We start from the raw sequence: 72089 nt of genomic DNA, 5'->3' as shown, positions 1-72089 counted from the left end.
ATAGAAATGTTTTGCAGGGTTTAGAGCAGAAGGATTATGTTATCTGATTTTTACTTTTATTAGATCATTTCGATTTCTTAGTTGAAAATGAACTATAGTGAAATAAGGTGGGAAGCAGCAATACCTGTTGAAGGAGGCTATTAAAGATTGTGGTGGCAAGGCGCAGGGTAGTAGCTGTAGTGAAAAGTGGTCAGATTCCAGATATATTGTGAAAGTAGACAAACAATATTTATTGATGAATAAGCTATGGGATGTGAGAAAAATAGAGGAGTCAAACATGGCTGTAATGTCTCCAGACTTTTATGTGACACATCTCTCTTACATCTTCCCATTAAAACTGTTTTTGTGTTCTATTCAATCCAGGTCTCAGGCTGATTAATTAATAAATATTATTTTATTATAGTTTTCATTTTAAGTTATTATTTTAACCTTAGGTTAAGCAGCCAAAAGGTGTAGAACCAAAAGCCAAAGATTAGAACCTATTAAGTCACTTTCCAGGAAATCTTTTGTTATGCCGAAAGCCCAAGTTCTTGTGACAAGCCTGATTCATGCCTCACCAGTATAACTTGCTTTTTTTTTGAACTCAGAATTACTTTGCCTCTGAAATCCCTTAGGTATATAATGAGGTATTAAGTCTAGATTCCTAAAAAGAGCTCAAAAGGCAAGGCCTAACTCTGACAGGTGGTAGGAACAGATTATTCCAATTCACCTTATTAACCCATCTTATTGGTCTTCCAAATTAAGTACTTTAAAACTGACTTTCAAAACAGAGGCTTCCTAATTATTTTTCCACTCGTCATTCCAAGAAGTTGATATTTGAAGCTCCAAAGGCTTCTAGGTATTCCAATGAAGAATAAAAAATGCTTTATACCTCAAATGTAAGGAGAAATTATTCTTTGCTGGATCAATTGCAGAAGTACAACCATAGATTCATTCCCTAAAGTCATCATTCTAGGAGATGCATGAAACAGTGGAGGCAGGAAATACCATAAGGTTCTCAGTATGTGAAATAACACACAGAATTTGTTTTTCAGTCTTCATATTTTGATTTCGGAAAAGAAAGAAAATCTACCACTTGATTAGCATCTTGGTTAGGAACATGGTAGGACTAAGAAGGATTTGGTCATTAAGCCATTTTTTTTTTCTTTTTAATAGATGTTGAAGAGAAACCAATTAAACAGTGTTCAACAGAGTTCATGATTCTTTGATTTAGAATTTTCTATTTCAGTGTCATTCTAAAAAGATTACAGCATTATTTGAAAACTGTTTCCAAAATCACTTAAGGGAAGGTGTTGATCAACAGAGACAAACCTTCTTAACTTTCAATAAATCAAGGTAAGACATGTCTCTTTCACTCTCTGACTACTCTTTACCTTCATAACTTGTTTATTCTTTGTTCAGAAAACTACCCCAATCTTCATGGTTAGTCAGCATAAGACCTTTGGAGCACTTCATCCTTTCTATAATCATCAATTATCAAAAAGAAATCTAACAAATACTTGTTGAGTTATTATGTATTATAAGATAATTAAATTAATATAAATATGAAGATTTTTTTTTCTCAAATTGACATGACCAAGAATAGTCAGCTGAAGACTCCAACTTCACCTTCAGCTAACTGGAAAAAAAATCAGAAAATAAAACAGTTTTTTGGCTTAGACTGTGTGTAAAATCAGGAAAGAATTACTTATTTTCATTATATAATAGCTTTTAGTCATATTATATTTATTTTTTTTCATTTCAAATATTGTTTTGAGAGAGCACAAATGGAGGAGGGGGGAGGGGGAGAGGGGGAGAGAGAATCTCAAGCAGGCTTTATGCCCAGCACGGAGCCCAACGTGAGACTGGATCTAATGACTGTGGGATCGTGACCTGAGCCAAAATCAAGAGATACATGTTTACCAACTGAGTCATGCAGGTGCCTTTCTTTTCAAATTTTTATTTAAATTCTAGTTAGTTAGCATACAGTGCAAATACTGGTTTCAGGAGTGGAATTCAGTGATTGATCACTTACATACAACACCAAATGCTCATCATAACAACTGCCCTCCTTAATACTCATCACCCATCTAGCCCATCCCCCACCCACCTCCCTCCATCAACCCTCGATTTATTCTCTATCATTAAAAGTCTCTTATGTTTTGTTTCCCTCTCACTTCCCCCCCTTATGTTCACCTGTTTTGTTTCTTAAATTCTGTATATGAGTGAAATCATATGCTATTTGTCTTTCTCTGACTGACATATTTTGCTTACCACAATACCCTCTGGCTCCATTCAAGTCATTGCAAAGGCAAAGATTTCATTCTTTTTGATGGCTGAGTAATATTTCAGATATCTATCTATCTATCTATCTATCTATATCTATCACCTCTTCTTTACCCATTCATCAGTCAGTGGACATTTGGGCTCTTTCCACATTTTGGCTGTTGTTGATACTACTTCTATAAACATCGGGGTGCATGTAGCCCTTTGAATCTGTATTTTTGTACCCTTTAGGCAAATACATAGTAGTGCCATTGCTGGATTGTAGGGTAGTTCTATTTTTGACTTTTTGAGGAAACTCCATACTGTTTTCCAGAGTGGTTGTACTAGTTAGCATTCCCACCAGCAGTGCAAGAGGGTGACCCTTTCTCCACATCCTTATCAATACTTGTTGTTCCTTGTGTTGTTAATTTTAGCCATTCTGACCTGTGTGAGGTGGTATCACATTGTGATTTGGTTTGTATTTCCCTGATGATGAGTGATGCTGAGCATTTTTTCATGTGTACATTAACCATCTGGAAGTCTTGTTTGGAAAAATGTCTATTCATATCTTCTGCCCATTTCTTAAGTGGCTTATTTGTGTTTTTTGGGGTTGAGTTTGATAAGTTCTTTATAGATTTCATATACTAACCTTCTATCAGATATGTCATTTGCAAATTCTTCTCCCATTTTGTAGGCTGCCTTTTAGTTTTGTTGATGATTTCTTCTGCTGTGCAGAAGTATTTTATCTTGATTAAGTCCCTACAGTTCATTTTTAATTTTGTTTCCTTTGCCTCCAGCAACATATCTAGTAAGAAGTTACTGCAGTCAAAGAGGTTACTGCCTGTGTTCCTCTCTAGGATTTTGATGATTTCCTTTTCACATTTAGGTCTTTCATCTATTTTGAATTTAGTTTCTGTATGGTGTAAAAAAGTGATCCAGTTTCATTCTTCTGCATGTTACTGTCCAGTTTTCCACACAACATTTGTTGAAGAGACTATCTCTTTCCATTGAATATTCTTTCCTGCTTGGTCAGAGATTAGTTGACCATATAGTTGTGGGTCTATTCTGTTCTACTTATCTATGTGTCTTTGTACCATCACCATACTGTCTTGATCACTACAGCTTTGTAAAATAGCTTGGTGTCCAGAATCATGATGCTTCCAACTTTGCTTTTCTTTTTCAGGATTGCTTTGGCTATTTGGAATATTTTATGGTTTCATACAAATTTTAGGATTGTTTTAGCTCTGTGAAAAATACTGGTGTTATTTTGATTGGGATAGCATTAAATGAGTAGATGGGTTTGGGGAGTATAGACATTTAACCATGTTTGTTCTTCTGATCCATAAGCATGGGAAATTTTCCCATTTCTTTGTGTCTTTTTCAATTTCCTTCATAAATTTTCTATAGTTTTCAGAGTACAGATCTTTTACCTCTTTGGTTAGGTTTATACTGGTATCTTATGGGTTTTGGTGCAATTGTAAATGGGATCAATTCCTTGATTTATTTTCTGCTGCTTCATTATTGATGTATTGACATGCAACATATTTATATACACTGACTATATATACTGTGACTTTGATGAATTCGTGTATCATTTCTATTCATTTTTTGGTGGAGTCTTCTGGTTTTCTCCATAAAATATCATGTTGTCTACAAATAGTGAATATTTGACTTCTTCCTTGCTAATTTGGATGCCTTTTATTTCTTTTGTGGTATCATTGCTGAGGCTAAGACTTTTGGTGCTATGTTAAATCACAATGGAGGCAGTGGACTTCCCTGTCTTGTTCCTGACCATAGATGAAAAGCTCCCAGTTTTTCCCCATTGTGGATGATAATAGCTGTGGGTATTTCATATTTGGTCTTTATGATAGTGAGGTATGTTCTATCTATACCTATGTTGTTGAGGGTTTTTATCAAGAATGGATGTTGTATTTTGTCAAATGCTTTTCCTGCATCTATTGAGAAGATCATATATGATTCTTCTCTTTTTTAAAAATTAATATGGTGTATCATGTTGATTGCTTTGCAAATATTGAACCACCCCTGAAGTCCAGAAATAAATTCCACTTGATCATGGTGCATAATTCTTTAAATGCACTATTGGATTCGATTTGGTAGTAAATTATTGAGAATTTTTGCATCCATATTCATCAGAGATATTGGCCTGTAATTCTTCTTTTTACTGAGGTTTTTGTCTGCTTCTGGAATCAAAGTAATGCTAGATTTCTAGAGGATTTTGGAAGTTTTCCTTCAATTTCTAGTTTTTGGAACAATTTGAGAAGAACAAGTATTAACTCTCCTTTAAATGTCTAGTAGAATTCCCTTGAGAAGCCATCTGTCCCTGGACTTTGGGTTTGTTGGGAGATTTTTGTGTTTTATGTTTTTTTATCATCGTTTTAAAGAGAAAATATTTTTATTTAACTTCAAGTTAGTTAACATATTGTGCAGTATTGGCTTTAGGAGTAGAAATTAATGATTCATCACCTACATATAACACCCAGTGCTCATCTCAACAAGTGCCCTCCTTAATTCCCATCACTGATTCAATTTCTTTGGTTATGAGAGTATTCAAGTTTTCTATTTCTGTTTCAGTTTTGGTAGTTTGTATGTTTCTAAGAATTTTTCTGTTTCTTCCAGTTTGCCCAGATTGTTGGCACACAATTTTTCATAATATTCTCTTATGACTTTCTGTATTTCTGTGGTGTTGGTTGTGATCTCTCCTCTTTCATTTATGATTTTATTTATTGTGCCCTTTCTCTTTTCTTTTTGATAAGTTCGGCTAGGGGGTCATCAATTTTGTTAATTCTTTTAAAGAAACAGCTCTTTTTTCATTGATCTGTTCTTCTGTGGTTTTGTGGTTTTCTTTATTTGTGTGTATGTCTTTTATTTCTGTTCTAACCTTTATTATATCCCTTTTGACTTTAGGCTTTATTTGATGTTCCTTTTCTAGCTTCTTTATATGTTAGGTTAGGTTATATATTTGAGACTCTTCTTACTTCTTGATATAGGTTTGGATTGCAATATATTTTCTTCTTAGGACTGCCTTTGTTGCATCCCAAAGGTTTTGGAATGTTGTGTTTTCATTTTCATTTGTTTCCATGCACTTTTAAATTTCTTAATTTTCTGGTTAACCCATTCATTCTTGTTTTTTTTAAAAAGTTTATTCGGAGCGCCTGGGTGGCTCAGTTGGTTAAGTGTCCGACTTCAGCTCAGGTCACGATCTCTCGGTCCATGAGTTCGAGCCCCACGTCGGGCTCTGGGCTAATGGCTCAGAGCCTGGAGCCTGCTTCCAATTCTGTGTCTCCCTCTCTCTCTGCCCCTCCCCCGTTCATGTTCTGTCTCTCTCTGTCTCAAAAATAAATAAACGTTAAAAAAAATTAAAAAAAGAGTTTATTCATTTTGAAAGAGTGTGTGTGTGTATGTGTGTGTGTGTGTGTGCATGTGCACAAGAGTGCGGGAGGGGCAGAGAGAAAAACAGAATCCCAAACAGGCCCCATACTCAGTGCTGATCCCAATGTAGGGTTCAATCCCACAACCATGATATCATGAATTGAACTGAAATCAAGAGCTGGATGCTTAACCGACTGAGCCACCCAGGCACCCCAACCCTTTCATTCTTTAGTAGGATGCTTTTTAACCTGCCTTTATTTGTGGCCCTTCCTTTTTTTTTTCTTGTAGTTGACTTCAAGTTTCATAGTGTTGTGCTCTTAAAATATGCATGGTATGATCTCAATCTTTTTGTACTTGTTGAGGGATGATTTGTGACCCAGTATATTATCTATTCTGGAAAATGTTTCATGTGGAGTCAAAAAGAATGTGTATTTTGATGCTTCAGGATGAAATGTTTTGAATATATCTGTTAAGTCCATCCAGTACAGTGTGTCATTCAAAGCCAATGTTTCTTCATTGATTTTCTGCTTAGATGATCTATTGCTGTAAGTGGGGTGTTAAATTTCTCTACTATTATTGTATTATTATCAATGTGTTTCTTTATGTTTGTTATTAATTGATTTGTATGTTGGGTTTTTCCAAGTTGGAGGCATAAATATTTATAATTGTTAGATCTTGATGGACAGACCTTGTAATTATGACATAATGCCCTTCTTCATATCCTGCTACAGCCTTTGGTTTAAAATCTAGTTTTTCTGATGTATGTGTGGCTACTCTGGATTTCTTTTGATATCCATTAGCATGATAGATGGTTCTCCATCTCCTCACTTTCAATCTGCAGGTGTCTTTAGGTCTAAAATGAGTCCTTTGTAGTCAACATATAGATGGGTCTTTTTTTTTGACAGAGAGAGAGAGAGAGAGAGAGAGAGCAAGAGCTTGTGAGTGGGGCAGAGAGACAGAGGGAGAGAGAGAATCTTAAGCATGCTCCACCCACAGCATGGAGCCCAATGTGGAGTTCAATCCCAGGACCTTGAGATCATGGCCTGAGCCAAAATCAAACGTTGGATGCTCAACTGATTGAGCCACCCTGGTGACCCAATAGGTATTTTTAAATTTTTATCCATTTGATATCCTGTTTTTTCACTAGAGCAGTTAGTTCATTTACATTCAGAGTGTTTATTGAAAGATATGAATTTAGTCCATTGTGTTACCTGTAAAATTAAATAACAACCACCTATCTCTCCTCCTTTCTAGTATTCGTAATTTTTGTTCTTTTTTCCCCCACTCAAAGTGTCCCCATTATGAATTCTCCCAGGGCTGGTTTAGTGGTCACAAACTACTTTAGATTTTTTGGGGGGAAAACCTTTACATTTTCCTCCCTTCTGAATGGCAACCTTGATGGATAAAATATTCTCAGATGCATATTTTTCCCATTCTGCATGTTGAATATAACATGCCACTCCCTTCTGGCCTGCCAAGTTTCTATGGACAGATCTCCTGCAAACATGGTCTGTCTTCCCTTGTAGATTAAGGACTTTTTTTTTTCCCTTCCTGCTTTCAAGATTCTTTCCTCATCCGTGTATTTTGTGAATTTGACTATGATATGTCTAGGTGATGGCCGGTTTTTGTTGAATTTAATGGGAATTCTCTATGCTTCTGGATTTCTATGTATGTGTCCTTCCCCAGGCTAAGGAAGTTTTCAGCTATAATTTGGTCAAATAAACCTCTGTCCTTTTTTTCTGTCTATCTTCTGGGACTCCTATAATATGAATGTTATTACATTTTAAGGATTTGCTTAGATCTCTAAGTCTTCCTTTGTGATCCAATACCTTTGTTTTCCTCTTCTTTTCAGCTACATTATTTCCTATAATTTTATCTTCTATATCACTGATTCATTCCTCTATTTCATTTGTCTTCATTGATATGGCATCCACTTGGGTTTACATTTGGTTATAGCATTTTTAATTGTGGCCTGACTAGATTTTTGTCCTTTTGTCTGTGGAGTAAGGGATTCTCTAGTGTCTCATATGCTTTTTCCAAACCCAGCTAGTATCCTTATAATTTTTTTTAAATTCTAACTCTGACATCTTACTTACATCTGTATTGATTAAATCCCTGGGTGTTACTTCTACTTTCTGTTCTTTCTTTTGGCATGATTCATCTGTCTTGTCATTTTGTTCCATAAAAAAATTAAAAACATTGATCCAAGGTGTGTTTTGTTCTCTTTTTTAAAAGAAGCTATATCCAAAAAATAAAAGTAAATACAGTAAAACCTTGGATTGCAAGTAATTTGTTCTGCGAGTGTTCTGCAAGACAAGAAAACATTTCTAATAAATTTCAACTTGATAGAAAATGCTATCTTTAAATACAATTAGTATGTGACACTGAACATCACATGATCACAACTGAGCCAATGGTTCTTGAAATTTTCTTTGATATACAAGTGCTTTGGATTATAAGCATGTTTCCAGAATGAATTATGCACACAAATCAAGGTTTTACTGTATATAAACACATATATAAAAATTTAAAAATTTAAAAATTTAAAAATTAAAAAAAATAAAAATGAAAAGGAAGCTACCTTTGATTTCTCCTAGAGCTGAAGCTTTATAGCATTCTATGAACAATAGACTTGGTGTGTGCAAAGGGTTGTGCTGACCTTCTGAAGAAATGGCCTGTTGCCCTGCTTCTCTGGCCAACTTGCTCATAGAGATGCACCTGCAGGGTATAGGGGGGTGAGGCTTGGTGTAAGCGGCTGTTTAGCTCACTGAGGTTGGTCATTGCTGATGGGTAGGGGACAAAATGGTTTCACCTGCTCTTTAGTTCCAACGTGGATAGCTCCCACATGCCACTTTTCAAGAAGCCCTCACTGAAAAGCAATCACGTCTGTTGTGTCCCCAGCTTCTGTCAGATCCCTGCTGTCATTCTTTCTGTGTCTGAGCTGTTTTATCTCAGGTGTGCAGCTAGGTTTCTAAATTCCAAATTTTAGGGACTTACATGGCATCCCCCATGCTGATCCTCTGGGGGGAGGGTCTCATCATGCTTTTGTTGTTTGCTGGCCTAGCCACAAAAGCAGTCACATGACTATGCAGCTGTTTTGAGTTTATGGCAAAGTGGAGCAGAAAGCCAGCATCAAGGCTCACTGCCCTCAGCTGGAGCTCTGTTCCTATGCCTAAGAACACTGCTGCATATTGGTGCCACCCTTTTTTCTGTCCTAGAGAGACCTTGTCACCACTGTCAAATGCACTCCAAGCAGGGGAACTGTTTCTTTTTGTGTGATGCAGTGGATCCTCAGACAGCACTGCTCCTGGGTCTCTGTGCTCCTTCCTCACAGGAGCACTGCTAAACCAGCATGACCCCCATTGTGATGGAGTTCTAAAACTTCAGATTTTGCACTCTGCTGCTTATAGAAGTCTCCATAAACAGGGCTTCCTCCCTTCCACAGCACCAATTGCGCCTGCAATTCTTATCTCCCCCAAATCAAGTCTCTGCAGCCCCTACCTTCCATGATTCTACATGTAGACCTGCACTTTTGTTCTCTCAGTCCTCAGATTGATTTCTCGGATATTCAGAATGATTTAATATTTACCTAGCTGAGTTCAAGGGACAAGGCAAGCTTAGCATACCCTTACTCCTCCACCATCTTAACTCCTTCTGTTCTCTTACATTGTCTGCTTACCTCAGACACTAGAGTATCACTATCACACAGCTTTATAATTAGGCTTTTTTGGTGTATGCAGTACAGTACCAAATTATCTGGGGATCCAAAATAAATCCATCTAATTCCTTAAAATCCTAATATACTACCATGAGTTTCCAGGATATTAGCCATCTGCTAGATTAATTATTGTAGATATAACTCCATGGGAATAAACAGTTCAGTAGACCTGTCTTTATTGAGAAGAAATAAATTGATCACTTATTGTAGAAATATTAACTCTTTCAGAACTTTGGAGACATTATTAAGAAACTATTGATCTAAAAAACAAACAAAAAAAACAACAAAAGATACTCCAAGAAACATTACCTGAAACCTATGATAAATATGTCTTTTTTCCCCCAAGTCATCTCAACACTTGTGAACATAATTTATTCTTCTACTTTGTCATGTACATCGCCGTTTGCTATCTTTCCATTCATTTTTGCGGTCATTAAAAATTTAATAAGTGATTCACTATTTAAATTGTTAAAATTTTATAATTTTGTATATTTTGTTCACTTGTGTTGTAATCCTACTCCATCTCGTGTGTCATAGAGTGTTATAAGCTGTACCTTTATATGTTGAAATTTAAACCCCAGTGCCTAAGAATATAACTACATTTGGATATACGGTCTTTAAGGAGGTAATTAAGTTAAAATGAAGGCATTAGGGAGTTACCGAATTCAATATGATTGGTGTCCTTGTAAGAGGAGGAGATTAAGACACAAGCATGTACAGATGGATGACCATGTGAAGACATAGAAGAAAACAATCAACAAGGCAAGGAGAGAGGCCTAGGAAGAAACCAAACCTACTGATACCTTAGTATTGGACTTTCAGCCCCCGGAACTTTGAGAAAACAAATTTATGTTGTTAAAGGTACCCCGTCTATGGTACTTTGTTATAGAAGCCCTAGCAAACTAATACATACAGCCAACCATCTTTTAATAGTTTGTGTATAAAGCATAAGAATCTTATAAATGTGAGTTTGGAAATCTAGTTATTTGTGAGGTATTTATAAATCACAATGATTTTCATTCAGTGTCATTCAAAGTATTTCCTTTTACATTGCCTGTTTCAGAGTTGAGTCATAACGCACCATTATTCATTTAATTTGGGTGTCAGATCTAGATGTATGCCTTGATTCAACACATATTGGTTGTGTACCTCTGATAGGCTAGGTTCCCATCTAGATATTGAAGATACAGTGGTGAATATCACTAAGGCCCTTTCCTGGAAGATGTTGCATTTGAGTGGTGGCAATATTTAATGGATACCAGTAGTTCATTTGTCTTTACAAAACTGGATTTTCTACCTTAATGACTTTAAGATAATAGTCAAGCATTTTATTATTGGTTTCTATTGTTACATAAAGTATTTTTAAGTTGGAAGATTTATAAAAACCCAAATACTTTGAACTGCTACATTTTAATGACATTGAACAGTGCATAGGATACTGAAGTCCAGCAAATGGTTGACAAATTATTATAATTTCTCCTTATATTTGCTGTGGTGGGAAATATTAGGTAATACCACACACTCAATTTTCCACAATATTAGCTATCATCATAGCCACTGTTTTTTTAACCACATTGAGTAATTACTTTATTTGGCTATTAATAATCATCTATATTAATTTCTGCAGCATATTTTAATAATTATTTTATAAGATTCTCAAATGTAGAGTTGATTTTGGTTCAAACTCTGTTGTTAGCCTTCCTTCCATACAGTATGGACACCACTGGCTAAATATAGTCTGATAACATATTTTTGAAATGGAAATCTCTTGATGATATAGCAAATGTTTAGGAAACTGTCTTATTTGTCACCAAAACATGATGAATCCCCCAGATTAATAAAATATCTGAGATGTTCTTATGGGAAAAAAAAAATGACCACCCCAGGTACTGAAATTATTTTTATATCTGTTAGCTTCAACATCACTTTTTTCCCACTGTCTGTAGATTCCTTGTAGTTTTCCTTTGTTTTTAAATATTTTCTTCGGCTTTTGTTTGTTTGCTTTAGAGAGAAGTAGGGAAGGAGTTCCATCTTTGCTAAATTGATTTCCATCTGATAAATAGATATAGCAAAAACTTGTATTGCTTTGTTGCATGCATTAATTTTTGCTATACTGGTTCTGAAAGAGATATGAATATGATGCAGCTTATAAATTTCCAAAGAGAAATAATGAAGACTACATGTGCATTTCTTTACACCTGTGTTTCAATGCTGGAGATTTTTGAAGATGATACAGACACACACTGAAAATTCAACAGATGACCCTAAAGTGTACTAACATTTCAACTGACATTTTTCTACATGATTTATACTCTACCCAGTGGTCACACAGTGAATCAGTCAAGCTGACTTATGCTGATTTATGAAAAGGTGAAAAGTTGTGTTCTCTGTGACTCAACACCTTCCCTCAGGTGATTTTGAAAACAGTTTTCAAAGATGTACTCTTAACTTTTTAAAGATGATTCTAAACTTCATAGCTCTGAAAACAAAGAACTAAAAACAACAAAATGATAAATAATATTTGGTTATATTTGTAAAACATTTCTTCAAGACCAGATGGTATTTTTAAAATTCATTATCTCTTTCTCTCCATTAAATATGTGCATTTTTTATTTATTGCAAGAACTGGTCTAATGACATTTTTCCTTCATAGTTTGGATACAGGCTTGGAAATTATGCACATATTTGGCAATCAGAAAATATTTAGAATTCCACAAACATTACTCAAAAAAAAGGAGGTCCAAAATAATTTGGTGTTAGAAAACAAAGCAACTTATTCCTAGGAAGAAGTAGAGAGCACCAGGAGGATGAAAACTCAAATACATTTAACTGTAAAGAAGACTATATCTTTCACTTTTACAAAAAGAATTTAATCCAGACAGCAGCTATAAATAGCAAGGTCATTTACTTAGGTGAGAGAAGCCAATTTGTTTTCTCTGAATAAGCACACACATGCAGCTACTCTTGTCAAGTGCCAACGCTTTGGGCAGTATATGCAGAGAGAAGACAAAGGCTGTCCTCGCCATTAAGAACCTCAAGAGTTAGAAGCTCCACAGTCTTCAGGAGTAATTAAAAATGTATTTCTACCCTGAAAGAGTATGTAGGTTCATTAATAAGAGTTCATTAGTCAAGATCATATAAAGTCCTTACAAGCCAATGGAAAAAAGACTGTATTATGTCGAAGCAAAATCTAATGAAATGAAAAAAAAATTTGAAAAATGAAAAAAAAGCTCTAAATCTATAAACAACACACCTAACAGAACAGCTAAAAGCATACAAGAAAAAAAAATCAATTCTCCCCCACATCACCTATATGACCTTAGGATTGGAAAGCAAAGCAATATACAGCACTTGCTTACTAGAATGTGTTATGGTACAGTTCATTGCCATAAAAAATAGCAGCACTCTACCTCCTCATTGAAATGAAATAGAGATCAGTAAATAGGGTTCATAATATCAAAGGGTTTCAATAAGTGTATTTGGATGTCCACTGAATATCAGATTTTTAGGGTTTAACTGATTATATATATTTAATTGGGCAGCATATTTGGGCTTGAAACACATTTCAGGTTTAGTCCATTCCTCATATTTGATAGGGGACATCAATTTCATTAGATATATTCTATTTTTTAAAGAAAACTAGCAATAGTGTTTCAAATGATAGTGAACTCTTATTGTAATTAATCACTCTATCAGTATGTAAGGACTGAAACTTTTTGTCTTGGTGATAAAATTCAGTCTTATGTTTACAACAGAAATGGAGACAACATTGCATTATGAAAGAAGTAATGTCAATGGCTTTTTTTCACTCTGCAACAGAATCATAATTTCAGAGTGGAGAGTAGGGGTGCCTGGGTGGCTCAATCAGTTAAGTATTGGAGTCTTGATTTCAGCTCATGTCATGACCTTGTGGTCATAAGATCAAGCCCCACATAGGGCTATGCACTAAGAGTGGAGTCTGCTTAAGATGTCTCTCTCCCTCTGCTCCTCCCTGGATCAAACTCTCACTATCTCTCTTTTAAAAAAATGTAGAGTATATAGGGTGCCTGGGTGACACAGTCGGTTAAGCGTCTGACTTCGGCTCAGGTCATGATCTCATGGTGCATGAGCTGGAGCCCCGCATCGGACTCTGCTGATAGCTCAGAGCCTGGAGCCTGCTTCAGATTCTGTGTCTCCCTCTCTCTCTGCCCCTCCCCCGCTCATGCTCTGTCTCTCTCTAAAATAAATAAACATTAAAAAATTAAAAATAAATAAAAAATAAAAAATGTAGACTATATCTCTGATTTTTGATACAAGTCTTTTACTAGACAGTTGCTTTGAGCTATGGGCAACATGGGTTAGCAAAGGGATTGGGGGGAGAGAAAGCAATCAAATCTCCAAATAGTGAAACATTGTAGAAATTACTGTAGAAAACATGGAAATATCAAGTTGATACCTGACTTCCATTTCTCAGAAATGGTGATTCAGGGTTTATTACATATGAAACCATAATTTTTTATTTGGCATGGAGGAAATACTATTAAAAGACGTTTTCCTCAAAACCCAAATTGTTTTAGGACATCATGTACCTATAGAATCTATTAATGTTACTATTCTGTGACTCTATTTTCATCTTCAGATCCCAAACAAAGAAAAAAAGGACAAGTTTGGAATAATTTCTTCTCAGTTTAGGAATATGAAGGCTAAAGACAGAAAACAGCAGCTTTATTAGTAATTGAATCTTCAGTCTTAGGAATCATGAAAGCCAAGATTTTTTTAAGTTTCAAAGCTATTTTCTATGGTATTCGACCTGGTTCATATACAAAATGGTGGGTGTGATGAAAAACATATAATAGATCAGATGTAGCCAAAGGATAAAACCCAAGCCTGAGAAAGAAAAATGAACAGAATAACAATGTAAGTCAGCCAAACCGAGCTTAATTTTTATATCAAAGTTGTATGCTTTAGATAGGTCACGCGAAGTTTAAATTGCAAGGGCATAATCTTGAATATCAATAATTTATATATTAGTAATGAATTTTCAATCATCCATAAAGTACACTCTTCTTTTCTTTCCTATTTCATATTGTGGTCTCTGGAAGTAGACTGCCTATGTTTGAATCCCAACTCCACTACTTATTGGCTATGCAACCCTGGAAAAATCACATAATTTCTGTGCTTCAATTTCATAAATATGGGAATACAAGTTACAAGTTTTGTTCTGAGTATTAAATGATTTAACATATATAAAACACTTAGAATAGTGCTTGGCCTATAGCACATAATTTATATATATATATATATATATATACACACACATATATTATATATATATATATATATATATATATATATAATTGAAGTCTTGATTTCAGCTCGGGTCATGACCACATGGTCATAAGATCATTAATGAACCTTTATACTCTTTCAGGGTAGCAAATACATTTTTCATTTCATATATATATATATATATATACATATAAATTTGTGTTACATATATATACATACATAATATATATCATATATATCATAATATATACATACATAGTATATATCATATATATATCATAATATATATCATATAATATATATTGAATTTATCATATATGTACATACATAATATACATATATGTATGTATACACATACATATTTTATGTTATGTATGTATGTGTATATATATATATTATATATATATATATGATAAATTTGTGTTACAATTGCTAGCAATACATCCATTAGAAGGGTAGACAGTAGAAGAAAAGTATGAATAGATTGAAATATAAATTTATATTCATTAATTTAACATTTTCTGAGGTCCTAGTGTGTACTAAATATGATATTAATGGCTAAGAATACATAGGGTCAATGGAATATTACTAAGCTATGACAAAGAATAAAATCTTACCATTTGCAATGGCATGTACGGAGCTAGAGGGTACTATGTTAAGGAAAATAAGCCAGAGAAAGACAAATGCCATATGATTTCACTCATATGTGGAATTTAGGAAACAAAACAAATTAGCAAAGAGGAAAAAAAAGAGAAAAATCAAGAAACAGTCTTAGTTATAGAGAACTGATGAATACCAGAAGGGAAGTGGGTGGGGAGATGAGTTAAACAGGTGATAAGATTAAAGAACGCACTTTTTGTGATGAGCACCAGGTGTTTTATGGAAGTGTTGAATCACTACACTATGTCGTACACCTGAAACTAATATTACACTGTATGTTAACTAACTGGAATTTGAATAAAAACGTAAAAAAGCTGTCAGGAGGGTGGAGGATAGTTTGAAGGTAGAGTATAGGGGAGCAAAATTAAAACCTGAAGTTGGAGATGAGGCCATTTCCATAATAAAGGTATAAAATGACAAGGGTCTAAATTAAGCAATGATTATAGGGATAGAAAGAAAAAGACTAAAGAGATGTTTAGGAGACATAATTCATAGGATTTGGAGATCAGTTTGGATTGGTGGGAAGTGTAAGGGAAAAGTATTAGTGAAAGATGACATCAAGAATTCTACCTCAGGTAAATGAAATAGAGAATATAGGATGAAGAGGAAATTCTGGAGAAGAAATTCCCCATTCATTTTAGGTCATGTGAGTTTAAGTTACATGTTAAAATATTCACATACTAGACAGTTCTATATATGAGTCTGAATGTCAAGAAAGAAATCTGAGTTGTATATAAAGACTTGAAAACTGACAGCATGTGGTGATAGCTGAAGATAAGAGAAAGTGTGGGTTTAGCTACAAAGAAAAAGAAAAATTACTTGAGAAGTAACACTTAATTGGATACATTTAAAAAGAGGAAATCTGAGAGCGAGGAGGGGTATACAGACACGTAAAGAGAAATCCCTTGGTTTCTCTTAACTTTGTTAAGAGAGTCAAAGAAATAAAAAATTATATAAAAGGTTGAGGTGGCAAATGATGCTATGGTATTAAATAATGCTAATTCACTTCACATGCATTTACTGAGTACAAACAAGATGCCAGATCCTGTTGTAGAGATATAGAAGACAGAAAGAATCCATTTGGGTCATAGATGACCTTCACGAAAGCAGATTTAGGATTTGAGGGCCACATAAAGGTGGTACAAATGTCAACAGGCCAAGGAGAGAATGGTACTGAGGCAGTGGATATAAAACAGAGCAATTGTGAAACCTTGACGGACTAACTTAGCATGGAAGGCTTCATACTATAAATACCTAAGACGATTGGATAAAAGATAACCAGAATTTTAAATATATGTTTAGATATCTGTGCTCCCAAGAAACAAAAGGAAATCCCTATGTGCCAGAAGAAATTGAAATGTAGATTAGTAAATACACAAAACCATACTTTGCCAGCCATGTAGCATGGGCTAGGATCTTCATGGGATGCATAAGCAGAGAGTAGAATAAAAAAGAGCCCATACTAGCTAGACTATTTTGTTTTAAATACCCACAAAAAGAACTGTAAACACGATCTTGGGTCTACTCAAGGTGGAGGCAACAGAAGTAAGATGTGTCTGATTCCAGAAGGCATAGAAAATCAGAATAGACCAGTAAAGAAACTGAACATGCCATTTAAATACCTACTCTTCCACATATAAACACAATAATGAGCATTATCAAAAATAATGACATGGTTTTAAGTTTTTTACCCACACGTTAATGTGTGTCAATGAGGAATGGATGACTAAGATAAAAGACTTATACACTGGAGATCTCAAGAGTAAATAAAGTTTAGCATAGGTGTTAAATGGATGAGTACATAAAAATTGTGTTATTACTTTTAACGAATAATTATAGAAGTTTGATAAAATGTATTAGGATGTATTGACCTATTACCTAGATTCAGAATGTTGAAGTACCAGAAGTCATGCCTATTGCATTTGTTTTGAGGGATTACATACAAACACAAAGGCATGCAGAATGAAAAATTTATTGCATTTAAAAAACATTGAAGTCCTATACTAGATAAGTGTATTTTACCTTCAGTTGTAATAATAACGAAGAGAATTAATCTGTGCTAATTTTGTTGAAAATTATAAAATTTTGCTAGCTCTTAAAAACTGTCTTCTAGTCCATTCTATTCACAGACTATCTCACTTGAATTATAAAGGAAGACTACAGAATCAAAGAATCCTGTTTTAATACCTTTCCATCATCATTTGCTAACTCTAAGCACATGTTTATCTGTAAAATTTATTCCCACTCTATTTATGTGGATGCTATACCACTGGTCTATTCAGAATATCAATCTCACAAGCTATAAATACTATAACAAAGGAGATAGTAAGTGTAAATCATTAAATTTTCCTCTGATTGGAAATAGTCTCAAATAATGCCCACATATTAAAATGGAATAAACAAACTGCCTTCAGTCTTATAAGAAAATTTGTATTAAGAAGCACAGAAATAAATTAGACTATTCCTAAGACTTGTTAAATGAAATGCATAGTGGGATGTACTTGGAATAGTATGAGCTCTATTAAAAAAAGCTTGTTGCTGCAATAGTAGCTATTTACAGTAAATATTTTAGGTGAGAGTCTGGGATTGCAGTGTTTTACACTTCAGAATATATGTAAAGTAATTCTTTTCCTGATACCTTGCCATCAGTGATTTTACTTTGGTTTCTTGAATCAGATTTTATACCTTGTGACTAAGTAGGTGATAGTCATAGACTTAAATAGTTATATACCTCTCATAAGGGTCAAAAATCACCCAACTTTTACTAGTTCCTGCTCCATTGAAAGTAGTTTATATGGTATTATGCATGACTCTTGGGGCTTGGCTAAGTGGATTTCCAAATAACTTCTGTTTAACCCTATAAGCACCAATGATTTTTTTTTATTTTTTTAATCTTTATTTTTGAGAGAGAGAGAGAGAGCGCGCAAGCAGGGGAGGAACAGAGAGAGAAGTAGACACAGAATCCGAAGCAGGTTCCAGGCTCTGAGCTGTTGGCACAGAGCCCAAAACGAGGCTCAAACCCACGAACTGTGAGATCATAACTTGAGCCGAAATCAGATGCTTAACCGACTGAGCCACCCAGGTGCCCTTTATTTTGTTTAACTTACTTATTCTGAGATGGATACTTTCCAAAATATATTGCATTCTATAAAATTATATGAAACAATTTAATCTTCTATTAATTGCTTTGAGTTATCATTATCAAATATATGACTAAAGATATATATTCAATTGCTCAATAACATTATATAAGTACTGAAGCTAGGAACTCACTGTCTTGAAAAGTCACTTTTATTGGATTGAGTTTTGGTCATTTTTCTCTTTCTCATAAAGTGAAAGAAAAGACTGTACAACTGTCTGATCTGTGAGGGTAGCATTACCACCGTTCCTTAAGGTGATCAAAATCCAAAGAAGCCTTCTCCTAAGTCATTGCTTTACTTCCAGAAATCTTTACTGTTGCTGCAAGCCACTTTTTGACTTGTCAGCAGAATTCTGAACATTATCTGCTAATTTTTAGACACCACAATGTACGAAAGTTTGCTTTTTCATTAGAACTATAGCTCTTCAAATTGAAAAAAAAGAAAGTCCTATGACTGATATTCGTACACAGAGATGTACCTAAGGACTATTGAGATATATGTGGCTGTCCACCCTTACACACACACACACACACACACACACACACACACACAGACTTCTATCCCTGCCAAAGAACCTGCTGTCTTAGTGTTTACAGGCCTCTTGAGAACTATTGACAATGAAATGGCTGGTAAACTCAGAAGACTACAGAGCATGTAACAATATGATGTCAATTACCTTTTTGTGACCGGTCTTCTTTGGTGTCAAAGTCTCCACCATTTGTTTTCCTTTCTCTGTTAATGTTTTTTCCATCCTTTCCTCATGACTTCTATTTCTTTTTTTCAGATTCTTTACCTGAAATATAGATTGTTTTTTCACCTGATGAAGTTTATTCTTTATTGATGAACCAACCAGTAACAGTATGAGGGGGGTGACTTGCTCTTGGCTCTTTGCTGCATTTATTCTTGTTTATTGCACAAAGGCTATTCTTTTTCTGTAAAAGACATTTTCTTTCAGCACCCTTTTAGATATTTACAATTTCTAGATGTCAGTAAAGCATTCCTCTATTTTCAAATTTATTCCCTTTGATATTGTTTATTCATTTAAAAACATTTATTACTTTTCTACCATGTGTCATGCATTATGTTAGATATTGGAGATAAAATTGAGGCCAAGTTAGTCATGATGACTTTTTTTCTCATAAAGCTTCCAGTCCCATGCAAAAGATAGAAAAACACATATTGGCACTAAATTATAACACTGCATGTACCTTTCTTCCTTTCTTATGCTAACAATAAAATATGTTGTCTAAGAGTGATAAGGAGTTGCCACACCTTTGATACAGCAGCTCAGAATTAATTTTCACGTTAATTTACAGGAGATTTTTGTTTTGGTTTTTTATCAGAAGTGCTGGACATAACAAACCTAAAGAAACTCATTGGTAATAATAAAATAATAGTAAGGGTATTTAACACTCCACTTATACCAATGGATAGATCATCTAAGCAGAAAAATCAAGAAGGAAACAATGGCTTTGCATGATACACTGGACCAATAAGACTTAACAGATATATCAAAACATTTCATCCTAATTAGCAGAATACACATTCTTTTCAAATCCACAGACAACATTCTGCTGAATACGTCACAAACTGGGTGACAAGTCAGCCCTGAACAAGTACAAAAAGATTGAGGTCATACTTTACATATTTTCAGTCCACAATCCTGTGAAACCTGAAGTCAACCACAAGAAAAGATTTGGAAAGGCCACAAATATATGGAGGTTAAAGAACACCCTATTAAAGAAAGAATGGTCTAACTAGGAAATTAAAGATGAAATAAAATGTACATGGAAGAGTTTAAAATGGAAACACAACAGTCCAAAACCTGTGGGATGCACAAAGACAGCCCTAAAAGGAAGTATATTGCAATACATGTCTACCTCAAGTAGCAATAAAAGTTTCAAATACACAACCTAACCTTACATCTACCTAAAAGAGATAGAAAAGGTGGAGCAAATAGCCTACAGTCATCAGAAGAAGAAAAATAATAAAAACTAGAGCAAAATAAATGATATAGAAACAAGAACAATAAAAAACAGTACAACAGATCAATGAAACTAAGAGCTGGTTTGCAAAAGAATTAATAAAATTGAGAAGCCCCTACACACACTTATCAAAAAGAAAAAAGACCCAAGTAAATAAAATCACCAATGAAAAGGAAGATATCAAAACCAACATCACAGAAATACAAACAATGATAAAAGAATATTATGAAAAAAATATATGCCAACAATCTGGGCAATCTGGAGGAAACAGATATATTCCTAGAAATATACAAGCTGAAACAGGAAGAAATACAAAATTTGAACATACCCATAACCAGTCAAAAAATTGAATCAGTAATCAAAAATCTCCCAGCAAGCAAAAGTTCAGATACATACGGCTTCCCAGGAAAATTCTACCAGACATTTAAAGAAGAGTTAATACCTATTCTTTTCAAACTATTCCACAAAATAAAAATGGAAGGAAAACTTCCAAACTCATTCTATGAGGCCAGAATTACCTTTATTCCAAAACCAAAGACCCTACTAAAAAGGAGAATTACAGGCCAATATGTATGATGAACATGGATGCAAAAATTCTCAACAAGATACTAGCAAATCGAATTCAACAGTACATTAAAAGAATTATTCACCACGATTAAGTGGGATTTATTCATGGGGTGCAGGGGTGATTCAATATTTGCAAATTAAACAACATTATAAAACGCATTAAAAAATAATAAAGAGTGCATGGGTGGCTCAGTCAGTTTAGCATATGACCCTCGATTTCAACTCAAGTCATGATATCACAGTTCTGTGATCAAGCACTGTGCTGGGCTCTATTCTGGGCATGGAGCCTTCTTAAGATTCTCTCTCTTCCTCTCTTTCTGCCTTTCCCTCCTCGCTCTCCCTCTGTCAAAAGAAAAATAATAATAAAAGAAAGAATAAGAACCATATGATCCTGTCAATGGAGAAAGAAAAAAAACATTTGATAAAATACAGCATCCTTCTTGATAAAAAACGTCAATAAAGTAAGGGTGGTGGAACATACCTCAACATCATAAAGGCCTCAGCATCATAAAAGCCATATACAGAAGACTCACAGTTTTATCCTCAATGGGGAAAAACTGAGAGCCTTTCCTCTATAGTCAGGAACAAGACAAGGATGTCCACTCTCACCATTATTATTTGACATAGTACTGGATGTCTTCCCTCAGTAAGCAGACAACAACAACAACAACAACAACAACTAAAATGCATCCAAATTGGCAAGGAAGAAATCAAACTTAGTCCTCAGAGATGACACAATACTCTATGTGGAAAACCTGTAAGACTCCACCAAAAAAAATTGCTAGGATTGATACATGAATTCAGCAAAGTCACAGGATATAAAATCAACATACAGAAATCTGTTGCACTTCTATACACCAATAATGAAGTAGCAGAAAAATAAATCAATAAATAGATCCCATTTGCAATTGCACCAAAAACCATAAGATAACTAGGAATAAACTTAACCAAAGAGGTAAAAAGTCTGTACTCTGAAAGCTATGCAACACTTATGAAAGAAATTGAAGATGACAGAAAGAAATGGAAAAAAATATTCTATGCTCATGGATTGGAACAACAAATATTATTAAAATGTCTATATTACCCAAAGCAATCTACACATTTCATGCAATCCCTATCAAAATGCCACCAGCATATTTTGCAGAGATAGAAAAAAAATCCTAAAATTTGTATGGAACCACAAATGACCCTGAATGGACACAGCAATCCTGAAAAAAGAAAAACAAAACTGGAGACATCACGGTTCCAGATTTCAAGTTATATTATAAATATGCAGTCATTAAAACAATATGGTACTGGCACAAAAACAGACACATAGATCTGTGGAACAGAATAGAAAACCCATAAATGGACCAACAACTATATTGTCAAGTAATTTTTGACAAAGCAGGAAAGAGCGTTCAATGGAAAAAAGACACTCTCCTCAACAAATGGTGTTGGGAAAGCTAGATAGCAACATGCAAAAGATTGAAACTGGACCACCTTCTTACACCATACACACAAAAAAATTCAATATGGATGAAAGACCTAAATGTGAGACAGGAAACCATCAAAATCCTAGGGGAGAACACAGGCTACAACATCTCTGATCTCAGCTGGAGCAACTTCTTACTAGTCATGCCTCTGGAAGCAAGAGAATCAAAAGCAAAAATGAACTATTGGGACTCCATCAAGATACAAAGTTTCTGTACAGCAAAGGATACATTCAACAAAACTGAAAGGTGGCTTCAGGAATTTGAGAAAATATTTTCAAATGACAAATCTGATAAAGGGTTACTTTCCAAAAGTTATAAAGAACTCATCAAACTTGACACTTAAAAATAAATAATCCAATGAAGAAATGGACAGAAGACATGAATAGACACTTTTCCAAAGAAGACATCCAGATGGCTAACAGACACATGAAATATGTTCAACACCACTCATCATCAGGGAAATACAAATCAAAACCATGATCATATACCACCTCACACCTGTCAGAATGGCTAAACTTAACAACACAAGAAACAGCAGGTGTTAACAAGGATGCAGATAAAGGTGGACCCTCTCTTGCACTGTTTGTTTGAATGCAAACTGGTGTAGCCACTATGGAGAACATATGGAGGTTCCTCAAAAAGTTAAAAATAGTACTACCCTACAGTCCAGCAATTGCACTACTAAGTATTTACCTATAAATGACATTTTTTTTGTTTTTTTTTTAACGTTTATTTATTTTTGAGACAGAGAGAGACACAGCATGAACGGGGGACGGGCAGAGAGAGAGGGAGACACAGAATCGGAAGCAAGCTCCAGGCTCTGAGCCATCAGCCCAGAGCCCGACGCAGGGCTCGAACTCGCAGACCGCGAGATCATGACCTGAGCTGAAGTCGGACGCTTAACCGACTGAGCCACCCAGACGCCCCCTAAGTATTTACCTAAAAGGCACAAAAATACAGCTTCAAAGGGCTACATGCACCCCAATGTTCATAGCAGCATTATCAACAGTAGCCAAACTATGCATAGAGCCCAAATGAGGTACATCAAGTACATCAATTAATGAGTGGATAAAGAGGTTATACACACACACACACACACACACACACACACACACAATGGGACAGTACTCAGCTATGATAAAATTAAATCTTGCCATTTTTAACTAAGTGGGTTGAGCTAGAGTATATTATGCTAATTGAAATAAGTCATCCAGAGAAAGACAAATTGCATATTATTTCACTCATATGTGGAATTTAAGAAACAAAACAGATGAACATATAGGAAGGGGGAAAAGAAGGAGGGTAACAAACCATAAGAGACTCTTAAAGATAGAGAACAAACTGAAGGTTGATACTGGGGGATGGCCTAGATGGGTGATGGGTATTAAGCAGAGCACTTACTGTGATGAGCACTGGATGTTGTATGTAAGTGATGAATCACTGAATTCTACTCCTGAAATCAAAATTGAACTGTATTTAACTGAAATTTGAATAAAAATTTGAAAAGAAAAAAAAATAATTAAAAAATATAAAACAAACAAACAAACAAACAAACAAAAAAGTCCTGAATCGAAGTTTGATATGCTTTTATTCATTAGAAAAGTGAATATGCCCATACATAAAGTCTTGCTTTTAACCTTTCTTTCTACTCCCATGTATTTCAGGCACTTGTCATAGAGATATTTACTTCCAGGCATAATTTTTAATGTTTGAATTTTATGGCCAAAAAGCAGGTAATAGGTTTTGAAATAATTTCTGGAGAACCTGAAAATTATATTCTTGAATACATGAGTAGCTTGATGAATTTAAAAGAAGAAAAGTGTTTATAGTTCTTCTCTGTAAAAAAAAAAAGAGTGTATAAATAAAATTGATGTATCTTATGGGTGGTTTTAATATCACCTATTCCTTAATTCTAGAGTCTCTTTGTCAAATCAAAAAGTCAATGGAAATACTAGCAGCTTAGTAGATTATTAATTATAAGCCTTTGGGTAGTAACTGAATCAAATAAGTATTTATTGAACATCCATTGTATATCTGTGGCAGCATATTGTTAGGAACTTTGAATGATCAAGGATAAGATATCTGGTAGATGATGCAATCAGAAATGTAGTGACCTGAAGGACAAAACTAAAATTGATGAAGTATTTATATATTATCTAGATTCTGCTCTAAATCTACAGCTTGGATTTAAAGATAACCATATTCAATTTTACCTAATTGTGACTTCCATAATTTTAGGAGTATAGTTGACAGAAAAGTATTGAACTTGTATCTAGAGACCTGAATTTCAGTTGCAACTTTCTCTAATTTGGGGCAGTTCACTCCAGCTCTTTGAACTTTAATTCCTTTGTCTTTTAAAGAGGGAAAATATAACTTGCCCTGCAAACCTCACAGGACAGCTCTGAGAATCATATAAATGAAAGTGCTTTGTGATCTAATGTTATGTCTATGAACGTAACATCTTCTTTTCATATATTTATTTGCTAACAAGTGTATTGTGGTTACTTTGGAGTATTTACTTGAGATGAAACAAATGTGGAACTCTCTTGTACTATTTATTATATAGCCATTCCATCCCTTTTGCAAATCTGATCAAGCTTGTCGTATTCTAGAATTCATAATGGGCACTACACTGCTATGTACTTTGTACTTTAAGGAAAATACCTACAAAAATGATTTCACATTTGAATTATAGTTTCAAGTTTTTATTTTTTTCTAATTAACAGAGAGGTGTTTCAGTGCCAAACACGTGTGTGTCTTTTAAGCATAAAGTGAATGTGTCATAATCCTCCAAAAGTAGCCAAAATGCTATTTTTAAAAGGTAAGGCCTAGTGGTGTTCTCTGCCCACAAGAATATGTATTGCTATTTAATTGCTAACAAATTGTCAATTTCTGTCTCTGTGCATTTTTTATCCTGAAAAACTATGTGCATAATTTCCTATGTTTAATGGAAGTTATAATACTAATCATTAAGTGTTTTGATGCAAGAGTATAATTTACCCCTTTTCCAGCCATATAAATAAATAAATATCCTTTGACATTTGTGGTCTTCCTTTTATTTACTCTTTTTCCTTTTTTTGGTGTTCTTTTTCATGTTAAAGTTATCTTTTCTGTAACCATCCCACCCTCGCCCATGCCCCAGCCACTCCATGATATTTTTCAGTTTCATGTTTTATTGTGTTTATTAATTTAATTCTTCTCCAGTGTTTTTTACAATAGGCTTTTCTTTTCAAAATAAGACTTTAATTAAAATTAGATTGTCTTCTGGGGAGTAGGGGTTTGCTTCATTCTACTTGGATTTGTTTTGCTGGATGCATTTGTCAAGAACATGTAAGTTGGGAAAATTAAACCAAATAATTTCCCCATTAATATTATCTACTATTTAATGTTTTCTCACTCAAATGATTCGAGTCTCTTTTTCCTTCCTTCCTTCCTTCCTTCCTTCCTTCCTTCCTTCCTTCCTTCCTTCTTTCCTTCCTTCCTTCCTTCTTTCTCTCTTTTTTTGCATGGGGGAGGAAGAGAAGAGGAAAAGAAAAGGAAAGTAGGATCAAGAAGGACCAAGTGGGGCCAAGGAATGCAACCCACTGCAATGGAATGCTGACCACTTTGCCACCATTCTAGCAAAGAAGGGCCAAGACTCCCACAGAATCACAAATCTAGGGTTTGTTCATTTTGTTTCCAATATAATTTTCATAGTTACAAGAAAAATAAGGTGAAATATGATCTCTGACATAACTCCCTTCTTTCCCCACATCCCCAAAACTATATTGGCAGTAGTTACATTATTATATAATGTCAGATTGTTTCCATAGGAGTGCCCTTACATCATGCAGTGATGCCTTACATAACTCAACCTATCCGGGTAATAATTTTACAGAACTCTTCATTTAAAGGCTGCCGTGGATATGGCTATAGCAAAAGATGGTATAGTTTCTAATTTAGATTTGCTTTCTGAATACATTTTTGGTATTTATTTCACTAAGCAGGTGTGATCCTTCACAATAGGAAACATTTTTTGAATGCCATTTTGAAAAATGATATACAGTTCATTTGCACAGTTTATATTCTCAACAACATCTTTTTGGAATATATATATAAGTGCAACCATGTATATGGACATTTGAAACAATTTGGGGTTAAACTGCCTGTCAAGGACATTTGGAGACATGAGAGAGGCAGAAATGAAAACCAAGAAAGGAGTAAGCATGTTTAAGTGACTCAAAAATTGAGTAGCCATCTCTCTTTTTTTTTTCTTTACAAAAAGAAAGAGAGGATATTCCATTAATATTTCTCCTAAATAAATAAAGTCTTTGGCATTGGCACCCTCAAAGCACAGACAATTGTGTGTGTGTGTGTGTGTGTGTGTTTCTAAAATGGATTCTGGTTCAGTCTGTCTCACTAGCTTGTTTCCCCTTTCTCTTTCTTTGAAAACACACACACACACACACACACATATTCCTTTTAAAGATATAGTTTCTTCCTCCCATGTTCCAGAATAAATCTCTAGTTTGGAGAAATATTTTAGTACTGATTTTAAGTCTCACTGTCCCCATAGGTTCTGCTCCCCTGACTTGTGCTAGATAACACGACAATGACCTGAACTCAAAGTTTTAAAACCCATAGAAATTTCTTTTGGCTGTGAATTACTGTCACTGACATTTTGATGCTGATATATTGTAGGTGAAATCCATAAATGCAGTCCTAAATTTCAGGCATTTGGATTTGTCAGTTTAATTCAGGCATTTCCTTAGTTAATACTCAATGTACTGTATGCAAAAAGAGAGGGGGAGGACGGTAGCAAAAGACATTTTCATTCTGCTATGAATATTATCAGAGTTTTGCGGTATTATAATCAGTGCATGCAGAATAGTACCACTCCAAACAGTAAGCTGGAGTGGCAGTCTGGCAAAATAAGCCCTTAAAAGCTCATGAGCTTACTGCTATTCATCTGGTGGATTCTTTTCATCACAAAGTTGAGTGAGTCCATAAAGCTTATGTAACACAAGCTTCAAGGTAATATGGAAAGCTCTTAAAAAATAAACTAAGTTTCTAAATCAGGAGTATGCATTATGTGCCATACACTGAAATAAGCCAACAATTCTACCTATAGTTGTACAATAATGATAATCACATTCACATTTTTTATTTTATTGTATTTTATTTTGAAATTTATTGTCAAATTGGTTTCCACACAACACCCAGTGTTCATCCTAAAGGGTGCCCTCCTCAATACCCATCACACACCCTCCCCTCCTTCCTACCCCCCATCAACCCTCAGTTTGTTCTCAGTTTTTAACAGTCTCTTACGCTTTGGCTGTCTCCCACTCTAACCTCTTTTTTTTTTTTCCTTCCCCTCCCCCATGGGTTTCTGTGAAGTTTCTCAGGATCCACATAAGAATGAAACCATATGGTATCTGTCTTTCTCTGTATGGCTTATTCACTTAGCATCACACTCTCCAGTTCCATCCATGTTGCTACAAAGGGCCATATTTCATTCTTTCTCATTGCCACGTAGTACTCCATTATGTATATAAACCACAATTTCTTTATCCATTCATCAGTTGATGGACATTTAGGCTCTTTCCATAATTTGGCTATTGTTGAGAGTGCTGCTGTAAACATTGGGGTACAAGTGCCCCTATGTATCAGTACTCTTGTATCCCTTGGGTAAATTCCTAGCAGTGCTACTGCTGGGTCATAGGGTAGGTCTATTTTTAATTTTTTGAGGAACCTCCACACTGCTTTCCAGAGTGGCTGCACCAATTTGCATTACCACCAACAGTGCAAGAGGGTTCCCGTTTCTTCACATCCTCTCCAGCATCTATAGTCTCCTGATTTGTTCATTTTGGCCACTCTGACTGGTGTGAGGTGATATCTGAGTGTGGTTTTCATTTATATTTCCCTGATGAGGAGTGACGTTGAGCATCTTTTCATCACATTCACATTTTAAAGCAAAACATTTAAAAGTACATTTCCTTCACAGTACTAAACACACACACACACACACACACACACACACACACATGCACACACACACACATAAAATCAGTATTCCAGCTTTGCTTTGAAAGAACTGAACTGAAACTAGCAGTCAGGAAGTGCTCTATGATTTGCAAGTGTTGTCATCAATTATAAATCCTAAACCAGCCCTTGATAGGCAGGTGAAGAAGAAATTGAGTTTTTCAGGTGTTTTGGTATAATAAAATGCAGAATGTAAGAAATGTGAGCATTTACCAATATTTTCATAGATATAGTATCTCATCTATTTTAGTACCCAGTTTAGTGCAAGGAAAATACAGTACATTCATCAAAAGTAGTAAAGGGTGTTAAAAATGAATATGTGGACCTATGACATCATTGAGCACATTGAATAGTGCTGGGTTTTTTTTTTTACATGCCTGAGCACTTTAAAAAGCAATCCAGCTATAGGCCCAGTTTAGAAGAGTAAAGTGAAGTAAACAGCTGTTCCTTTTACTTCCATGCAGTGTGTGTTTTAATGGACACTAGAACAAAGACTTAACCTGATTCAGTCAAACTCTGAAATGTCCAGTGCTGTGACTCCAACAAGAGTGTCTGAGTTTGCAGCCAAGTGTAATTGAGTGAACCATTATTCCAAATGTCCTTTAAGCTGTACCTAATTTTGATCAAAATGGTAGTAAAATGACCCAAGAGGAAGAAACTAGTATTTTTCAGATTAATCCTAGCTTTCATAAGAAACTTCATTGCCGTTAATAAAAATTAAGCTTCTTCTCAACAGACCATGGATACCTATGTTTTTCCGTTTTGAAAGAGGTATCTTCTGAGCTTTCATCTGTTAAAGAGCAGTTCCTCCTTGGAACCTGACCACTAGTTCTATACAGTTGTGCGTGTTTAGAGAAATGAATAATTTGCTTCAGGAGAAAAGTTGTTTCTTATCCTGTTATAACATGAGCTTGAGCTTTGTTCTCCATAACCCAGATTCCCATGACAACAGCAATAGTGACCTTGCCTTAAGGTCCAGGAGCATATGAAGCAATCAAATAAAAGGAATTCAGAATTCTGGTGGATGTTTTCAGGTGCATTTTAATGTTTTAGCCTCAAATTTATCTCCTACCAAACTGATGATTACAATCCTGAAAAAGGATATCTATAAATAGTATTCCTTATATAAGATCCACTCAAACAGAATGACATTTTTTTTTCCATTGGGACAAGTGGCCAATGGAGTGACAAAAAATCAGTTTGTAGACACTTTGGCACCAAATACATTCCAGGAAATTACTCCAAACCTCACTATTGTAATGGACTCTAAATTTTCAGCAGCTGAAAACCGCACTGCACCAGCCAATTGGTAATAAATTAAAAAAAAAACAGAAGATGATTTCAGAGAAAGAAATTGTAGCCATGGAACAACATATTTATTTCTAAGATCAATGGGACATATCTGTCTTACCAGAATAGGATACACTTCTGGAAAATAAAGTAATGATCTTAGAAGGTGGAACAGAGACTCTTTTTAATATCTTCCTCCTACTGCTTCTTAGAGGAATGAGATGAGAATTAAATGCTGTAGGTCTCTTGGAGGTTTTAAGACAGAAGCTAAAATATAGCATTTATAATTCAAATCTTTCTGACTTTCAAATCTTTTGAATTTATGAAAAATGCATAGCATTTATATCCACTCGGTATACTATATTTATAGCTTATGTATTTGAGAAATTCCCATTACAAAACAATTGTTTGTATTTCTTTACATTATGCATGCACAATAGAGAAGCATTAACACATGAAAACAAAATACATCCTGGTTATCTAGCACAAGTACAATAAACATTGATAGATTCTGTAACAGGTCAATAAACCAAGGTTTGCTAAAACCTTGGTTTGCTTATGAGAGCAAAGAGATTCCAATGTCAAGAATACTTTTGGGGAAATACCATGTTTTTCCTTTAAATTTCCAATCACATAAAGATAAAGGTGTTCTTGTTTGCCCCATCTTTTCTACAAAAGAGCTTTTAAAGAAAGGTGACATTTGGAAAAGCTAAAGAGCTATCTATGTCTTTACAGATTAAAACCAACATGTAAGATTTTTTTCCCCATAAGTTTGTAAGTAGTCATTTGTGTACATTACCCAATATAAGTTAATTCCATGCATTAACAAATAAAGCAAGTGAGCCCTTACATACTAGACATTTTCTTTAACACTTCATTCATTCATGCTACAAGTATGATTTGTTCAATATTTATTTATCTTATCAGGCAGTCTTTTGACAGTAGGGATAGAGAGTAAAAATAAGGCATGTCACTGTCTCAAAGAAGCTCAGTCTTGTGATGATAGAAACTAGAGGCATGATTTGCCTTGTTCATTCCAAACAAATAAAATTAAGGCTTTTGGGGTTCAGATTTCCCCTGGAGAGTGCAAAGCAGAATCATGGATTAGTGACCATACCTCGAGAAATTCATTAATAAGCAAAATGTTCTCAATACTTGATTTTGAAATTTCAAGAAAAACAAAATGAGCCCATACAACCTGAGTAAATTCTCTAAGCAAAGGGCAACCACTACCAGGACTGATCCATCTAATCACCAGGATTATAGGACATCTCAAGAGAAAGGGGAGGTTTGTTTTAAGTGAGATTTTGCTACATAAGAATTGCCTGAAGTCATGTGAGGTTCCTTGCACAGCTCTTTTTTCTATACAGAGGTATTTGATATGCCTTTGCTCAAATAGGTTTATTATCTATTTGGACCCTTCAGGTGGTGATATCAGTTGCAAACAATATAAAAATTCAACCACAGATTCTTTTAATGCAATTTCAGTTCTTCCAACCTGTTGTGCACTGCATTTAGTTACACATTTGGGGAAACCTGACACTGAATGATGTGTTATAGAGCCTTTACAAAGTGCTTATCTGATACCATTAAAAAATGGAGGTTCTGCTCAATTGTAGAAGATAAGAGCAATATGAACAATGTAATTTTGCCTGCAGTGTCACATGTCTTTTTTAGAGGATGTACAAGACTTTTTTGTAGGGAGTTATGAAAAAAATGTGGATTACTGCTAAAAGTCTCTTACTATTCAAATTTTTATTTGCCAAAACAATTTTGGTGCATGAGGAGTTGTATTATGATACACAAACCAGGTACATAACATTTTAAAATGTAAAACAAAAGCTTAATATTCCTTGAAGATACTATGAGGTTTAAAAAAATTAAAGAGGTTTAAAATTAGTGAGGTGTTTCCTGCCCTGGGGAGGAAATGATATTACCAGCTAAGAGTTAAAAACTTACCATATCCATTTTATCTAAAAAATGGTGTCAAATTCAGTGTAGGTATTTAAGGATAAATTATAATTCAGGGATTAATCATCTTTGATGAATTCACTCTGTTACTAAATGATGCTCGTTGTTTTCTGCTACTGTTTCACTTTCTTCTCCTTCCCTTTGCCTCTTATTTTGTTTAATCCCAGGGCCAGCACTGATATTCAGCTGGCACACACCTATGTCATCATACAGGTTGTTATAACACCAAAATACTTCATACCAATTGATAAGTGGCTGCTGCCCTGCACCACTCAAGTGTCACCTCACTACCACAAGGTCTCTTTACCCTTCGTCCACAGCTCACATATCCTTAGGACTCTGACTAAAGGGGTAGGGCCTGGCAAAGTTAGGGCTGGGGATGCTACTCAAAGATCCTTTCCCAGTGTTGTTTCTGGTTTCTATTCTGATAGGTTGGTATCTGTGTTTTCCCAGTTGCTAAATATTTTTGAGCTTCTCTTTTCCCTACCTCTCTAGATTTAAAAGATTTTGATCCAGAGATAGCCCCAAGGAATACTTATTTTCAGTGGTTCCATCTGACCTTTCACTAACTTTCCCTGCGTCCCAGCTCTCCTGCCCTAGCTCTACCATTCCACCTAGCAAACCATACCTGTCCTGTGCTCAAATATCTGACTCATTTACTTGGATTATAGTAATATAGTAATATTATAGGTCAAACCATGAGATCACGGTCTCTTATCTTTGATAATGTTGGAACGTGTTGCTCTTAAGACTTAATTTTAGCAAATAACTCATGGAAAAGCAATAAAGTAATAATAATAACCATGCTCCAATAAATGCTTACATTTATTGAAGTTCAAGCAATATATAGTTATTTTAGATGTACTAAATCTAATCCTTATGATCCACAGTTTACGTATAAGCAAATTGAGTCTCATGGGCCTGAGTTATTTGCCTAGAATCTTATCGATAGTGAGAACAAAAGCTAGGATTCAAATTCAGGTCTATCTTTCTCTGAAACTCATGCTTATATATCATCATGAAACCTAATAGATTTGGGATTAAGTAGGAAGATGGGGAGAAAAGGCATTTTAGTGGTTGGGGCTGAGAGGAGGCAGTAATTCAAGTAATTCTACCCCTTAAATTAAATCATTAAGGAGGTGCCTCCTCTGCCTCCATCTAAGAACACACCTGAAGTTGAATTGGAATCCACACATTTAAAGAAAAAGTGTTTGCTACTTAGTTACAAAATTATACACTTGTAGCTTTGAAATACACCTCATATATACTCTAAACTCTGTGGCAAAATTGACTATCACAGATGTCTTTTAACGACTTCTTCTTTCTTTCTTTCTCTCTCTCTTTCTCTCTTTCTCTCTTTCTTTCTTTCTTTCTTTCTTTCTTTCTTTCTTTCTATTGATGTAGAGTTGGTGCATAGTGTTACATTAGTTTCAGGTGTACAACCTAGTAATTCAACAACTCTATACATTATGCTATGCTCACAAGTATAGCTACCATCTGTCACCATACAATGTTATAGTACTATTAACTACATTCCCTATTATGTGTCTTTAATTCCTATGGCTTACAAATTTCACAACTGGAAGACTGTACCTCCTATTTCTTTTCATTCATTTTGCCCATTCCCCCACTCCCATCCCTTCTGGCAAACATCACTTTTTTCTCTGTATTTATGGGTCTGTTTTGGACACAGAAACAGACCAATAAATTGTTTCTTTTAGATTCCACATATAAGTGAAATCATATGGCATTTATCTTTCTCTCTCTGACTTATTTCACTTAGCATAATACCCTCTAGGTCCATCCATGTCATCACAAATGTCAAGATCCAATTTTTTTTTTAATGGCTGTGTGTGTGTATGTGTGTATGTGTGTGTAACATCCCCTTTATCCATCTATCAATGGACACTTGGGTTGCTTCCATATATTGGCTATTGTAAATAACGCTGCGATAAACATAGGAGTACATATATCTATTGGAATTGTTTTTGTTTTCTTTGTGTAAATAGACAATACTGAAATTGCTGGATCATATGGTATTTCTGTTTTTAATTTTTGATATTGTTTTCCACAGTGGCAGCATCAGTTTACATTCCCACCAACAGTGTATGAGGGTTCCCTTTTTTCCACATTCTCACCAACATTTATTTCTTATCTTTTTGATACTAGCCATTCTCACTAATATAAAGTGATATATCATTCTGGTTTTGGTTTTCATTCCTCCCATGATGAGTAACGTTGAGCATCTTTTCAGGTGTCTGTTGGCCACCTGTATGTCTTCTTTGGAAAAGTATCCATTCAAGTCATCTGCCCAATTTATTTTTCAATATATGAACTTTATTGTCAAATTGGTTTCCATACAACACCCAGTGCTCATCCCAACAGGTGCCCTCCTCAATACCCATCACCCACCCTCCCCTCCCCCCCCCACCCCCCATCAGCCCTCAGTTTGTTCTCAGTTTTTAAGAGTCTCTTATGCTTTGGCTCTCTCCCACTCTAACCTCTTTTTTTCTTCCCCTCCCCCATGGACTTCTGTTAAGTTTCTCAGGATCCACATAAGAGTGAAAACATATGGTATGTGTCTTTCTCTGTATGGCTTCTTTCACTTAGCATCACACTTTCCAGTTCCATCCACGTTGCTACAAAGGGCCATATTTCATTCTTTCTCATTGCCACGTAGTACTCCATTGTGTATATAAACCACAATTTCTTTATCCATTCATCAGTTGATGGACATTTAGGCTCTTTCCATAATTTGGCTATTGTTGAGAGTGCTGCTGTAAACATTGGGGTACAAGTGCCCCTATGCATCAGCACTCCTGTATCCCTTGGGTAAATTCCTAGCAGTGCTACTGCTGGGTCATAGGGTAGGTCTATTTTTAATTTTTTGAGGAACCTCCAGACAGTTTTCCAGAGTGGCTGCACCAATTTGCATTGCCACCAACAGTGCAAGAAGGTTCCCGTTTCTCCACATCCTCTCCAGCATCTATAGTCTCCTGATTTGTTCATTTTGGCCACTCTGACTGGCGTGAGGTGATATCTGACTGTAGTTTTGATTTGTATTTCCCTGATGAGGAGTGACGTTGAACATCTTTTCATGTGACTGTTGGCCATCCGGATGTCTTCTTTAGAGAAGTGTCTATTCATGTTTTCTGCCCATTTCTGCACTGGGTTATTTGTTTTTCAGGTGTGGAGTTTAGTGAGCTCTTCATAGATTTTGGATACTAGCCCTTTGTCCGATATGTCATTTGCAAATATCTTTTCCCATTCCGTTGGTTGCCTTTTAGTTTTGTTGGTTGTTTCCTTTGATGTGCAGAAGCTTTTTATCTTCATAAGGTCCCAGTAGTTAATTTTTTTTTTAATTCCCTTGCCTTTGGGGATATGTCAAGTAAGAAATTGCTACGGCTGAGGTCAGAGAGGTCTTTTCCTGCTTTCTCCTCTAGGGTTTTGATGGTTTCCTGTCTCACATTCAGGTCCTTTATCCATTTTGAGTTTATTTTTGTGAATGGTGTGAGAAAGTGGTCTAGTTTCAACCTTCTGCCTGTTGCTGTCCAGTTCTCCCAGCACCATTTGTTAAAGATACTGTCTTTTTTCCATTGGATGTTCTTTCCTGCTTTGTCAAAGATTAGTTGTCCATACGTTTGTGGGTCTAGTTCTGGGGTTTGTATTCTATTCCATTGGTCTATGTGTCTGTTTTCATGCCAATACCACGCTGTCTTGATGATTACAGCTTTGGAGTAGAACATCTGCCCAATTTTTAATCAGATATTTGTTCTTTGGTGTTGAGTAGTATCAGTTATTCATATAGTTAGATATCAATACCTTATTGGATATATCATTTGTAATTGCCTTCTACAATTCAGTAGGTTGCCATTTTGTTTTGTTGATGCTTACCTTCACTGTGTAAAAGCTTTTTATTGTTTTCTATTTAGTTTCAATAGCTTATTTTTGCTTTTGTTTCCCTTGCCTGAGGAGACATGTCTAGAAAAATGTTGCTAAGGCCTTTGTCAAAGAGATTACTGTCTATGTTTTCTCAAACAACTTCTTGACTATTTTCAGTGGTGAGATACTTTCTTCCCCATAAAGTTACTCATTCTATCATATTTGATTACTTATCATAATTATATTCATAATAATAATCAAATCATAATCATATTTGATTACTTAAAGAAATCCTTCCTTATGTGAAGCCTAGAATGACATACAGTAAATTCCAATTTTTCAATGAAATTACATTGTGTATATGTGTGTATGTGTATGTATTTTTTAAGTCTATTTATTTATTTTGAGAGAGAGAATGAGAGTGTGGACATGCAAGTTGGGAAAGGGAAGAGAGAGAGGGAGAGAGAGAGTATCCCAAGGCTGCATACTGTCAGTAAAGAGCTCAAAGTGGAGCTCAAACTCACAAACCATGAGATCATGACCTGAGCTGAAATCAAGAGTCAGATGATTAATAACTGAGCCACCCAGGCACCCCAGTATGTGTGTGTGTTTATATGTATAATTAATATATGTATTGTTTATGTATGTATGTTATGTAATAGAATGAGAACGGTATATAAATATATTTATATATTTCTCAAGTCTCTTCTACCATATTGAACACAAAAAATATTTTCATGTATTTCTTATATGAAGTGAATTTTAGATATAATATTCAAAGTGCCTATAATTGTTTCTTCAGATGTTCAATTTTTTAAAGCTGCAGGATCAAATATGTTTGTGAGATGTTGGATAAAATACCTTTCCTCCAGGATTTTTATGATTCTTTGAAAAGTTCATATGCATGATGTATCTGCATTTATAGAACTAAACTCCAATCCCCCTGATTCTCAGTCCAGGTACTTCCTATGCATCCATTAAATCCATGCTCTTCCTGAACTAAATGAGATAGAGGGAGGGGGAGAAAGAGGGAGACAGAGAGAGTGGGAGAGAAAGAGGGAGAGGAAGAGAGAGAGACATTAGGTTAGAGACTCTCTGGGGTTGGTTTTGAAAGGGCAGTTTGTAGGTGAGGTGTGTGAGAGTGACAATGTTTGTGCAGGTGGATTCAGAAGTGTTTCTGGGAGACTGTCCAAACAGAGCAGATATATTGAATCATTTGGACTCATCGACAGCAGTATGGGGCCTAAAAAGTATCTTCAAAGTCTCTTTATTGTTCATCTCATTTCAAGTCACATCCACTAACTACTTTGTGCAAAAGAAGATTATTATTAGAATGTGGAATGTAATAGCCTCTGAACTTTACTTAAACTGAACTTGGAGAAAAATTGACACCACCATAATTGGTGTCAGTGATTTGGTCAAACACATCTACAGTGTATGGCTTGGGAATTTCAGAAACTAAACTATGAGAACTTGACTCTGTGGTCCAACAAAGAAGCTCAGATGTTTGGAGCTTCAGTTTTACCTCCACAAGCTAAAAGAAAGGCTCTTATGTCATTTGAATCTTATGTTTATGGAGTCCTGAAATTTGAATTTATGACTTTACAAGGTTGGCTACCTGTCAATGAAGAGGAATACCTGTCTGTCATATGTATAAGAAAGGGAGCCATCACTGTTAAGGGACTATTACAAGTGATAGCAGATATCATATTTCAAACATAACTCACTAGAGGAACTGCTCATGACTGACCAAGAAGATGATCATCAAAAAGTTGAGGTACGGAGTACTCTGAACAACTTGTTTTTACCATACAGCAGTGGTGTTATATATATGGGCACCTCAAACTGACAGCCAGATGGGACTACCTCATGGCCTCTTGGCCCTCCTTCCACTTAGCTTCTAACTTAGCTTTAGCCATTGCTTGTAAATTTATGTGTTATGGTTGCATTAACTGTACCAATGAAAACTTTCCATTCAAAGATGGTGTTGACAAAAAAAATTGGTTTCGTTAGAGAAATGAAAAAAAAATCATGATACAAATGATTAAAACTGGAAAATCAGTTCTAGGAGGAACTACTTGCCAAATTGAGGAAGGAGAGAGTAGAGAGACAACACCTACTCCCCTATCTATTAGTACTAACACTGACATGATGGTCACTCACAGTGGCAAATTGGCCAACTTTATTTATTGGCAAATTTTAAGAGACAAACTGATTAAACTTAAGTTTGATGCGTGCTTAGCTGGTAAGTAGGGAGTCACTGGTGCTTTCAATACTATAGCAGTCTTCAGAGGACAAGCACCTCTATGATTATGGGTGGATTCCTGTCATTGATCACAGCATAGAGAGGCATAGTCCAAACTTTTATCTTGATGATATGGCTTTACAAGTCAGTGAATCAATGCAAGATGACACACTGATAGGATCAGAGAACTTCTTCACCTATGTGGAAGATTTGCCTCCTTTCAAGTTACACTTTTCTGCTTCTCCTGGCTTGATAGACCTGATCTCATTTGAATGGCTGAAAGAACCCTGAGACTGGTAACAAGCAATATGAGAAGTATTAAAGTTTCTTTTTTTTTAATATGAAATTTTTTGCCAAATTGGTTTCCATACAACACCTAGTGCTCATCCCAATAGGTGCCCTCCTCAATACCCATTACCCACCCTCCCCTTCCTCCCACCCCCCATCAACCCTCAGTTTGTTCTCATTTTTTAAGAGTCTCTTATGCTTGGCTCTCTCCCTCTCTAACCTCTTTTTTTCTTCCCCTCCCCCATGGACTTCTGTTAAGTTTCTTGGGATCCACATAAGAGTGAAAACATATGGTCTCTGTCTTTCTCTGTAGGACTTATTTCACTTAGCATAACACTCTCCAGTTCCATCCACGTTGCTACAAAAGGCCGTATTTCATTCTTTCTTATTGCCACGTGGTATTCCATTGTGTATATAAACCACAATTTCCTTATCCATTCGTCAGTTGATGGACATTTAGGCTCTTTCCATAATTTGGCTATTGTTGAGAGTGCTGCTATAAACATTGGGGTACAAGTACCCCTATGCATCAGCACTACTGTATCCCTTGGGTAAATTCCTAGCAGTGCTATTGCTGGGCCATAGGGTAGATTTATTTTTAATATTTTGAGGAACCTCCACACTGTTTTCTAGAGTGGCTGCACCAATTTGCATTCCCACCAACAGTGCAAGAAGGTTCCTGTTTCTCCACATCCTCGCCAGCATCTATAGTCTCCTGATTTGTTCATTTTAGCCACTCTGACTGGCATGGTATTGGCACAAAAACAGACACATAGACCAATGGAATAGAATAGATACCCCAGAACTAGACCAACTAGTTGACCAAAAGTATGGCCAACTAATCTTTGAAAAAGCAGGAAAGAATATCCAATGGAAAAAAAGACAGTCTCTTTAACAAATGGTGCTGGGAGAACTGGACAGTAACATGCAGAAGGATGAAACTAGACCAGTTTCTTACACCATTCACAAAATCAAACTCAAAATGGATAAAAGACCTGAATGTGAGACACGAAACCATGAAAACCCTAGAAGAGAAAGCAGGAAAGAACCTCTCTGACCTCAGCCGCAGCAATTTCTTACTTGACATATCCCCAAAGGCAAGGGAATTAAAGTTTATTAATCCTTGCCAGCAAGGTTTGTTTTCTTGAGAGATATTTAATGTACCTTTGCTTCTGTTCCTCTAGTACAGATTGCTCTAAGTACTATTTGGAATCATTTTAAATATTTGAAGAAAATTCCTGTCAACAGCTTACTGTGTGGACTGATCTGTATTCTGTGCTCGAGAATGAACAGCAGTTATCAATTTCTGACCTTCATCAAAAAATTACTGAGAGGTATGGTGTACCAAGACTCCATTCTGAATGTCATCATTCAGTGGTTGCACACCACATTGTTTCAGGTCAGTCTCATGCTGGCCAAACTTTTCTGAGTGGACTGGAGTGGATGCAAACCCTTGGGTGACCGTTAATACATGTAGGTACTTGGTTAAAAAGAAAAAGGGGAAATAATGAGCATGACTTACCTATTATTACAGACAAAAGCCACATTTTACAGAAAGTCATATTTATCTTTGAAGACTGAAAGACCAGAAACTGATCAACTGCCAATTGCTAAGCCAAAACTATAGTCTACATCAAATATGCCTCCTCATGAACATGAGAATTATAATCCTGTACTTGTTGGCATATGGGTTCAGCTGCACCCAAAAAAGACCAGGTCCCATAAACAACAATTTAAGTTGTGGGCAAGGTTGGTGGTGGCAAAGATCTTCCACATATTGCCTCATAACCTGATATCTCAGGTAACTATCTCATTTCAAGACTTCTGGACTTATCTAGGATGAAATGATAGCTTCCCATGTGGTAAGATTTAAGAAGCATCATGAAAAGCTTCCTATTTTCTCTTTCCATCGCAACCAACTTGATCACATGTTTGCAATTCATTCCTTTAGAAATGAGTCACTCTCATCTTAATAAAGCCTTTTGTGAAATGTGAATATTTCATCTGTTCATGTTAATGCATTAAAGCATCAGCAATTTAGCATTCATCATTTATTTTATTTTTTAAAATTATTTTTAATGTTTATTTATTTTTGAGACAGAGACAGAGCATGAACGGGGGAGGGTCAGAGAGAGAGGGAGACACAGAATCTGAAGCAGGCTCCAGGCTCTGAGCTGTCGGCACAGAGCCTGATGCGGGGCTCAAACTCACAAACCATGAGATCATGACCTGAGCCGAAGTCGGAAGCTTAACTGGCTGAGCCACCCAGGCGCCCCAATTTAGCCAATTTTTTAAGGAAATATTTATAATACAAAACACTTTCTATGTTCCAAATGTCATACTGGATTCTGAGGAGACACAGATGGAAAATCCCTGCCCTTGAGAGGCTCAGATTACAAGGGGTAGGTAAACAAATAAGCAAATAAAAACAATAACATAAATAAATAAGAAATGTAAGAATAAAGCTGTGTAGAAGGAGCTTTGAGAACACAAAAGAAGGTCATCTCAGCTAGTCTAAGATTAGACAAAAGTAGACCTTATATAGAGTGGAAGCTTTATGGAGGAAGAAGCTGTAAAGCTTAGGACTGAAGGAGAAAAGGAAATAAAGATCACTGCAGGAAGAGATTCAAAGGGACAGAAACATGAAAGACCACAGAGAATCTAGAATCTGAAGGAGTTTGGCATGCCCAGAGTAAAAAATACAAGTGGAATTAATGCAAGACGTGAGACAATAGAGGTGATCAGGCTGAAGATCATGAAAAGCCTTGGACTTTTTCCTGAAAGTCAGAGTCAAACAGAAGTTGTATGACAAGTGAGAAATCCAATCCTGAAGATATGAGTGTAGTTGCAGACTGGGAAAACAGAGAAAAAGAGAAAGAAGATAGGGAAAGAATGAGAGAAATCAAGGAACTGTGAAAAAGGAAAGGCTGAAAACAAGACATTAAGGAGAACAAGTCTAGGCATGCTGTGGCAGGAGCTTCCCATGCTAGGAAGCAGTAGACAAAAATAAGAACCTGAAATTTCATTCATTCTTTTAATAAAACAAAACTTTATTTAGTTACTAGAAGATGCTAAACACTGTTCTAACTATTGTATTATTTTATTTTATTTATTTATTTATTTATTTCATTTTTTTATTTTTTAAAATTTACATCCAAATTAGTTAGCATATAGTGAAACAATGATTTCAGGAGTAGATTCCTTAGTGCCCCTTACCCATTTAGTCCACCCCTCTTCCCACAACCCCTCCAGTAACCCTCAGTTTGTTCTCCATATTTATGAGTCTCTTCTGTTTTGCCCCCCTCCCTGTATTTTATTATTTTTGTTTCCCTTCCCTTATGTTCATCTGTTTTGTCTTAAAGTCCTCATATGAGTGAAGTCATATGATTTTTGTCTTTCTCTGACTAATTTCACTTAGCATAATACCCTCCAGATCCATCCACATAGTTGCAAATGGCAAGATTTCATTCTTTTTGATTGCCGAGTAATACTCCATCTTGTGTGTGTGTGTGTGTGTGTGTGTGTGTGTGTGTGTGTGTTCTTTTTCACCACATCTTATTTATCCATTTATCTATTGATGGGCATTTCGGCTCTTTCCATTCTTTGGCTATTGTTGATAGTGCTTCTATAAACATGGGGGTGAATGTGTTCATTCAAAACAGCACACCTGTATCCCTTGGATAAATGCCTAGTAGTGCAATTTCTGGGTCGTAGGATAGTTCTATTTTTTTTTTAGTTTTTTTTTGAGGAACCTCCATACTGTTTTCCAGAGTGGCTGCACTAGCTTGCATTCCCACCAAAATGCAAAAGATATCCTCTTTCTCTGCATCCTCGCCAACATCTATTGTTGCCTGAGTTGTTAATGTTAGCCATTCTGACAGGTGTAAGGTGTTCTGACTATTGTAGATATGTTCTTTGCTTTCCTGGAGCACATATCCTTGTGAGGGTGGCAAACTGTAACCAAATAATCAATCAAAATATACACTTACAAAATAAGTGTAATTAAGGAGAGGTGCATGTACAAAGAGACCACATAACAGGGATATATTTTGAGGTTCTTTGGTTGCAAGAAAGCAAAATTTATTTGGGTCAGCATAAGCAAAAATGAAAAGTACTGGAAGGATTTGGGGCAACTCAGTGCAAAGAAGGAATGACTGATAGACCAGGAGGCAGAGCCACTTCAAGGATCCAGGTAGCAGGAATTGATGGACAGGGTCTTCAGATGAGTGGCCCAATTTTCCATCTTTGCAATGCTGCTCAAGCTTGGTACACATTCATGTGAAGGAGAGTCAGAATGGCCCAGTGCAGGTCACAGTCCCATTACTTGGTTAGGGAAAAGATTACCTTGATTGATGTTCCTACCAACACTGCATGCATGGTGAAAAGGAAGTTCTAAAGAAAACTAAGCTGTATTCCCCAGAAATGGAATTGTTGTGCTGATAAAAATAACAGATTTTAATTAAAGAGGAGAACTGGACTAAACCTCAGGGAAGGTTTCCTGGAAAGAAGTTACTGAACTGAGATATGTAACATAAGGAGGAATTAACTAGGGAAAGATTGGGTGTGCATCCCAGATAGGGGGTGGCTTCCTAGTTATAGAGAAAGCACAGCATGTGCATATGTGAAAAGCTAATTAAAAGCAAAATTAACTCCTGAAAAAATTGCCTTGTGGGTGCCCATTCAATATCATTCATGGATTATTCATTAGCAATAAACCCCATTATCAGCAGCATCACCACTACCTCTCAGTATGAGAATAATGTGCAAAGTCTATGAAGGTCGACAACATTATCTGCGTGTTCTCTCTTTTCATACACTTGCTACAGCCTTTAATAAAATGTTGGAGAGAACCACTGTTGTATAATTTTCCCATGGTGTAGTCTATCATCCTTGTCATTTTTTAGTGGAGGATTTCCTAGGAAGGGGATTATTGTAAACCGTGGGGCACTAGGTTTCTCTTCTTTGCCTGTTATTTCACTGAAGAAGTAGATTTCACTATGCACCTTAGCATGTTAAAAATATATTCCTTCCTTTCTTTACTCTTGTGAATTGTGTAGATAATTACCCGTTGCTAAACAAAAGTTAAATCATTCTGGAGACTGAATCCACTTCTCTACTATTTACTGTGTGATGACGAGCAAAACAGTTTATTTGTCTCTGCTTAAGTTCCTTATTTTAGTAAGTGGCTATAAAGCATACTCTGCAGAGATCTTACAAAAATTAATCATTTTTTTCTCATTTTATAGAAATAAAAAAGGGGCATCTGAATGGCTCAGTTAAGTGCCTGACTCTTGATTTTGGCTTAGTTCATAATCTCATGGTCCATGGGCTCAAACCCCACGTCAGGATCCACACTGACATCTCTGCCCCTTCTCTACTTGTGTGCTCTCTCTATTTCTCTCAAAATAAATAAGCTTTAATACAAAAGGAAAAGAAGACACAGAGAAGTGTGAACTGCCCTACATCATACAGCTCATTAGTGAGAGAGCTGGATTTAGAACCATGCTCCTTCTTGGAGAACTTAGGTGTGTAATGCAAAGAAAAAATTATATGTGAAATAGAGATCAGGGTTTTGAGTCTTAGTGTAATACTTATTAACTATGTGACCTTGGCATCCACTTTCTAAACTTCACTTCCCTCGTTTGTTAAATGAGGATAATAATCACTGCCCAACCACTCTCAGGGTCATTTTAAGAGAAGAGAACATACACAAGGCTACTTGGCACACCATAAAGTGAAATGGAAATATGTGACATTGCTGTTATAAACTACATTTTAAAAAATTAGGAAATTGAAGCTCTGTGATGCTGAATGACTTACCTAAGTTCACTGGGTCATTTTCTGTCTAAGGAGAGCTCTGAACTTAAAGCTCACTTCCTTTTCCTCTAAACTCTTCACTCTCCCTTTTGTCTGGAAACACAGAGTGTCATATGCTAATTTAAAAATTGTAATCTTTAATTAAGCACTACCTAGAGTGTTACAATATGGTAATAAATGTGTATTTCTTTATAATGAACTCTATTCCCAAATCCCTACCTTGTTAAAACTGGGCAAGAAAAAAAAATAGTCATCATATGCAAACTTTTATATTAGAAAAAATAATTAAGACTTTGTTAAAAGTTTAATTTTGACCTTCAATTTAAAAGGGGGAAAACATCTCTCAAAGTCATTATGCAGCTTAGAAGCATAAGAATTTTTTTCCTCCTACAGTATCTAGCATTGATATCTCTCCTAATGGAAATACAAATGTCCCTCAGGGAAAGGAGAATTGAATGATAAGTCAATTGACCCCTTGACTCTTGCCAGCATCTCTAGGCTTTTAGGTAGGATTCTCTGGATTCATCCTACCTCTTTACTATTACTCTTCCCTTATATCTTACCAACATCATCTTCTTCACCATCAACCATCATTGTCATTATCCTCATTCTCATTCTCATCACTGATAAGATTTATTGAGCACTTACTATGTCCCTGGAATGATACATAGTGCATAACATGCACTTTCTCCTTCAAACCTTACAATGGCCTCAAGCAGCAACTATTGTAATTATCTCAGGTTTTTAAAGATGAACAATGTGTGCCTCACTCATATTTGTATCCCTCCGAGTGCTTGCAAATGCAGACCACTTCTGTTTTCTCTTTTGTAAAATAGAGATAACAGTAGGTCCTTCCAAATGTTGCTGAAATAATTATATGAAGCACAATAATGCACCTAGCACCATGCCTGGTACATAGTGAAACCTCAATAAATAATATTTATTACTTAGACTTGAATCAGAATGTGTATTTATGATGGAGTGTAACCCCCAAAACCTAGGGATGAGAAATTTTAAAAATTACTTAACCAGTTTACTCTCCCAGTGGTAATTTTGGGATACGTCAGACTCAGAAAATGTTGCTTCATAGGATGTCTATTTCTTTCCAGAGACTCTCTTTGAACTGGAGGTAATCTCTACACTCTTTATTCTCCATGCTACTAATGAAACTCTCTAACAATTCTTCAATTATAAGAGTTACATATTGTAGAATTATATTTATTAACACAAAAAGATTAAGTGTATTATTAAGTTAAAATATGCACAGTGTGTGTCCGTATTTATGTATGTATATGTATATATGCATATATATCTATGTGTAGATGTGTACATAATCAAAACCAAGAGACTGGTTGAAATACATCAAAATACTAAGAGTCAATAATAGGTGGCCTTTATCATTTATCTTTTAAAGAAATCTCTGAACACTTTACAATGCATTTGTTCTACTTTCTATTAAAAAACTATTTTTATTTTTAAGGAAAGGTGAAAGGGAGGAAGAGAGGTAGACAGTTTCAATGATAGGTAGCCTTCAGGGTCATTTTAGCAGACTCTAGATTTCTGAGGTTTGTATACTCACAGTTCCATCTCACATCTTCTAAAATGCCGTGACCGTGACAAGGCCACAGCATAGCTGGCTCTAGAACTTCTTGCTATTTCATTGTAAAGTCATGAATTTTTATAACTACTCCCAAACCAATAGGTGCAGAATACTGCTCATTCATATTTAAATCTGAGAGTATAATCTTGTTAATAATTGTAGTTTAACATTTATTGAGGGTTTACTATGGGCTAGTCTCTACCACTCTCCATGTAACCATTCATGTAATCCTCATAATAACCTGAGAAGATAGGTTCTCTTCATTTAGTAAACATTAAGCTTTCACCCTTTAACAGGCACTCTTGTATATCATGCATAAAAGAAACATTTTAAATTCCCTACATTGAAACATGTTTACTTTGAGATCAAATCCCATTGGTTTGAATGAGACAGAGTAATCTCAAATTCCAAGTATTCATAGACATGTGTATATTACTTATATGCCAGGAATACTCACTAAAGAATGTGGTGAATTTGAAAATGTACTGTGTCTGATTTCCTGTCCAAGTGAATTGAAGAACAGGTTCTCATAAAACTAAGTCTGACCAAGGTTTATAGAAGCAGGAAAGAAAGACAAGGAAATATATGTCCTCTTCTCCTACCTTGGAATTAAACATGGTTACTTCTCTCTATAGCTCATTTATTCAACAAGAATGTAATCTGGGCTGGGCTCTAGGGCAGACTCTGTAACTATACACAAAGGAAGTTCCTCTAGTTCTCTACACACAAGTGAGATGAGGTTTAATATTTGAAAAAGGTAAAGTGAGCTGAATTGTGCCAGAGATCATTTTTTAATGCCTCTGTTAAATAGTCTGTATGCTTATGTTTATGTTTAATTGAAAGGAAGAACATTCTGAAATAATGCATAAAAATTAAAAGAACAAACCAAGACATTAAACTTCTAGCTGGCGCTATTGTTTGGATTTACCTTGAATCTTTGGACTTTGAATGATTTAAATTTAAATTTTAAGCTAATTCCCATGACTCAAAAAGTGGTTGAGTCTACTGATAGTCCCATATAAATGGGTTTTGAATGAAAGCTAAAGAGGCTGAACACTATCATAGGTCCTTCTGAATCCTGGGCTTGACCATATTGAGATATTTCAAATGAAGTAGCTGTAAGGAAAGGTAATGTTACAAACCACATTTCCCCTAGCATTGCAAACAGTGAGTTTCTCAAAAGTTGGGGCCTCCAACATCTTCTTAGTTATAACCACTGTATTTTGTATGGTTTCTAGCATATAGGAGTCTCTCAATAAATTTCTATTAGTTTAATGGCTTAGTACATATTTTTCATTCTTTAAGCATGAATGAAGAGGATTTTTTTTAGAGTTACTATATCTGTAGGAGCTTTTGATGCCATTTCCACAATACTCTTGAAAAAAGTAAAGGAGTATTTATAAACTCTGTCAAATTTATCAATTGGTAAAGTAACTCTTTCTCCAAAGAGTCTGAGTTTTATCCAAAGTGTAGATGCATAATAACACCAAGGCAAAGCTTCTGGAAGAAACAAAACATGAGTCACAGGAAAGAGAAGCTAAAAGAAAACCATGATAATATATTATATACACGGTATTCCTCCAGTAATTTTAAACTAGTTCCCTCCTGAGGTACAAGCAAATTCCATCCTTTCCTCTAGCTGAGGGTTACAAAAGCTTTCAGAGATGGTTTGTGAGAAGCAGGGGGCGGTGGGTGGCTGTTCTTTATTACTCCTTCACTTAGAGTATCCTGTCTTTCTGACCCTGAGCTTGCTTTTTGTACACTGTTGTGCAGACTGTGCAACAGAATAATAGATTATTTTGGGGGGGACTCAATAGTGCTCTTTCTTACTGTTTTCATTAAAATAATGAGTGTCAATCTTCGATCCAATGTGACTGAAGGTTAATTGGTAAGCTTTATTCTTGGAGGGGTTGTCACTATGAGAGTTGTCGGGCCCTGCTGTGTGCTGCTGATAACTGCAGCCATGGAGGAGGCCAAGCAAAAGCAGCATTATTAGCGCTGAGTTTATTTCATATACAATATAATCAGACCAGGCAAGGTACTACAAAAATGAGGTGTCTGTCTTCCTTTGAAACAAAGTACAAGCAGTGGCAGAAAAGGAGGGCTGAGGAGAAGGTAGAATGTTTCATGTGCAAACAATCTCCAGTGATCCCAGAAGAGTCTGGTGGAATCTTGGTTCTACAAAGGTAGCAATGCTAATTTTAATCAAACACATCATGAAGCAAATTAAACAAAACCACCTTACACATTTTTGGGACTAAACTAGGGTATAAACAAGCAAATAGATAGATAGGCAGATAAAGGGTTTAATGTGTTTTATAAAATCAAGCAAAAACAAACATTCCAAACCACATATAAAAGCCTATCCTCTTTTGGACAGACATTTGCCTCCTCTCTTCTGAAATGTGCTGCATAGGCTTAACTCTGAAAAATCAATCTTACTGGAGAGACTTGTTTTGCAACTTTTCTCTGTGGGCAAGTAAAAGTATAGCAAAAGTTTCAGAGTTACATTAACTCTGCCATGGCCATTAGGATTTTATTTGGTAAAGTGCTGCTGTTGCTCACCAAATATGCACTTAGTGTCACTAAATATGCACTGTTGTTCACTAAATAAGCACTGAGTCACTTAGTAGGTGGCTTAGACCATTTAGGCTGCTATAACAGAATACCATAGACTGAGTTGTTTAAAAACAACAGAAATTTATTTCTCACACTTCTGGGGTCTAGGAAGCCCAAGATCAAGGCAGCAGCATGGTTGCCTTTTGGATAGGACCCTCTTCCTGCTTCACAGCTGGCACTTCCTCTCTGTGTTCACACATGGTGGAAGGGTCAAGACGTCTCTCTGGAACCTCTTTCATGAGAGCATTAATCCCATTCATTAGGGCTTTGACCTCATGATCTAAGCACCTTTCAAAGGCCCACCTTCTCTTTGGGGTTAGGATCTCAACATAAATTTTAGATATACACAAATATTCAGAATATATCAGTAAGTTGCTGGTGCAGCACAAAAAAATAATATATCCTTTTTTTTAATGTTTATTTTTTTTTGAGGGTGAGAGAGATGGAGCATGAGTGTGAAAGGGGCAGAGAGAGAGGGAGACACAGAATCCAAAGCAAGCTCCAGGCTCTGAGCTGTCAGCACAGAGTACAACATGAGGCTCAAACTCACAACCTGTGAGATCATAACATAAGCTGAAGTCAGACGCTCAACCGACTGAGCCACCCAGGCACACCCCCAAGAATCAATATATGGCTTTAAAAGTCAGTTTACTTTGGAAACTTCTTCAGTCTTATGAGGACTCCTTTGCCACCAAGAGAGGAGTTGCAATTGCAGACACAATAATAATTTTGCCATTGTTCCTCTTTGAACACAATCACTATCCTTTCTGAAGAAGTACTGCTTAGTCTCCTGAACTATTACCAAACATAGCCACTTTCTCTGTCAGCACACAGAATGTGCTATTCCCCTACCATTACAATACCATCAGCCTCTACTTTTCTGCCAAACCAAACTTCCCCTTTGCCTCAAAATTCTGTTGGAGAGTTACCTCCTGTAGCAAGCTTTCCCAGATGGCCATATGCAGATATGCCAGTTCTACCTTTCAAACTTCCATTTTCTTCTCTATGGATTGTATGGCACTAATAACTGTTTATCTGGACAACTGCACAAATATCACACAGACATAGTCACATACACCCACATGTTCATTCATGTGTGTTTAGACCAATTGCTTTTGAAGGACTATATTCTAAAGTATGTCAGAAGTTCCTGTTTGGCTAATAGTGGCTACTGCATTCACATTGCCATTCATGTTGGCCAAGAGTTTGGAAAATAATGAATTTCTCAAAAAGCAGCTTGAAAAAAAAATAAACCAATAAATTTTGTCTTCCTGCTCTCATTCTTTATTTTTACTTTCCTTTTGTTTCTCATAAAACAACACTCCCTAAGTCCACATCTCTTTACACATATTCCTTAAAAATGCCATTATACTTAAAGAACAATTTATTTCTTTAATTGTCTCATGATCCCTGGCAGTGAAATCAGACATTTTATTTTTTTAAGGCAGGTCTCCCACTGTGGAGAGAAAGCTGCTGTCTGCTCAGGTCTAACTCACTAAAATTATATACGTATATATGTATACATGTGAGAAAACACGCACCCACCCATATATAACTTTGTGGTTGACAAAAAACAATGTGTTTAGAAATGAACTTATTGTTTCACTATTCTGAGAAGTATATTTAGGTTGAAGCAGTAAAGATTTACATTTTTCTGGTAAAATTTTGTATGTAGAAATAAATATATATTGCTTAATGTAAATAGCTATAGATCTAATACAGAAGTTAAATTCATGGACATATTTTCTATTATGTATTCAAACCCCTGTATTACCAGGGATTTGGTGCTGGTCTAGAACTCTGAAGGATGATAGCATCAGAGACAATAATTCTGCCAAAGTGACAGGAAGCCCTTTAGCCATTGTACTTCTTTGAACTCATTCACTTTTTATTATGAACCCCTGTGGTAGAGTTTAAGAAAAGCAATGACAGTGACATGACTACAAAAAACAAAAAAAGAGGACAACACAAAAACTTGGAAATCTTGGAGGTGGAATTGAATATTTGCCACATTCACTAGGGATTCATGAGTAGTTTTGATGTCATCATATTTACCATGCATACTATTTTCTATGAAACACAAATTCTACTTTAAAGATATGTTATATGTCTCTTAATCTCTTCTATTTTAAAAAGCAAGCAACTTCTGTTGAATTCCATTATATAGATTTATATTAAACCCAAACAAAAATGGATAGGAATAACTGATTCCCTCAAATAACAATATTTGCTGCTGAGTTTTTCCATGGCTATCATCAACGAGAGTAATTTTTTGATCTTTAGAATTTTTCAAAAGATTGTATCAAATTTATTTTCTACTATTGGCCTAACTGCATAATGGAAATATTACCATGAAAGGTAGAAATATCTCATGCTAAATCAATTTTCTTGGATTATTCAATATTTATTCATGTTTTGAGTATATTTGGTATTGAGTCAGATTTTAATATAGTGCACACACTTTTTTTTTCCCCTCCACCTGAAGCAATGAATTTTAGGTCCACTCATTTCAACGGTCAAACACACACACACACACACACACACACACACACACACACACACAATATCATTACAGGCTGTATCCTGTCAAACTTCTATGGGCAGAACCACAGATTTTATGGTATTGGGGACATGATTAGGGATAAAGAAATGACAAAAAACGTGTGGTTGCCCTTAGTAACTACTGTATCACATACTACTTGTGTTATCTGTGTGCTGTAGAGCATCACCTTCTTTTTAAGAAATGCAAACATGCACATATATGCCCCATGATAGTTTTCAGCTAATCACAGCTTCGACAATAATTATAAGAAATGGTACACATATTCCTTCACTTTTATGTTTATCATGCTAATATTTTCAAAAAGTACTACCTTCTTTTGTCTTGTTTTTAAGAAACAACTTCACTGAATAATATTATTGTGGAGAGAATAAAAGGCAGTGGAGCATTAGATGTGATCATAATAACAGGAAGTTCAAAATAACAATCACTACTTCAGTCAATAATTTGAAAGATTTCCCAGTATAGAAATCTGGGTTTTAGGTGATTTTCTCTCCATTTTCTTGATGGGCATTTAATTTTTTTTCTTCTTTGAAGGTCATAGCACAGCATTTGTTATAAGGGGACATTGAAACAGAAACATAGATTTTAATGCTAGGTATTATGAACACAATCAAATAATGTTTGTAAAATTGTATAGGCCAAAAGGAAGTTGTTTTGTGCAAATTTAGGTAATTAGACTTCTAGTAGTCTCACCTCTGAAAATTAAGTATTTACACTCTATGGGTTTGCTGACTTTCCTGTCATTTCAGAAATACAATTATCAAAAGGAATTTATTTTAAAAATTCAGCTATTCCTCAACACATTAGGCATTTCTCACTATAAAAATAAATAATATTCTCCAAAGTTTCCTGTAAAACAAAAGACTTCACCTGAAGTGCTTTATTTCTCTTTTTAAGGTGAGGATACACTAATGGAGCCATCACTTTAAGAATTTCTCACCAGTAACAAATTGTGTAGTCATAGGGTCATTTACAAATATTGTTTCTCCTCCTTCTGGTACATGATAGGATTGGATTGTATACCATTGCCCCTTTGAGTTTAGTTGAAGCCATGTGACTTACCTTGGGCAATAAAATGTGAGGAGAAAGTACACAGGTTACTTGATGGATGAAGCCCTAAGGGCTGGTTCTCACATGGCTCCTTCCCCATTTCCTGCCTCTTCAGCAGTTGTGAAAGCACATGTGGAGACAGAGCTTCCATCATCTCAGACTCCTGAATTACTACTATGAGTACAACCCAACCTTCAGCTAAAATTTTGAGAGCTTTAAGTTACTGCAACATCATCTAGCACAATTTCATGAACATAAAGGTGAAAAGGAAACAAAAACCTTAAGGCTACTGAAGTAAAAATCAAAGCAGAGGAGGTTAGACTGTTTTGCTCTACCTTTGGGTTACAAAGTTGAGGATAGGGTTGTATTCCACCCCCCAACAAGGAACCTTGTGGTAAATTACAAAAATTGCCTCACCCCTCCTTTTATCTATGTCCTTTGCCATGTTGCTTTCCAGAACTTTGTACTGTGCCTCTGGATTTAACCATATGATCTCCTTTCGTATGTTAGGAAACAAAACAAGAAAGGTCTTGAAAATGATTGCACTATTGGGTGTGCCTTCTCTCTCTCTCTCTCTCTCTCTCTCTCTTTTTTTTTTTTTTTTTTGTCTTCCATTGCCATCAGATCATGCCTGGGATTACCTACTGATCAGTGAGAAATTTCTGAATGAAATCAAGTTGCCTTCATCATCCCAACCAAAGTCAGCTTAAATGAGTGGAGAGTCAGCCAAATCACAGACATATGAGAGAACCCAACCAAGCTCAACAAAGCCCCTAGGAAGTCATCCTAGGCACATGAGAAACAAACACTTGTATGCCAATGAGGTTTTGTGGATTGTTTGTTGCAGAACATTATCATGGATTTAAATAACTAATATATCTCCCTAACTTCTCAACCTCATTCTCCATAGTTCCCTCTGAAACATCATCGTCTGGGATAACCCTGTATTTGCTATTTCTTCACTAGTTTCCTTCCCTCCTTTCATTAAAAACCACTTCCTTGGCATATGCATGGTGCAAGTTACCTTTTAAAGACTGGTGGTAGTTTTTATCTTTCTAGCATTTTTTTTGTGCTACTATGAGACATGTTGGCTCTTCCCACCTAGCTACTCTCCTTGCCTGAGCACAGAATGAAAAAAAAAGTCTTCTACTCAACTTTGTGTGTGTGTGTGTGTGTGTGTGTGTGTGTGTGTGTAAAACATATTTTGGGAGATTCTTTACATGCAAAACTGGTTCCAAACCTGTATACTTCTCATTAATCAAGTCTTCTCCTCTCTTCTAGACAATTGACTCACTTCTCATTAATCAAGTCTTCTCCTTTCTTCTAATCTAAACAATTAACTCAGTGAGAGAATTAATCCTATAAATTTTATACTTCACCTAGCACTGGAATGACTCTTATTTTCCCTTGCCTTACGTCTGAAGGTAGCTTAAGTAAAGCAAGACACTGCCAGCAGACAAAAGGATGTGAAATTTCAGTAACTTATTTTCCAATTTGTTTACAGTTTGTTTTCCCTTCTTAGAATTGCATTCAAGTGATATTTATTTGGGTGAGTTTACATATAAAAATGAAAAATGCATTTCTGAGAACAATTATAAGCCAAAATACAGACACAGATTTAGAGTATCCCAAAATATATTATTTTACAGATTTCTTAAGGCTCCCTCAATCAACTATGGTATTTTTATTTATAAAAAGTCTCTCCCGGGTCGTTCAATTGGTCGAGCATCTGATTTCCACTCAGGTCATGATCTCACTGTTTGTGAGCTCAAGCCCCGCATTGGGCTCACTGCTATCAGTGCAGAGCCTGCTTCAGATCCTGTCTCCCTCTCTTTCTGCGCCTCCCCCATTCGCACTCTATCAAAAATAAATAAACATTAAAAAACTCTCTTTCTTGTCCAAAAAATGTTAACAGGTGTTAAAATGAGATGTAAGCCAATACTATGTTGAATCAATAATACTTCTGCCAGTCACAGACTATCAGCATATTATTTTAATATTTTTTCAATGTATTAATCCTCAGGTTTATAATGTACTTTCAAGAACACGAACATGCTTTTTCTTTTTTCATTATTTTGTCTTTTCCCATCTGGAAAGTATTGATCCCTTTATATTTCCATTAAGTGTATATTATAAGCTACTAGCCAATGTTACATCCCTCTTTTTGTCTTATCAACATCAAAGATATATTAGTAGCTCTCTAGAAGTAATTTTAGCCACTTTGTGCCACTTTTTGAGTAGCACTACAAAATCCCAATCTTAAAAAAGCAAATTCAAACCTCTAATGGGACAAAGAGGCTGATATTTTGCTTTGTTTCTTTTGTTGTTTTATCAGAGAGCAAACATAACTTTTTTAAAGGTCTTATTCTACTTGCATTTCTGCTTCCGTATGCATTTAACAGATATATGGGTAGTTTTGAATAATATACAAAGTGTAATATTTTGACAGACAATAATCTGTCATTTATTCCTTGTAAATTAACTAAGTCTATGAAAGCAAATCGGAATTTTGGATTTCTGTCAAACCCTTTGCATATCTTCAGGGCGTCTGGGTGGCTCAGTCGGTTGAGTGACCAACTGCAGCTCAGGTCATGATCTCATGGTTTGTGAGTTCCAGCCCAGTGTTGGGCTCTGTGCTGGCAGCTCAGAGCCTGGAACCTGCTTCGGATTCTGTGTCTCCCTCACTCTCTGCCCCTGCCCCACTCATGCTCTCTCTCTGTCTCAGAAATAAATAAACATTAAAAAAACCTTTGCATATTTTCATAGTAAATCAGAACTTGGGTATTTAACACAGGTGTTTCTGTAATAGCACAACTTTAGGAAAATTCAGCGCTCAATGGTCCTCAAGCACTTCCACCTGTCGAATGTATTTGGTCCATTATTAGTATAGCGAGTGAAATTATAAAATGTATAAAATGTTAACTGGTTAAAGACTAGGTTTTGCTTATTCTGACTCTGATTTGGTTTTTCTTATCACCTCATTCATGTTAAGCACATTTTATCACCCTGAAAAAATGTTGAAGTTGTTAAAGATATATTTAGCAAGACATACAGATGTTATATATTCAATAAGACTTTGAATTTAAGGAGCAAATAGTTTTCTATCTTATAAATCTAATTTTGAACAGAAATGAAGCAAGATAGAAAGCCAGTGGACTATTGCAGGAATATAGTTCCATGCTATACTGTTCTAAACAATGCTGAGATGATAGGTCATTGCAAAGTGTTAAATGATTCTAAAAATCATTCAAAAAGCCTTTTTTGAGCATAAGTAGCTATGGAGAATGAGAGGGGATGGTGCTTAGCATTGTGTTATGAGAAAATGCAAGGTTCTTGCCCCCTCAAAAAAATTTACCATTTAGTTTGGAATGCAAAACTAACATGGGAAACAATTAGGGAACAAGTAAATGCTAAAGCTTCACAAATGAGGTGAAACTGGAGGTTAACTTTAGAAAACTTGTAAAGAAAAAAGATGATCTCAAGGTTGGAGGGGACAACACTTAGCACTAGCAAAAGTATGAAGGCAAGAATAAACATGAAGAAAGTCTTGAAAATAATAGCTTGAGGGACTGGAAAAATGAGCTACCATCTTTGCTATACTCAAAATGACCTGAGCTGAAATCAAAGGTTGGACGCTTGACTGAGCCACCCAGGTGTCCCTCGTATATAAGTATTTGGCTGAAGCTTTTGAGGGCCTAAATTTGTTATCTCTAAAGGAAATAGTGAGCTAGGGGTTTTAAGTCTATTAAAACTGCCCTTCAAATGTAAATTCTATAGACAAAATATATCAGTTGTGGAAGAGGTAAGACAATAAAACATATGAACTTTTCTTAATGAACTTACAAGATAATTACTTCAAGTCAACCAAGGGACGACTAGAGAAATTACAAGAAAAGGCAGTCAGTAAGAACTGAAAATATTTAACACTATGCCTAAGTCTAAAACCAGAGGGTGGAATACTGAGAAAGTGTACAATGAAAATTATATATGTTCAAATAATGATAAAATAATAAAACTAAAAGAAATCAGGAGAACAGAGAAAGAATGTAGAGTCAAGGGGCAGAACTGATTCACTGATTGCCTTATCTATAACAGCACGAATGAAAGAATATCATTTAAAACTTGGCAAGGCAAGTAATAGAACACAGTAGGGTATGTGAATAGTAGGAGTATTTCATTTATGTCCTTGCAGGAAGGAGTATTATATCACTGACATAGTTTAGAATTTCTAGTACATGGTAATTATAAAAGAGATATATTCAGGAAGTTTTATTATTGTTTTAAAATTCTTTATAGACAATGTACTCCCTTATTTCTGTACTAAGGATGGACCACTTCCACTGTTCCCCCTTGATATGCCACCAGTTGGAGTGTAAGCATAACAAACACTATGTAAATAAACACCAAGAAAAATAATATTACTGACTAAAATTGATTGATGATAAGATGATAAGGAAATAATAAGGAACAGGAGATATGTTAATTTTATTATTGCTTTCAGTAGGAAACTAAGAGATACAATTTGAAGAAACAGAGAACCAAGGTATTATGTAAAATCATTTATACAGTAAAACATTGGATTGTGAGTAACTTGTTCTGTGAATGTTCCACAAGATGAGCAAACATTTCTAACAAATTTTAACTTGATAAGTGAGGGATGTCTTTTAACTTGATAAGTGAGTGATGTCTTGCAATACGAATATTTGTGATGCTGAACATCACATGATCACAACTGAGCTGGTGGTTCGTATCTCTCACTCTCACTACAAGATTGTGGGTGATCTTCTCCCATGCTCGGATACTCAGTCTCAGGCCATGGTGTTTGGAAAATCAATGATTTTTCAGAATGTTGGAAGGTGCCCATAACTGGCACTAGTGCATTTTTTATCACTTCAACTCACCAATGGACAGTTCTTTGCTTTTCCATACAAGAGTAAGCTTAGGAATGCTTTGCTTCATTCTAGGTCATGCTGCCTGAAAATACGGACCCTTTCCTCTGCTGTCTTATCGCCAGTTACATTAAATATAGTATATGGCAAGAATTTAATAATACTGTACTGTAGTCAACATACAGTGAGTGTATACAATGGCCCCCATACAGAAAAAAAAAGGTTGAAAAGAAAGGTGGTAAGAAGAAGGAGATGATTATGGTGGAAGCTAAGAAGGAAATCATCAAGAAGTATGAACAAGGTGTGTGAGTGGCTGAAATTACAAGACTTTGTAAGAAGTCTACATTGACCATTTGCACAATATTAAAGAAGAAAGAAGAAAGAAGGCTAGATGCAGCAAAATGAGTCACAAGAATATCAAAGCAATGGACATGTGTTCTGGAAAATGTAGAAAAGTTCTGGTTTGGAAAAACAAGAAGCAACTAGCAGGTGATATTGTGACCCAGAATTTGATCTGCGAGAAGGCAAAAGCTTCATACACTGACCTTGTAAGTAAACTGCCAGATATGGCAACAGAAAATGAAGAAGGCTTCAAGGCAAACAGGTAATGGTTTGATAGTTTTAAGAGAAGTGGCATCCATATTGTTGTGAGGCACGGAGAGGCTGCAAGTTTGGACGCTAAGGAAGCTGGGGTGTTCACTACAGAGTTCCAGAAGCTCATGTTTCCCAAGTGTTACCTGCTGGAACAAGTTTTTTTTTTTTTTAAGTTTATTTATTTTTGAGACAGAGAGAGACAGAGCATGAACGGGGGACGGGCAGAGAAAGAGGGAGACACAGAATCGGAAGCAGGCTCCAGGCTCTGAGCCATCAGCCCAGAGCCCGACGCGGGGCTCGAACTCGCGGACCGCGAGATCGTGACCTGAGCTGAAGTTGGACGCTTAACCGACTGAACCACCCAGGCGCCCCTGAAACAAGTTTTTAACTGTGATGGAACATGGATTTTTGGAAAAAGATGCCAAATAGGACCTACATTACAGAAGAGAATGCAATGCCTGGTTACAAGCCCATGAAAGACTGTCTCAGCCTCTTGTTTTGTGCTAATGCAAGCGGGGATTTCAAAGCCAAGACCCTACTCATGTATCATTCCAAGAATCCATGAGCCTTCAAGAAATGCAATGTGAAGAAGAGCCACTTAAACATTATGTGGAGGTCCAACAGAAAGGCTTGGACCACTCATATCTTGTTCATTGAGTGTATCAATGAGGTCTTCAGTCCTGCAGTGAAGAAATACCTTTTAGATGAGAATCTGCCACTCAAAACCTTGCTGGTTATGGATAATGCTCATGCTCATCTTCCAGGCTTTTAGGAAGTCTTACTAGAGTAATTCCAGTTCATTAAGAACAAGTTCCTTCTTCCCAACATCACCACAATCCTCCAGCCCATGGGTCACCAGGCCATTTTAAACTTTAAAATGTTTTACACCAGGGCGCCTGGGTGGCTCAGCCGGTTAAGCATCGGACTTCGGCTCAGGTCATGATCTCGCAGTCCGTGGGTTCTAGCCCCGCGTCAGGCTCTGTGCTGACAGCTCAGAGCCTAGAGCCCGTTTCGGATTCTGTGTCTCCCTCTTTCTCTGACCCTCCCCGTTCATGCTCTCTCTCTCTCTCTGTCTCAAAAATAAATAAATGTTAAAAAAAATTAAAAAAAAATAAAATGTTTTACACCAAAGCACTATTTCAGCGATTCTTTGAGATGACTTAAGGAACAAACCTTACCCTCCGAGAGTTTTGGAAAAATCATTTCCACACTGTGAACTGCCTCAAGATCATTGATAAAGCCTGGGATGGGGTCACCAAGAGAACACTCATTTCTGCTTGGAGAAAACTTTGGTATGATTGTGTTCTTGGACATGACTTAGAGGGGTTTGCTCATTAATAAGAACTGCCAGTTGTAAATGAAATTGTGTCCTTGGCAAAGACCATGGGAATGAAGTTGAATGAGGATAACATTCAAGAGCTGGTGGAGGAACATGGCCAGGAGCTGGCCACCAAAGAACTGATGGATCTGCTTTGGGAGCAACAGTAAGAGGTTATGGAGGAGATCTTGTATGCAGAAGAGGAGGAGAAAAAGGTGGAGGAATACCTCACTTCAGATGATATTAGGGAGATGTGTAAAATGTGGGAAACAGTGCAAAATTTTGTAGAAAAGCACCACCTGAATAAGGCTGTAGCAGTGTGAGTGATGAATCTGTTAAATGACAATGCAAGGTCACATTTCCACAAAATCCTCAAAAGGAGGCAAAAGCAAGTATCATTGAATAGGTTCCTTTTTAAATTTGCACAAAAAGAAAAAGATTCCATTGAGCCAATAGGTAGTAGTAATTCCATCAGTGATAGTGGAAGTTGTCTTGCACAATAACCTTCCTCTCTCTTGTCTGCCTCATACCAGCCACGAAGGTTTTCAAAGGTAAGTTCAGGTTAATTTGTTTATTTCTCTTTATATTTTGTATTTTTTTATTATTTTGTATTATAGTACAGTATTGTAATCACTTTTATATGAATATTTTTTGGTTACGGAACAAATCATCTGAGTTTCCATTATTTCTTTTGGGGAATTTCACTTTGATATACAAATGCTTTGGATTACAAGCATGTATACCAAACAAATTATGCTCAAAAACCAAGATTATACTGTAAATATAATTACTTGAACAAAATTTCAAACGTCTTTAAGTGCCAAAGTATTAATAAAAAAATAAAGGCAAGCTGATCACATTTTTAAAGACTATTTTAAAACAAAAAAATAGATATAAAATACTATGATATTATAACATATCCATTATGTCACTACATGTAAGTTGGCTAAATTTACGAATTAAAAGAGAAACTATTTCTTATTTTATTCAAAAGATAAACCCAACTCAACATTTACACAAGAAATATACATCAAAGTGAAAGAGATAGATTGAAAATAAAAGGATGAATAAACTCATCCTGGGAACAAGCAAACAAAAAGAAAGCATAGCTATTGATCTTACTATTAAACAAGATGACATTCAATTTCAGTTGAGATGTAAAATTGGAATTCAAGGGGCACCTGGGTGGCTCAGTCGGTTAAGCATCCAACTTCGGCTCAGGTCATGATCTCACGGTTTGTAAGTTCGAGCTCTGTGTTGGGCTCTGTGCTGACAGCTCAGAGCCTAGAGCATGCTTCAGATTCTGTGTTTCCCTCTCTCTGCCCCTCCCCTGCTCATGCTCTGTCTCTCTCTGTCTTTCAATGATAAATAAACGTTAACAAATTTAAAAAAATGGAATTCAAGATTATAGGGAGGTTAGAAAAAAATTTCTTAATAGTTAAGAAGATAAATATAACCATGTATTTCGGGTTTTTAGGCTGAATGAGAATTTTAGTCTTATCTAGAAAATATACTTGGGCCAAGTGACAAAGTAACTGAACAATTATGGGACCCCATCAAGTTCTTATTTCTTCCTCCTTTCTTTTTCCAAATACTTACTGAATGTCAAGCACTGTTTTAGCACTTGGAAATCAGCAGTAAATAAAACACATGGAAATCATGGCTTTTACAAATCTGCATTTTAGTGGAAGAGACTTCCAATAAAGAAGTAAAGATAGAATATACTCCAATAATAGATATAAGTATCAAGGAGGAAATTATAGCAGGAAGGTATGACAATAAAATGTAGAGGACACTGCAATTTTAAATAGGATATTCAAATAAGTCCTTGTCAGCAAGGTAACATTTGAGCAAAGACCTATGGAAGTGAAGAACAAAATCAGCCACAGACGTCTAAAGGAATTGTGATGAAAGGAAGTGGGGACAATAGATGCAGTCTCTAAGATGGGTGTATGTCTGACAAATGTGAAGACTGGTAAGGAGGCTAGTATGGCTGAAATTGAGGGAATAAAGGCAGGTTCAGAAGGAGATGAAGTCGGAGAAATAATAGGGAATGTGCAGCATAAACTGCAGGACCTTGCAAGCCATTATAAAGCCATGGGCTTTTACTTTGAGTAAGATGGATAGCCATTCAAGGGCTTTAATGAAAAGTGCCATAATATCTTGCTTATAAGCAGAAGAGTAAAAGAGGGACAATCAAATGGTAAAGAGAGAGGACATACTTAATTTTCTATGTTATGATGCACTTAAAGCCAAAGCTTGCATTTTTCTGCCCCATTAATAAAGCTATTGTACTGTCTTTATAATACATAGAGTACAATATTTATAAAATGCTCATTCTATGATGAATTAAGTTTACAACTGCTGAAAATTAAATGTAACATTGTAGAACAATTATCAAACTTTAGAGTGCATCAGAATCACCTGGAGGGCTTGTCAAAACATAGATTCTGGGGCTCTACCCACTACTGATTTAGTCCTGCTGAGGTAAGACCTAAGAATTTGCATTTTTAACAAGTTCCCAGGTGATTCCTGTGCTTCTGGTTCAAGGCCTGAACTTTGAGATCCACTGCTCTAGACTACATAATGCATATAAGTATTGCAGAGATGATCTGAGAATTATTGACATTTTTAGTAATCCTTCTGAGGAAATAACTTTGTGTTTTGGCCTCCAATAGTTAGAACCTCCAAGTCTTACTTTCTCATGGCTACATATGAAAATAAAATGATTGGGTCCTTTCAGTGTTTATTTATCTACCACATATTAATTAAAAAAGTAAATAAGACAGCTAAAAGCTTTCTTTTTGTAAAAACCTGCTTAATTCTTTTAAAAAAATTCTGTAAGTGATAATATTGAATTTTTGGAAGAGGTCAACATATTTTGCTATTAAGCTAAATGTATTCATACTAGAAAATAATTAAACCAGCTAATTTCTATTATTATTAAACCTAGTTTTTTATTGTTCCTCTGACTCTTCAGAAATTTATTAATAGGATTACATTTTTATTGTAATTACACTGTCTCTGTTCTGAAGAGGAAATCTACAATAAGGGTTTATATGATATGGCATCTTGACAGTGTTTTTTTTATTGTTAGTTTGTTTTTACTAGTTATTATATTTTTTAGACTAAATGTTTAAGAAACCAAGTAAACTTTTCCAAGGAGCTTTAGCTGTAATTTTAAAAACTGTGTGCCTTGTAACAGTTGACTGTTACTGTAATATTAACAGTATTGTGTGGGATTGATATGCTAAAGTTTTCAGTGCAAGAATCTTTCATAAGTATTCTTTTCTATCAGCAAGGTGAATGGGAAAAGCTTTTGGTATTGATAATTTTTTTAAGGATTTGTTATTGCCAAAGGACATTTATTCAGTTTTCTGGCTTTACAGATTTTTCAGCTAACTAGTGAGGTTTCATGTGTTAATTTGGTGTTTAGAAAATCTGCAGGCGAATGAGAAGCAGGAACAAAACCAACAAAATAAATACAGGAAAATGGGCGAATATTTTTTAATAGTCTTACAAGGTTTGTGAGCTTATTAATTTCTTCCTGCAAGAAATGTTGACAATTGAAGCATTATGCCCAGAAAATTAAAGGTAAGCATATTTAGTTGCAAGTATATTTGTTTTCCAAAGAAAACATAAGACAAAATAAGTCAAATAGACTCAGAATATGTGATCTATTAAATCTGCCAATTTGGTGAAAGACAGCTTCAGGATGCAGGTATCTTGTGACTGTGTTTGTAGTGAAAGAGGAGACAAATCAATTGGACTTAGATTATTCCAAACCACTTTATTTTTTAATCTAATTTATTGTCAAGTTGGTTTCATTACAACACCCAGTGCTCATCCCAACAAGTGCCCTCCTCAATACCCATCACCCACTTTCCCCTCTCTCCCACCCCCATAAACCTTCAGTTTGTTCTCAGTATTTAAGAGTTTCTTATGGTTTGCTTCCCTCCCTCTCTGTAACTTTTTTTCCCCCTTCCCCTCACCCATGGTCTTCTGTTAAGTTTCTGAATACTACTTGGCAATGAGAAAGAATGAAATCTGGCCATTTGCACCAAGCCACTTTATTTTTAAATGATGCTTTTGGGAAGTTTTAAAAAATATTTTTGTTTAAGTCTGAGGACCCCTCACAAAGAAGATGTGTAGAAAATAACATGCTTTTATTTTTACTCTTCGTTTTCTTTTTATTTGCACATTTACCTTTGAACTTCTGAAAGTATATTGATTATCTTATTTTTAATTTTATTTAAATTTTAGCTACACTGCAATACTGGCTTCAGGAGTAGAATTCAGTAATTCATCCCTTATATACAACACCCAGTGCTCATCACAAGTGCTCTTCCTAGTACCCATCACTGATCTAGCCTATTTCCCTCCCACCTCCCTGTGTCAATTCACAATTTTTTCTCTATCATTAAGTCTCTTTTGATTTGTTTCCCTCTATTCTCTCCCTCACTTCTCATATGTTCATCTGTTTTGTTTCTTAAATTCCACATTTGAGTGAAATCATATGGTATTTGTCTTTCTCTGATTGACTTATTTTGCCTAGAATAATAGATTCTAGCTCCATCCATGTCATTGTGAATGGCAAGATTTCATTCTTTTTGATGGGTGAATAATATTCCATTGTGTGTGTGTGCGCGTGTGCACACACATCACATATTTTCTTTAAATATATTTATTTTTTTTATTTGGGAGAGAGAGGGAGAGAGAGAGAAAGGATGAGTGGGGGAGAGGGACACAGGGAGAGAGAGAGAATCTTAAGCAGGCTCTACACTCAGCATGGAGAATGACACAGGGCTCAATCCCACAACTCTGGGATCATGACCTGAGCCAAAATCAAGGGTTAGACACTCAACCGACTGAGACACCCAAGTTCTCTTATACCATATCTTTACCCATGCATAAGTCAATGGACATTTGGACTCTCTCCACAGTTTGGCTATTGTTGTAATACTATTGTAAACATTGGGGTGCATGTAACCCCTTTGAGTCTTTATTTTTGTATCCTTTGGATAAATACCTAATCATGCAATTCCTGTATCATAAGGTAGTTTTATTTTCAGTTTTTTGAGGAACCTACATACTGTTTTCCAGAGTAGCTGCACTAGTTTGCATTCCCACCGATAGTGCAAGAAGATTACCCTTTCTCTTCACCTTCACCAACACCTGTTATTTCTTGTGTTGTTAATTTTAGCCATTCTGACAAGTGTGAGGTGGTATTTCAGACACATGAAAGGATGCTTAATATCACTTATCATCAGGGAAATCCAAATCAAAAAACCACAATGATTATTTTAAAAATATAATTTCCCCAACATAAACAAAAACAATTTTAAATTGTCCATATTTGCTTTATTCCACATGTAAAATTATTACAGCTTATGAATATTTTAGATGATATTTATTGCTGATTATAATTGTTTTTTGTTTTGTTATGTATATTTAGGTAAATTTGTTAATTAGTAGTAAAATTAGGTATATATTTTCACTAACAAGATTTTAGATCTTCATGAATATGAGCCTTACTACTAAAATCTGAATTTTTCCAGGTATCTGGGAAGATGCTATGAAAGCTAAAGATTATCTTTATTCTTTGTATTTTCCCTATATCTTACACATAGCAAGCACCAACCATAAAAGATTGTGGAAAGAATGGATGCAAGAAATTTCAAATACTTAAAGGATAAACTTTAATAGACTTTAATACAATGGTGCTGTTACTTTTTTAAATTATTTATTGTTTATATGAGGTGGTAGATCAGGCAGGAGAACATATAACATTTAACCAACATTTGTGCATTGTGCAATATGTGTGCTTTACAAATGTTAATTTGTTTAATCCTTATAACAACCATGTGAGGTGACTACTATTGTCTCCATTTTTCAGATAAGGAAACAGAGGAACAAAGATTAAGAACATTGCTGATGCTAGGGTCAAAACCCATCTGGCTCCAGAGAACATGCTGTGAATCATTTAGATACACTGATTCCTTTCAAATTCTAATATGTCCTTCCTTTATTGTTCAAGTCAGAGTGAGGACATTGAGAGTACAAAGTAGATGGCCCCTATTTTGGATAGCAGGAGAGTAAAATGTAGCTAGTACAATCATTGTTTCTACATAGAGATGAGGTCAAGGGATTTTGGAAAACTATATAGCCTAAGATTTATTGAGAGAGAGAGAGAGAGAGAGAGAGAGAGAGAGAGAATAAGGTAGCTGGGAAAACTCATGCAGAGGACAGAATGATGAGAAAACTTCCAGAACAATGGAATTAGCAAAGAAAGGCCCTTTACACTTCCATTAACAACAAGATTATCATCATCATCATTATTGTGTGTTTTAGAAATGAAGGAGTATGCCAGCAGAAATCCGATCCTTTTATTTTTATTTATTTAATTTTTGCTGATTTTGTTTTAAAAATTTAAATCCAAGTTGTTTAACATATAGTGTAATAATGATTTCAGGAATATAATTTAGTGATTCATAAATTAACTATAACACCCAGTGATCATCCCAATAAGTGCTCTCTTTAATGTCCATCATCCATTTAGTCCATCCCCCAACCCAACACCCTGCCAGCAAACCTCAGTTTGTTCTCTGTATTAAAAAGTCTCTTATGGTTTGTCTCCCTCTCTGTTTTATATTATTTTTGCTTCCCTTGCCCTATGTTCATCTATTTTGTTTCTTAAATTCCACATATGAGTGAAATCATAGGAAATTTGTCTTTCTCTGACTGACTTGTCTCATTTAGCATAATATACTCTAGTTCCATCCATGTTGCTGCAAATGGCAACATTTCATGCTTACTGATTTCCGAGTGATACTCCATTGTGTGTGTGTGTGTGTGTGTGTGTGTGTGTGTATCTTACATCATTATCCATTAATCAGTTGATGGACACTGGGCTCTTTCCATATTATGGCTATTGTTGATAGTGCTGCGATAAATGTTGGGGTGCACATGCCCCTTTGATTCAGCATTTTTTTATCCTTTAGATGAATACCTAGTAGTATAATTGCTGGATTGTGGAGTAGCTGTATTTTTTACTTTTTGTGGAACCTCCACACTGTTTTCCAGAGTGGTTGCACCAGTTTACATTTTCACTAGCAGTGCAAAATGGTTCCTTTCCCTGGATCCTTGCCAACATCTGTTCCCTGAGTTGTTACTTTTAGTCATTTCGACAGGTGTGAGGTAACATCTCATTGCGGTTTACAGTTGTATTTCCCTGATGATGAGTGATGTTGAGCAACTTTTCATGTGCCCTTTAGCCATCTGGAAGTCTTATTGGAAGTTTCTATACATAGATTTTGCCCATTTCTTCACTAGATTGGTTTTTGGGTGTTGAGTTTGATAAGTTCCTTATAGATTTTGGATACTAACCCTTTATCTTATATGTCATTTGCAAATATCTTCTCCCATTTAATCCTGTGTCTTTTAATTTTGCTAATTGTATCTTTGCTGTGCAGGAAATTTTTAACTAGATGAAGTCCCAAGAGTTCACTTTTGCTTTTGTTTCCCTTTCCTTCAGAGACATGTCAAGTAAGAACTTGCTGCATCTCAGGTCAAAGAGGTTGTTGCCTGTTTCCTTCTCTAGGATTTTGATGGCTTCCTGTCTTATGTTTAGGACTTTCATCAATTTTGAGTTTATTTTTGTGTATGGTTTAAGAAAGTGGTCCAGGCTCATTCTTCTGCATGTTACTGTCCAGTTTTCCCAACACCGTTTGGTGAAGAGACTTTTTTCCATTGGATACTCTTTTGTCAAAGATTACTTGGCCATATGTCTGTAGGTCCATTTCTGTGTTCTCTATTCTGTTACATCGATCTATATGTCTGTTTTTGTGCCAGTACCATACTGTATTGATGATTACAGCTTTGTAATACAGTTTGAAGCCCACAATTTTGATGCCTCCAGCTTTGGTTTTATTTTTCAGGATTGTTTGGGCTATTTGGGATCTTTTCTGGTTCCATACAAAATTGAGGATTGTTTGTTCTAGCTCTGCGAAGAATTGTGGTTGATATTTTGATTCTACATTGAATATATAGATTTCTTTGTGTAGTATCAACATTTTAACCATATTTTTCCTCCAACCAATGAGCATGGAATGTATTTCCAATTTTTTTTGTGTCTTCTTCAATTTCTTTCATAAGCTTTCTATAGTTTTCAGTGCATAGATTTTTCACCTCTTTGGTTAGATTTATTCCTAAATATTTTTTGGGTTTTGGTGTAATTATAAATGGGATCCATCCCTGGATTTCTGTTTCTGCTGCTTCATTATGGCTGTATAGAAATAGAAATGCTACCGATTTCTGTACATTGATTTTATATCCTGTTATTTTTCTGAATTCATGTATAAATTCTAGCAGTTTTTGGGTGAAGGATTTTGGGTTTTCCAAATAGAATATCATGTCATCTTCAAGAGTGAAAGCTTGACTTCATCTTTGCTGATTTGGATGTTTTTATTTCCTTTTGTTGTTGGATTGCTGAGGGTAGGACTTCCAACACTATGTTGAATAACAGTGGTGAGAGTGGACATCCCTGTCTTGTTCCTGATCTCAAGGGGAAAGCTCTTAGTTTTTCCCCATTGAGGATAATATTAGCCGTGGGTCTTTCATATACGGCCTTTATGATCTTGAGGTATGTTCCTTTTATCCCTACTTTCTTGAGGGTTTTTATCAGGAAAGGATGATGTATTTTGTCAAATGTTTTTTTTTTCTGCATCTTTTGAGAGGATCATGTGGTTCTTATCCTTTCTTTTATTAATGTGATGTATCAAATTGATTGATTTGTGGATATTGAACCAACCCTGCATCCCAGGAATAAGTCCCACTTGATTGTGGTGAATAATTCTTTTAATGTATTGTTGGATCCAATTTGCTAGTAACTTTTTGAGAATTTTGCATCCTGGTTTCTCAGGGAAATTTGTTTTTAGTTCTCCTTTTCAATGGGGTCTTTTGTTTTGGAATGAAGGTAATGGCCTCAGAATGAGTATGGAAGTTTTCTTCCAATTTCTATTTTTTGGAACAGCTTCTAATAGATAGGTGTTAACTATTCTTTAAATGTTTAATAGAATTGCCTTGGAAAGTCATCTGGTCCTGGACTCTTGTTTATTGGAAGATTTTTGATTACCAATTCAATTACCTTACTGGTTATGGGTCTGTTCAAATTTGATATTTCCTCGTGTTTCAGTTTTTGTAGTTTTTATGTGTCTAGGAAGTTGTCTATTTCTCCCAGACTTCCCAACTTGTGGAAATATAATTGTTTGTAATATTCTCTTATTATTATTTGTATTTCTGTGGTATTGGTTGTGATCTTTTTTCTTTCATTTGTGAATTTATTCATTTGGATCCTTTTTTATCAGACGGGCTAGGGGTTCATCAATTTTGTTAAATCTTTCAAAGAACCAGTTCCTGGTTTCATTGATATGTTCTACTTCTTTTTTTGATATCATTGATTTCTATTCTAATCTATTATTTCCCATCTTCTGCTGGTTTGGGGCTTTATTTGCCCAAAGAGCCCAGCTCTTTTAGGTGTAAGGTTAGGTCGTGTATTTGAGACCTTTATTCCTTATTTAGGAAGGCTTGGATTTTTGCCATATACTTCCCTCTTATGACAACCTTTGCTGCAACCCAAAAGTTTTGGACTGTCGTGTTTTCATTTGGATTGGCTTCCATGTACTTTTTAATTTCCCTTTTAATTTCTTGTTTAACCCACTCATTTCTTAGTAGTATATTATTTAGTCTATAATCATGGTCTTTCAAAAATTTTCTTGTGGTTTATTTCGAGTTTCATAGTATTATGGTCTGAAAATATGCAAGGTATGATATTGATATTTTTCTACTTGTTGATGGCAGATTTGTGACCCAGTATGTGATCTATTCTGGAAAATGTATCAGGTGCACTTGAGAAGAATGTGTATTCTGCTGCTTTAGGAAGAAATATTCTGAACATATCTGTTAAGTCCTTCCTATCTAGTGTGTCATTCAAAGCCAAAATTTCCTTGTTGATTTCCTGCATACCTGATCTGTCCATTGCTGTAAGTGGTATGTTGAAGTTGTTGAATAATTATGGTATTATTATTCATGAGTTTTCTTATGTTTGTTATTAATTGATTTATATATTTGAGTCACCAGGTTTGGGGCATAAATGTTTACAATTGTTAGATCTTCTTCATGTGTAGCTACTTAATTATGATATAATACCCTTCTGCATGTCTTGTTATAGTATTTATTTTAAAATCTACTTTGTCTGAGATAAGTATTGCTACTCCAGCTATCTCTTGATGGCCATTGGCATGATAGATGGTTCTCTATTCCCTTATTTTAATCAGCAGGTGTCTTTAGATCTAAAATGAGTCTCTTGTAAGCAGCATACAGATGAGTCTTGTTTTCTTACCCATTGTGATATCCTATGTTTTTTTTATTGGAGCATTTCGTCCATTTACATTTAGAGTGAGTACTGAAATATGAATTAATGCTGCTGTGTTGCCTGTAGAGTTGGTATATCTGGTGATGTTCTCTGGTCTTTTCTGGTCTTTGTTACTTTTTGTCTTTTTTTAAAATTTTGTTTGTCTTTTCTCCATTATAGAGACCCCTTAAAATTTCTTCCAGGCCTGCTTTAGTGGTTACAAACTCCTTTAGTTTTTGTTCATCTGGAAAACTCTTTATCTCTCCTTTTATGAATGGCAGCCTTAATGAATAGAGAATTCTTGGCTGAATATTTGTCCAATTCAGTACATTGAATATATCCTGCCACTCTTTTCTGGTGCCAAGTTTCTGTGACTAGGTCTGCTGCAAACCTTATCTGTCTTCCCTTATTGGTTAAGGATGTTCATTCCTTGCTGCTTTCATAATTTTTTTCCTTGTCTGTATTTTGTGAACTTGACTATGATATTTCTTGATGATGGTTGGTTTTTGTTGTATCTAATGGGAGTTTTCTGTGTTTCTTAGATTCATGTCTATGTTATTCCTCAGCTTAAGAAAGTTTTCTGCTATAATTTTGTCACACAAAACTTCTATCCCTTTTTCTCCCTCTTCATTTTCTGGGACTCATATGATTTGAATGCTATTCCTTTTTAATAATCCACTGAGTTATCTAAGTCTTGTAGTGTGCTCTTTTGCTGTTGTTTCCCTCTTTTTTTCTGCTTCACTATTCACCATTGTTTTATCTTCTATATAGCTAATTCGCTGGTCTGATTCATCCATACTTGATGTCGTGGCATCTGTTTGAGATTGCATCTCTGTTATAGCATTTTTAATTTCAGCTCAACTAGGTTTTATTTCTTTTATCTCCACAGAAATGTATTCTCAGGTGTCTTCTATTAGTTTTAAACTCCACCTCATATTTTTATTATTGTGGTACTAAATTCTAGATCAGAAATCTTACTTATATGTGTGTTGGTTAAGTCCCTGAATGTCATTTCTACCTGTTTTTCTTTCCAGGTGAATTCCTTCATTTTTTTTTCATTTTGGTTGAAGAAAAACTAATAAAATAAAAAATTAGAAATTAAAAAATTAAAAACAAAACAAAAATTTAAAAAGGAAGCTAAATCCTAGGTGTGTTTCAGTCTTGAAATTTTGATAGAATCAAAGGAAAAAAGGAAAGGAAAGAAAAAAAGAGTTTGAATTTTTTTAATTAAAAAAGAATACAAAATAAATTAAATAAAGAAAATGAAATAGAATTTAACAATTTAAAAATAAAAAATAAAGAAAAATAAAGAAAATAACCTATTCCTTCTGTATCCAAGAAAGAGAAACAAAAGAAAGAAAGAAAAAGAAAAACAATTTAAGGAAAACAAAAGCGAAGAAAAAGAACAAATAAATGAACAAGCAAGCAGAATGAAAACCAAATTAACTTACATCCACTTTCCCCTCAAACTGAAACTATGAAGCACTACATACTCCATACACTAAGCAGGTGGTGTGACTTGTGCTGGTCTTCTGGGGGGATGTTCTTGGAGGGTGCAGTTGGGTGGGGCTTGGTGTAATGGATCTTTTTTCCACTAGGTGGTACTGCTTAGCTTACTGGGGTGGATCAGTGTGGCACACATGTGCCCACATGCACATTTGCATGGGCAGGAGAGGTGGAAATGGCTTTGCCCACCTCCCTAGTCTCTGGCACAGAAACTTTGCACATTCACTGATCCATGATCAGGCACCCCTCCTTTGTCTCAGGCTTCTGTCCACTCCCCAACTTTACCCTGTCCATGTCCAAGCTGTCTGTCTGACAGGCGGCACTTCCCTCCAGAGTTTTATCTCAAATGGTGGTGTGTTTCCAAACCCTACACTTGAGACACCCCTGTGGCTTAGACCCTCACCAATTCTCTGGGGGAGGGTGTCACTGAGCAATGGCCAGGTGATAGCTTGCCCCAGAAAACATTTGTGCAATCGTGCAGTGACAGAGTTTCAGAGATTATGGCAAATCACAACACACAGCTGGCAGCAGGTTTCACCACACTCTGGTATCTTTGTCCCAAACCCAGCAAACGTGGCTGCTCTCTGAGGTCCACTGGGACCTTTGCCTGTGTGGAGGTCATATGGCCTCTACCAAATGGACTCCAAGCGGGAGAACAGCTTCTCCCTGTGTGGCACATGAACCCTTCAGACCCCACTGCCTGCTGTTGGGTATTTGCCCTACTTCATCACCAGAGCACTTCCAGGCACTAAGCTCCAAAACTTCAGACTCTGTTCTCCACTGTTTATAGAATCCTGGTGGTATTGAAACCTTCTTTCTTCTCCCCATCAGTAGTTTTGGTAAAAAGATTTCTTGTTCAGTCCCTTGCAAGTGTTTTCACTCTTTCTCTCCAGCCACTTTCTGGGAGAGTAATTTTCTGGCACGATGCCTATTCACTGCACTCTCCCCCCTGTCTCTCTCTCTCTGTTCTCTCTCTACAAAAACAGCTCGCTACCCCCGCATGGCTTTTCTGTCCCCCAGTTCACCTCTCTACACTGCATACCTGCTGAGTTCTGTGGCTCAAGTTATGCAGATTGTTGTGTTAATCCTCAGATAAACTTCCTAAGTGTTCAAAATGGTTCCTTAGATCAACTTCCTAGGTGTTCAAAATGGTTTGGTACTGATCTATCTGTGTTTCAGGGATGAAACAAGCTCAAGGTTCCAATGCTGCTTCACCATCTTGACTCCTCCAACTCTGACCCTTTAAAAATCTTTTACAGAAGTCTCCCTGAGAATTTGCTGCTTAATTTCAATGTTTAGTAGTTGGTCACATGTCCACATCTAGATGGAAGTCTACAAGATATAATGGAGTTCTACTTGGGATTGGGGTCAATCAACACTCTATAAGGTAGTAATAATTCACAATAAAACAAAACGTTATTTGTGGAGATTTAATTATAGCACTGTTCATAATAGCAAAAATTGGAAATAAACTACAAATCTAATGATAATGAAATAATAAGTAAATCATGGCATATCCATACAATGGGAAATAAGAAATCTTTAACATATTCATGAATAGAAATGTTACAGAAAATT

The sequence above is a fragment of the Panthera tigris genome, chromosome X, assembly GCF_018350195.1.
Source record: "Panthera tigris isolate Pti1 chromosome X, P.tigris_Pti1_mat1.1, whole genome shotgun sequence".
Classification (NCBI taxonomy): Eukaryota; Metazoa; Chordata; class Mammalia; order Carnivora; family Felidae; genus Panthera; species Panthera tigris.
The sequence above is the reverse complement of the archived record's forward strand: the minus strand, read 5'-3'. Positions refer to the sequence as shown.